Genomic DNA, 72089 nt, shown 5'->3' on the forward strand with positions numbered 1-72089 from the left:
TTTTGGTCTCAAGCGGATGGTTTGTCATCGGGTGTCGGAGGTGCAACTACATTTTTATATCGATGTTTGATGGATCTGCCTTCGGAGCCATCAGGGATCGGAAGTTCATGTTATTCCTTATGCTAAAACCTGATGAGGTCACCTTCGGTGATCGGGGTAACATTTAGTGTTGGTTTCGATGGGCTGATGAGGTTGTCTACTAGTGATGAGAGATCAGGGTAACTTTTTTGTATGTTTTCTGATGGCCAATGGGGAGCATCTGACTGCGGATGGTCGCCCAGACCAAAGTCCAAAAGGCAAGTAGGCGGACACTAAGGATGAGACTATTGGAGTACTTTTATATGCACTGACCCGACTTTCAGATGCATGTGGGATAAATGGTTTTCCATGAATTCAAATCGACAGGGACAAATCGACTTCCCAACCAACTCGCGTAGGTGTAACGGTCGATCTGTTTGGTATTTGAAGCAAAATGCAAACCAATGTAAGGTTGACAAACTGTAATCACTATTGAGCATTCTGTGACTGTAATTGACCCAAGTTTTTCTTTATCTAGAAAGATTGTTCAATAGAGTAAAGGAAGTCTACAGACTGTACTTTATTGTGTTTGACATACTGTTAATAAAGTTATTTTCTATTGGTGGTGGGTTTTTCTCCCAAAAGGGTTTTCCCGTGTTTACTCTGTGTGTTTTGTCTCTATGTTGTTTAATTGTTTATGCTCATGCTTGTGTCTTATTCTGTAAAAGTTGAAAATTTGTAAACACTATCATGTTTTCCCCTGCAAATTGACATGAGGGAAGCATATTTCCACACTTGCTTTCCTTTCACTGTCTATGCTTCTTCATGTCGCATTCCTGTGGTTCCAAATTTCAAATCCATGTCTATCATGGTATCTGCAACTTTAATATATTTTATTGATTGCAATTTGCTTGAAAGTTTCTACTTCCTTTTCAACAAATCCATTTCCTCCATAACTTGCAATAATATTGAGCATTCCTAAAGACTGCATCCTTCTAGCATTTTGAAAGTTTCTTGAAAAATAGTTATGAATTTCTCAACTTAAGCTTTTCGAGCAAGGGAGGCTAGAAAGTTAGGATTTGTGAGCAAGTGAGCATAATGGGTTAGAATTGCTCACTTTTTGAGCATTTTTTACCTATTAAAGTTAGGATTTTAACTTTTCAAAGCAATAGGTTAGGCTTGCTCACTTTTCTAGCATTTTTAACCTATTAAGGTTAGAATTTTGAATTTTTTTAGCAATTAAGGGCTTTGAGCAAAAGATCACTTGCAATTATTCCATCTGAACATACATAAGGATTTTTTATTGCTCTTTCTCTTCAAAAAGATAAAAATGGGAAATATATTGAAAACAATTTAAAAAATTTGAATTATTTTTAAAAGAATAATTCAAATATTTCCCATTAGAATTTAATGCCTTGATTTAGGAAAAATGGCCACAACTTTCAATTGGTAAGGAATTAGGCTCCTAAATTCAAAACATGCCTTCAAGGTAGGAGGATAAGAATATACCATAATTTATTCCTCATGATGATACCTCGGGTGTGGGATTTTAATTGATTTAAAGAGAGGGACATCAAATTTTGAAATTTTAAACTATGGCAAACTGTGAACTGGGTTAAGGCAAAAATTGGTCATATGACACAAAACAATGCTTAGGACATGTTCACAAAGCAATTTTCCTTAATTCTTTGTAATTTTTAAAATTCAACCATTTTTGCACATTTTGACTGACATATTTATGGTTGATGACAATGTAGGCTAAGAACAACAACCTTGGATCACATGCTCATTCATTACGCATAGATACATATTTGGGCCTTCATTCAACATTGGGACCAATTTGAAGTTAAAATTTTGGGTATTCCAAATGTGGGGCAACACGGATCAATGGATTTAACTTAGGAAGATGTGTTTTGGTCCCCTCTTTCTCCTAGATTAGATCAACATGTCTGTTTTTTGTTTGAAAGGTGTATTTTGTTTCAGGCCAACTTGGTTCAAGTTTTGATGATCTATCTTGTATATAAATAATGTGTGTAACTGAGTTGAGATATGGCATAGTGTAATGAGGAGATAGCCAATGAAAGTTCATGAAGAGAAGAGAAGAAGAGTTGTTTGAGACTGTGGTAAAAGTATGAGACAATGTGTTGACAAATGAGATTAGAATTCTGTGTTGATGTCATTTTCTTGATGCATAGGTCAAGGACAAATTCATGATTAGGAGATCCTTACTTTCAAATCAATTTATTGTATCTTGCCCTATTGTAGTTATCATCATGTTTAAAATTCATTTTGGTCTCTTTCCCTAAGATCAATTAGCCTTGGTTAGTAAGTCCAAATAAATGAGCTCTTTCATTGTAATTTGATATACATAGTGGATATATTGTGTGAGTAGGTGCTCACCATGGTTTTTCCTTGTTTTGGATTTTCCATGTATTTGGTGTTGATGTGTTGATTATGTGTTGTTGTTTAACTATTGTGAGTTACTAAATTAATTTTGATTTAGACTAATTAACCCCCCCCTCTCAGTTTTGCCTTGGGTTCAATACTTGGTATTAGAGAAAGCTTCCTCTTTAGTAAGCTTAACCACTTGAGGTAGATCTGATATGGTGTAGTACTTGCATTACAAAGTTCTGATATTCGATGGTAAAAACTTTACATACTAGAAGGAGAGAATGGAAGAACATTTGGAGACATTACAAAATGGAATATGGGACATCATCTGTATCGGATATGCACCCCCATAGGGTGGTCCTCAAACTCCACATGAGATAAAGTTACAAGACTAATGCAAAAGCTAGAGCTTTAATTTTTAGTTGTATAGCAATTCAGTGTTTGGAAGAGTAAGAGGATTAAAAGAAGCCAAAGCTATATGGAACAAGCTATGTTTGGGATTTCAAGGAGATCCGAAGACAAAATAGGCTAGGCTAATGAATCTAAATCAAAAGTATGAATATCTAAGAATGCTTGAAGATGAAGGTGTTGAGAACTATACACATAGAGTGACTGAACTTGCTAATGGCATTAGAGATGTCGGTAGACATTTGGACAAAGGTGATGTTGTTCAAAATATCTTGTTGACCCTACCAAAATCCTACAAAGCAACGAGGTGTGACATATAAGAAAGTTATGATTTAAGCAAGTATACCATTGATTAGCTTACCAGTACCTTGACAACCTTTAAAATTTAAAAAATGGAGGAAGAGAATAGAGTAAAGAAAGAAGAAGCATTTAATGTTTTGGGACATGATGATCTAGAATGCATTAGAGACATGGATGAAGTTGAGGCAAACTTTGTGAGAAGATTGTAGTGAGGCAATGCAAGATACAAAGGTAAGTTACCATTTAAATACTTTTCTTGTGGTAGAATTGGAAATTATGCTTCTTATTGCACTTACAAGGAGGACTATAAGAGACCAGAGGTTGATGATGAGAAGAAAATTAAAACTAGAAGATGCAAATTTAATAGAAGAGAGAAAAAGGGCTTATGTTCTATAGAGGAAAACTCATCTGAAGATGAAATTGATGATGATTCAAATGAATAATCCTTGTTTTAGGCAATTGAAGAAATTAAGAATGTATTAGAGACACTCGAAGAGGACAAAACAATCAAGACTACATTGCATGCAAAAATAGAACCAAATACATAGATCATTGACTTCAAATATTCAAACCATACGATTGGTGACAAACATAGGTTTATTAATCTCAAGAGATATGATGACGGATCAGTGAAATTTGCTGGAGAAGATGGTGCAACTATTTGAGGTATTGGAAGTGTTTCTATTGATGGTAAGTTTAAAATTGATGATGTTTATTATGTTGAAGGATTAAGAAATAGTTTGTTAAGTGTTAGTTAGATGTGTAGAAAAGGCTATGAAGTTTTGTTCAGTAGTACCGAATGTGTGATCAGAAAAGAAAATATTGGTAAAAGGGTTGCAGAAGGAGTTAGAACAAGTGGAAATGTATACTACATCAAGGATAAAAGAGAAAGAAAATGTTCTCTAACATAGAGTAATAAATGTTTGTTATGGCACAAAAGCATGGGACATGTCAATTTTGATAATGTGATTAAGATTTGTATATTTGAAGTAGTTAGAGACTTACCTAGACTTGTGAAACCTATTGATACAGTGTGAAGAGAATGTTAATTGGGAAAGCTTGAACAAAGAGACGATTCAAAAATTAGGAGTATTCCACTACAAAACCACTAGAGCTAATTCATACAGATTTGTGTTGACCTACAAGAAAAAGAGTGTTAAACGGAGAGAGATATTTCATGTTATTTATTGATGATTACTCTAGAATGACTTGGGTTACATTTCTATAAGATAAGTCTGAGGCTTTTGAGAGATTCAAATATTTCAAATCCATGGTTTAAAATCAAGTAGATGCTAAAATTAAGTGCTTAAGATCAAATAGAGGATAATTCACTCTGTGGGAGTTTAAATTTTTGTGTGAAATACATGGGAATAGAAGGCACTTTTCTGCTTCAAGGACTCCTTAGCAGAATGGTGTTGTGGAAAGAAATAATATGACACTTATAGAGATGGCTACCTAGGACTTTGTTAAAGGATGCTAATCTGGCTAATTTGTAGTGGAAAGAGGTAGTAAATATTGTTATATATCTTCCTAATAGGGTGCAGATTAGGGTAAATCATACTAAAATACTTTATGAACTATGGAATGGAAGACTGCCTAGTGTGAAATACTTCAAAAAATTTGGAAGAAAATGTTATATTAGAAGAGATGAGGATAATATTGGTAAGTTTGAAAATAGAGAAGATGAAGTGATTTTTCTAGGATATGTTATAAATAGAAAGGCTTATCGGTGTTTCAACAAAAGGCTAAACAAAATAGTAGAAAGTACGAATGTGAAAGTGTGCAAAGAATGGAACCAAATTGAACCTAACATTGAAAATGAGGTTCTGATTGTTCCAACAATTATAGAGAAGACAAGTGATCCAAAAAAAACAAGGAGGAAACAAATAAAGGAGGGTAAGACACAAAAAAAATTCCTACTCTATATGTCCAGACACATCATTCAAAAAATCAAATAATTGGAGATAGGGCAAAAGGTGTTTAGATAAGAACGAAAATTGTAGAAGCACAAGATCAAGCCAACTACTATTTTCTATCAATGACTAAGCCAAAGACTTGTGAGGAAGAAAGTAAAGATGAAAGTTGGGTTAAAGAAATGAAAGAATAACTAAACTAGATACAAAAGAACAAGACTTGGGAGCTGATACCTAGACCAGTGAACAAGAATGTGATAGGAATATGTAACGTCATAAATTGTACGCACTTGCTAAAGCAGTACAATTTAACACCTAGTTTAGCACCCGCCTTGGTGCAGTTACATTCTGCATTGCATTTCTCCTTTAGCACTTAATTAATCAAGTTAATTAGGTCTAAGGTCCTATTTCATCATTCTCTACATCATAAAGTTGGGCCCTTTCACTAAAGCGCGCCCTTCGCATTTTATTCCTCCAATACATCACTCAATCAAAAACCCTAATTAAGTCCTATTTCGAACTTGGGGGCTTGGTTTCAGGGTCAAAACATCTCGAAATCACCTGTAACTTCAGGATTCTCTCTAAAATCATCATATTCGATGGCCCTGAAAATTTGGTGAAAAGTTGTCAGGACCGTGGCGCCCGGAGTGCACATGGTCCCGGACATTTTTCCCGAAATTTTAGGAGCATGATCCAATCATAAAATAAAGCTTAACCCCAAGAAATTGGCGGGGTATTCAATCTCTAGGTCAGCCAAAATACGAATTTACGATCTAGGGTTTCCTACATAAGAGCTCTCTTTCTTCATTTGAGGGGATCCGAATTTTGTTTTCAGGAACTTCATATGCAGCGAAAGAGCAGATCTTTGAAGACTTCAACATCTTACAACATCCTTCTATCAAGCATCTATCAAATTCATTCATCCACTTAGGGCTTGGAAGACATTGAAGAACAATAGGAGATTACCGACTGAAGATTGGCTTGTACTCCTCCCTTGAGGGTTGGGTATGATTTCATGTTGTTTTCATGTCTTTACATAAGCTTCAATACATCATTTATTCATGCTTTAGATCACTTTGCATCTTGATTTAGAGCATTTACGTTATCATTTACAAGCAATTAGGGTTTACTTTCTAGGTTGCTCTAGTTTGCTTTCTTGCATTTTAGGACCTTGCACACACACTAGGTCTGCACACACAATACATTTTACAAAACAACTTGGCTATTCGTGGAGGTGGAAATCACCGAAGCGGGGGTTTGACTAAGGCAAAACCCTATATAGCCACCCATACACCCTTTTTCAGATATCATTGCAGGTTTCAGGATTCAGACGAAGCCGCGGGATACAGATCCGGAGAGAGAAGGTTGAGACAACACTCTGTATCAAATTGCAGAGCAGAAGACTGGGACAGGGGCACTGGGTGCCCTGGTCCTGCCAGGACAGGGGCGCTGGGTGCCCTGGTCCCTGGGACAGAGGCGCTGGGCACCCTAGTCCTCCAGACAGACAGCTTTCAGACAGCTTTCCGACAGTGTTCCAGAGTGCAGAACAGCAGTTTCCAGTGTAGTTTTTAGGATAGTGGCGCCCGTGCCCCCGTCCTGAACATTTTCAGTCCGATTTTGACTCCGGGTACACATCTGCATTCTTATTTCATCCTTGTATTTACAGTTGTTCATTGTTTAATCTCAATTCTGCAATCTTGTTATTAGTTCATACTTGCATTTTGGGATTAGGGTTTGAACTTGCATTACTTGATCTTACAATTTCAACAAGGGAATAGAAATCCTAATAGATATCCCGTGGCTCTCTCTTTCACAAAAAGAAGTAGCCAATTGTGCGATATCTCTAGGCTCTTTCATATTCCGTAATGTGTGTCAAAAGGTAGGATTAGGGCATGATTAACCTAGTCTCGCTTTTTCCCCCACACATTTTGGTGAACCCGACATGAATCTATCATTGCTTCCTCTTGCTTTGCATTTGTTAGATCTAGATCTAGATTTAGTGTGTTTTCATTTCATTTTCATTAAAAAGAAAAGAAAAGAAAAAAATTGTGTTTCTTTGCATTGGGTGTTTAAGTTTTGTGCAATCTTTTCAAAATGTCAGATTTTTATTTGCAAAATGTTCATGCTTTCGATGATTATTATGAGTATAGCCAAGATGAATTAGATGAAGCTTTAGATGAGTTTTTGAACCCTAAAGATGCCAAACCTTCATTTTACCAAAAACTCATAAACCTTGTTACTATGCCATTTCGTTGTGATGAGAAAGATAAGTTGAATGAGTCCTCTCAAGGGTACATTCCTATCAACTCTTCCACTAAATCTAGTAACATGGTTGTTTTCAACAATCCCCTCTATGAGGAGATGTCTCCTTTTGAATCAAAAGATAAACCTTTCAATAGATATGATCATGCTTTGTTGGATGATGCTCTTGATGACTTTGTGGCTTTATCGAAATCTTTAGACAAAAACACAACTTCTAAATTAGTTAACATGATAAACTTGAATGAGCATAAAAAGCCTCTCTTTGAAGTCCAAGGAGCTTATCCTTCTCCCACCTTTCAAGTTTCTAAGTCACCTCTCCTTACTGTCCAAGGAGGGTATGATCATGATTCCTTTCGTACTCCGAATAAACCAATCATCACTATGCAAGGAAGAAAACCTATAAGTCCTTATAATTATGCCAAGCAAATAACTAGAGAGAGTTATCATGCGGTTGCCCATACTTATCATACCAGAAATAATAGGCAACCTAGTCCTCCTCCTGTTATCCCAGTTTCTCTTCCAAATCCTCAACCGATTCTTCCACAAGCTCCATGTATTTCACAAGTTCTTGGAAAGGAATATGATCTCATAGAACAACTTAAATCTACCCCTGCTAAGATATCCCTTTGGGATTTGATTCAAACTTCTTCTGCTCATCATGGAATGTTACAAGATGCCTTGAAAGATTTGAATGTTCCTCCACCGAATACATCTAGTAATATAGCATCTTTGGTTAACTCTGTGATGAATCCTAAAGCTCAAATTGTGTTTACCCAAGATGAGTTGCCTACTAGTGAAATCCAACATCAATATGATCCCTTGATGATTGTGGTTATCATGAAAGACACGGCTATAAGGCGAACACTAGTAGATAATGGCTCTGGTCTTAATGTGTGTAGAATTAATCTTTTGCATAAGATGAATGTGGATACATCCTTAATTGAACCGGACTCTCATCCTATTCGAGGCTTTGATAATGTGGCTAAAACTTCATTAGGTACTATCACCTTACCCATAACAGTGGGGCCTGTTACTTTGCCTACACCTATCCATGTTATGTCAGGAAATCTAACGTACAACTTGCTACTGGGGAGACCTTGGATTCACAGTATGCAAGCTGTCCCTTCTACATTGCATAGACAAGTTAAATTTATTTATAACAATAAGACATATACCTTGATAGGTGATACTAATTTTCAAGCTTGTTTGCAAACATCCACTTCTAAGGGGGGTTCTTCTAAGCCGTCCTCATCTAGTGATGAATCTTTAAATAAGATACCTATCGGTGAATCCTCTCTCTCCGATGATCAAAATTCTTTGGATGAGTCTGGAGCTCTTGGAGAAGATTCTTCTCAACTTGAAACTACAAATAAGAAGGATTTTGATCCTGGGAAGATCCTCGAAGACAACGATTGGGGATCCCTTGATTTTAATCCTACCTTTGTGGGTGAATATAAGGTTCCTTCTAGAGAAATTAAAGTTGAAAAGAAGGAAGAAGCTGAAAATCATAAAGTTGAAAAGAAAGAATCAACCTTACCTGAATCTATGAGTAATAATTTTGTGGCCGCCTCTCAAACTTCTTCTCCTCACATCTCTAATTATGAAGAGTTTGATTCTTTGTCTTATGAAAAACCACCTTCTCTTCTTGAAATGGCTGATCGTTATGGACGTGGTTTTCGCATTTTTGCTAAGCATGGGTATCATGGAAAAGGTTGTGGTGCTCATGAACAAGGGATAAGAGTTCCTCTAGAGACTAATTTTCACAATTATGCCTTTGGACTTGGCTTTAATCCCTACAAACGTACTAAAGCTTCTAAAAGACCATGCATTAGTGTTAATGCTATCTCTACATCTTTATCAATACAACATCCTGAGTATATTGATGGGGATTCTTCGTGTGCCTGTGCTTTGGATGTCTTCCCTACCGACGATGCTTTAGCTGAGTTCTTGGGAGCCTATGACACTCTTCCTCGTTATCATCACAATAGGGGACTCCCTTATTGTTTGAACACTGAAGCCTATTTTGGAAAAGAGATTGATAATGACGAGATTGTGAAAGAATTCCCTCAGTTAAAGGATACTCCTCAACAAAGTAATCTTCTCATAAGTGACACCACTGATGTTAAGATGGATCCTTGCAATAAAGAGAAAGTCATTAAAATTGGGAAATGTTTGGATGAAGAGGAACAAAAACAATATGAAGAACTATTGCATGAATTCCCTGAGATCTTTGCTTGGGCATATTCTAACATGCCTGGTATAGATCCTAAGATCGTTACTCATAATATTGTCTTAGTTCCTGATGCTAAGCCCGTGAAACAAAAGATTAGAAAAATGAATCCTAAGGTGGCTCTGCTTGTTAAGGCTGAGATTGAAAAATTATTGGAGGCTGGATTTATCCGCCCTATTGACTATTCCCCATGGATTTCAAATATTTTCGCTGTGGCTAAACCAGACAACAAAATAAGAATGTGTACTGACTTTCGGGATCTAAATAAGGCTTCTTTAAAAGATGATTTCCCTCTTCCAAATATTGACATGATAGTTGATTCTATGGCAGGACATGCCTTGTTATCCTTCATGGATGGTTTTTCAGGCTACAATCAAATTTTTATTAACCTTCAAGATCAATTCAAAACCATTTTCACCACTCCTTGGGGTACGTTTTGTTGGATAATGATGCCTTTTGGACTTAAAAATGCCGGTGCAACTTATCAACGAGCGATGACCCTTATCTTTCATGATTATATGCATAAGATTTTAGAGGATTATGTTGATGATATTTTGGCCAAATCCTTTCTTCGCATGGATCATGTTAAAATCCTTCGTCAAATCTTTGAAAGAATTCATAAATATCACATGTGCTTGAATCCCCACAAATGTGTTTTTGGTGTGGATAGTGGAAAACTATTAGGGTTCATAGTTTCGCATCGTGGGATTGAGGTGGATACTAAGAAAATAGATGCTATTGTCAACATGCCACCTCCTAGAAATGTGTCTCAACTTAAAAGCTTACAAGGAAAGATTCAAGCTATTCGTAGGTTTGTGTCTCGGCTTGCGGATCGTACCTTTCCTTTTACTCAACTTCTTAAAAAGGATATCACTTTTCAATGGAATGAGGATTGTCAGCAAGCATTTGAAGATTTAAAAGTGTATTTGGCTAGTCCTCCTATTCTTCAACCTGCCGAACCTACTAAACCTTTCCTTCTGTATACAGCCGCTTCCTCTCATGCTCTCGTAGCATTGTTGGCACAACATGATAAAGATGGTAAGGAATGTCCAGTTTATTACATAAGTCATACCTTACTCGATTATGAGACCCGATATTCTGCGATAGAAAGACAATGCTTGGCCTTGGTATTTGCGACTTAGAAATTGAGACATTATCTTTTAAATTCAGAAGTCCATGTCATGGTAAAGTTTGATCCTTTGAAGCATCTTTTCTCTAAAACTGATTTATCAGGATGTCTAGCTAAGTGGGTTATGATGTTAACTGAATTTGACCTTAAATTTGTTTCACAAAGAGCAATTAAAGGACAAGCGTTGACCAATCATTTAGTTGAGGCCCCTTCACCTTTCTCCTTCCCTAACCCTGAGTCCTTTCCTGACGACTTCATTCTTTCTATAGAGAAAGATGAAACTTGGGAGTTATACTTTGATGGCTCTAAGTGTCGTACGGGATCGGGGGCAGGTGTTGTTCTGATTTCTCCTACAAAGAAACCCATTCCCTTATCCTATCGTCTAAATTTCCTGTGTACCAATAACATTGCTAAGTATGAGGCTCTTATAGCGGGAATAAAAGCAGCCTTAGCTCTGAACATAAAACACATACATATCTATGGAGATTCGCAATTGATTATAAGACAAGTAACAGGAATATATCAAGCAAAACAAGACAAATTATCACAATATAAAGATCTTGCCATCTCTTTATTACAGAAATTTGATTCTTATACCATGGAACCGGTTCCTCGAAAAGATAATCGACATGCGGATGCAATGGCATGTGTGGCTTCTCTTGTATCTTTAGAGGACCCTGTGGTTGATCTTAAATTTGTTATTCACAACCTTATTTCTCCAGCTATTGTAGACGATTCTAGCTTGGTAACATGTTGTGATTTTATAGACTCAGATGAATGGTACTCGCATATCGTAAGATATTTGACCGATGGTACTTTTCCTGATTTCGCTAATAGAAACACTAGGGCTAGAATCCGCAAGCTGTCTGCTAGGTATATCATTCTTTCTAATATCCTTTACCGAAGGGGTTATGATGGTCTTCTCCTTCGTTGTCTTAACAAGTTGGAAATCCCTGTTGCTCTTGAAGAGGCACATTCAGGTACCTATGGGGGGCATTTTGGGGGCAAATCCTTGGTTCATAGATTGCTTCGTATGGGATACTATTGGCAAACTATGCAGAAGGATTCCTTTTCATTTGTTAAGAAATGTCATCAATGTCAACAACACAATAATCTGATTCATGCTCCTGCCCAAGAACTCCGTTCTCAAGTAGCTTCTTGGCCTTTTTCCGCATGGGGTTTGGATCTTATTAGTAAAATCTCTCCTCCTTCATCTCAAGGACACACCTTCATTATAACCGCAACAGATTACTTTACGAAGTGGGTAGAAGCTATTCCATTTCGCTCTACCACTGCTGAAGTGATTTGTCAATTTCTTCTAGAAAACATCATTTCTCGGTTCGGGATACCTTCTACTATAATCTCAGATAATGGGACATCATTTAAGAACAAGGACGTGAAGAAATTCCTCGAGAAGTATCATATCAAACATCAATTTTCTACACCATACTATCCTCAGTCAAATGGTCAAGCCGAATCATCCAATAAGATAATTGAACAAATTCTTCACAAAACCGTGAATAAGCATGGTAAGGATTGGAGTAACCAGCTAATCTATGCTCTTTGGGCCTACCGAACGAGTGTACGAATTGCTACGGGAACTACTCCTTATAATCTTGTTTATGGAGCTGACGCTATTATGCCCTTAGAATTAGAGATTCCATCACTTAGGGTTTCTCTCAAAGGTATAGTAGATGATGACTCTTATAGAGAACAACGACTTCAACAACTTGAGATGCTCGATGAACAGTGTATAAATGCTCTTGAGCATATTCAAGCATATCACAAAACTCTACAATGAAGCTATAATGATAAGGTTATTCAACGTTCCTTCTCAGTAGGTGATTTAGTCCTTTATGAGAATCAGCGCAATGTGAATGCCTTACCTACAGAAAAGGGAAAATTTAGTCCTAATTGGCTTGGACCATATATTGTTATTAAGGATTATGGATCAGGTGCTTACAAAATAGCGGATGTAGATGGTACGCCTCTTAAAGAACCTATCAATGCTATGCACTTGCATAGATATTATGCTTAATTCTTCATTCTTCATCTATCTTCTTTTCAATTTTTCAACATTGGATAATATGTTAGTGTCTCTTAATTAAAGCAAAATAGAATTAAATGTTATGTTGTTTAATCTATATTGCTTCGTTCCTGACAAGCGTGTCTTCTTACTTTATGGTTTGTCTTGAATTCATTTATGTAAATTGTAAAAGATTTACATTTCCGTTATGCTAGCATATTATACAGTGTCTTTATGTGTTAAGTAGAATCGTATCATGTTGTGTTTAAGTTCAAAATTAAATCACATTAGTTATATGATTCTTAGACTTAATGCATATGTCTTCCTTATCATCAATGTAGTACTTGATTAAATATTTAGTTAAGTCACACATGTATCAATTTAATCATGGGGCATTGAGAAATCAATTACATGGAAATTAAATTCTGAACATACATGTGCATTTACCAGATGTATTAGATTTAATCAAAACAAAATATACATTGTTTTAAGCATTAAAGATAACACATTTGAGACAAAAGAGAAGCATGTATATATACATATATATATGTGTGGATCGTATACAAATATAGGTCACTGTACATCCAAAAATGTGACCTCTCCTACATCATAAAATCATCTCCTATCCCTAGGGCTAGTGGCTGGAGAGTGTCGACTGGACGCTCCCTCCTGATCTGGCCGTGAAGGTGGACCCATGGGTGTGTAGCACGATACAGATCGTGAGTGACTCCGAGAAGAACTCCTGCGATCCCTATCCATAAGGATCGCGCGATAGGTGGTAGCCTCGGTCTGAGCCGCTGCTAGATCTCGCCGCGCCTGCTGGAGGTCTTCTGATAGGACTCTCTCTCTCTCCCTCCATATATCTACCTGTACTCGGAATGGGAAAAACAAATCCTCATGCCGACCCACGTTCCCCTGAGGCCTATAGGCAATCTGTGAGGAACTGGGGATCTATGCTATCATGGAAATATCTATCATTGCCTGCTGAATCAGGGAACGCCATTCCTGCACATTAGCTGTGGTAGTAGAACAGATTTTTTGTTAGTACCATTCTATATCATCAAAACATTAATCAATCAATATAAACCTACTATACCTGGATCTCCCTTGCGCCAGTAGGGATCATGATATGGTAGCATCTGTGCCTGGGAACCGCTAGGCTCCCCTCGCTCGAATAATCTATCCACGATGGGTGTAGGCTGGACGGTACTAGGGATAGGCCTTCGTATCGCCTCATGTTCCCCCTGTTGGGGAATAAGAGGTGGATCTAGTGCTATGGTATCATCTCCTGAATGGTGGGGAGCTGCATCCGACTCCTCCTCATCATCTCTATCCTCCTCTTCGTCATCCTCCTCGTCATCATCATCCTCGTCCTCATCCGCATCATCACCTGCGTCTCCCTCATCCTCCTTTCTATCTGTATCCTCCTCCTCCTCCTCGGCACTAGGCTGATCGCCTGTAGGTGGATCAGGATCTCCTGCCTCCTCATGACCCTCTCCCTCCTCTGGCTCCTCTGACCTGGATCCATGGTCCTCGTCTGGGTCTCCATGTCTCCATGGGCCTGGATAGCCTGTCGAATGATTTGGTGGAAAGATAGGACCTGGATATGATCTCATAAACCATGAGACGTACCTCCGCTGTGCTCCAGGCTCTGCAAAATAGTCAGTGACTACATCCTGATCAGATCCCTCTAAGTCTGTAGTCTTGATGTCATCTATCGTCGGTCTCGCTACTGCTCTAGGTCTGGGAAGGACCCGTGAGTGTCGAGTATAGATGGGCACGTCGGCTGGAACACACTGCTCTAGCCCAAACTACCTCTGTACTCAGTCAAAGTAGAAAGGGACTATGATGTGTGCATATCGTCCCCGCAGTAGGCGGTTCCTCTGTAGGCATGCTAACTGTCTCTCCATCCCATCCCATCTGTGCATCCGTAGGTAAGGTCTCCACACTGTCACCTCGGCTGTCACTCTGTCAAAAATCACTCTCCAATATAACAAATCTCCAAATCTCCACTCGCTGGTAAGTGGATAAGCAAACACCCTAGGTCGCTCGCTCGCTGTACTCAGCAGAAAGCCGACGGGCCTGGTGCATGTGAAGTGCTCTAAAATCCACACCTGCAGAAGTGTGCATGTCATCAAACTGCAACCCTGTCCAAATACATACTCCTCAAGGTCGTGATAGAGATGTGCAAGCATACTCCGACCCCAAGCATACACTCTCCTATGTCTCTCCATCGCTCTGATACACCATGTGAGACCCCCATGCATGTGCGTGCCTCACCCATTAGGGTAGACGGCTAGTGCTATGATGGCTATCATAAGGCATCTCAGAAGGGGTACCTCCCCTGTAGGATGTAAGAGCCAGCTGACCATGATGCGACCTCTCGTCTCGCTCAGCATGACTCTCCCTATGCAATACACCTGCTCTCTCTGATGATCCTCCATTGACTGATCGGTTGCGTATGTAACAGTCACTCCTCTGATAGGCAGACGAAGTATACGGTACACATCCTCGAGTGTAACCGTCAGCTCCCCTACTGGAAGATGAAATGTGCATGTGTCAGGATCCCATCGCTCCATCAAAGCCATCAGCATCGCAGGATGGAACCGAATGGCTGGCATGAGGATCACATACCATAATCCTACTATCGACAGTGTGTCTCTCTCTGACTGAGTAAGCCGTAGAATCTGATCTCGTAAACTGCGAAGAATATGTCCCGTTGTATGCTCTCTCATGTACGGAAGGCCCTGCAACACAAAAACATAACCGTAATCAGTACTCGATCATCAAAATCGCTAATGCAAACTATCAAACATCGTGTGCTAGTCCTGAAACCCCTCGCCAAGCCCTGATTGGGGACCATAGTGTCTTGTCAGGGACCATGGCGCCCTGTCAGGGACCATGGCGCCCTGAGGGGACCATGGCGCCCTGTCAGGGACCATGGCACCCTGGGGGGACCAGGGCGCCCCACAGGGACCATGGCACCCTGGGTGGGCCCCGGTCAGCCTTCAGGGCCAGCATACGATCACAGAAAAGTCAACATGCGAAAAATCAAAAGTCAAACGTTCAGTCAACTCACCTCTTCCAGTGGCTCGTCGTCGACCATGGCCTGGCGTAGGATCTCGATCCTCGTGGGATGCTCCGGTCGTCGTGAAGGTATGATGATGGCTATGTGGGCTCTACTGCACTGAATAGTATTCTGAAATCAACAAAGTGACGAATACAAGTGTCACTTTCGAGGTATATACTCTCGTTTGTTTATTCTTACTTTTTGAAACCCTAATTTTCCTGTTTCACTCATTTCATCATAACTTGAGTTTGGGAGATGCGATTTTTGAACCGTTTGTTGCGTAGGAATCGTATTTTCATTCCCCTACTCTCGGGATGTTCCAAAAAGTGCTCTGATGAAGCCTTTTCAGTGAACATCCCTCATCAATACTCTCTTACACAATTTGTCGTAAGTAAACATGCTACCCTGTTTCACCTCCCTAATAAGCAAGTCGAAATAGGGGGGGGCATACAACTACTCACAAATTTCATCACTTTCCTTAGTAAGCATTAGGTGATTTTTGTGATCTAACGTGTGTTTTGTAGGGTGCGGTTCCTAACTGTGTACTGTAGATGCCGCTGGGGGCTTCGTCTGACAACTTATGGATATATCCTTTTTCAAATAATGTTTACTTTCTGTACTTTAGCTTGCATATGCACGTAGTACTCATATGACCGCTAAAGTGGGGGCTAAATGTAACGTCATAAATTGTACGCACTTGCTAAAGCAGTACAATTTAACACCTAGTTTAGCACCTGCCTTGGCGCAGTTACATTCTGCATTGCATTTCTCCTTTAGCACTTAATTAATCAAGTTAATTAGGTCTAAGGTCCTATTTCATCATTCTCTACATCATAAAGTTGGGCCCTTTCACTAAAGCGCGCCCTTCGCATTTTATTCCTCCAATACATCACTCAATCAAAAACCCTAATTAAGTCCTATTTCAAACTTGGGGGCTTGGTTTTGGGGTCAAAACATTTCGAAATCACCTGTAACTTCGGGATTCTCTCTAAAATCATCATATCCGACGGCCCTGAAAATTTGGTGAAAAGTTGTCGGGACCGTGGCGCCCGGAGTGCACATGGTCCCGGACATTTTTCCCGAAATTTTAGGAGCACGATCCAATCATAAAATAAAGCTTAACCCCAAGAAATTGGCAGGATATTCAATCTCTAGGTTGGCCAAAATACGAATTTACGATCTAGGGTTTCCTACATAAGAGCTCTCTTTCTTCATTTGAGGGGATCCGAATTTTGTTTTAAGGAACTTCATATGCAGCGAAAGAGCAGATCTTTGAAGACTTCAACATCTTACAACATCCTTCTATCAAGCATCTATCAAATTCATTCATCCACTTAGGGCTTAGAAGACATTGAAGAACAATAGGAGATTACCGACTGAAGATTGGCTTGTACTCCTCCCTTGAGGGTTGGGTATGATTTCATGTTGTTTTCATGTCTTTACATAAGCTTCAATACATCATTTATTCATGCTTTAGATCACTTTGCATCTTGATTTAGAGCATTTACGTTATCATTTACAAGCAATTAGGGTTTACTTTCTAGGTTGCTCTAGTTTTCTTTCTTGCATTTTAGGACCTTGCACACACACTAGGTCTGCACACACAATACATTTTACAAAACAACTTGGCTATTCGTGGAGGTGGAAATCACCGAAGCCGGGGTTTGACTAAGGCAAAACCCTATATAGCCGCCCATACACCCTTTTTCAGATATCATTGCAGGTTTCGAGATTCAGACGACGCCGCGGGATACAGATCCGGAGAGAGAAGGTCGAGACAACACTTTGTATCAAATTGCAGAGCAGAAGACTGGGACAGGGGCGCTGGGCGCCCTGGTCCTACCAGGACAGGGGCACTGGGCACCCTGGTCCCTAGGACAGAGGCGCTGGGCGCCCTGGTCCTCCAGACAGATAGCTTTCAGACAGCTTTCCGACAGTGTTCCAGAGTGCAAAACAACAGTTTCCGGTGCAGTTTTCAGGACAGTGGCACCCACGCCCCCGTCCCAAACATTTTTAGTCCGATTTTGACTCCGGGTACACATCTGCATTCTTATTTCATCCTTGTATTTACAGCTGTTCATTGTTTAATCTCAATTCTGCAATCTTGTTATTAGTTCATACTTGCATTTTGGGATTAGGGTTTGAACTTGCATTACTTGATCTTACAATTTCAACAAGGGAATAGAAATCCTAACAGATATCCCGTGGCTCTCTCTTTCACAAAAAGAAGTAGCCAATTGTGCGATATCTCTAGGCTCTTTCATATTCTGTAATGTGTGTCAAAAGGTAGGATTAGGGCATGATTAACCTAGTCTCGCTTTTTCCCCCACACAGAATCAAATGGGTATTTAGGAAAAAACTAAATGAGCAAGGACAAATTACAAGAAATAAAGAAATATTGATATGTAAAGGTTATTCACAAGTGGAAGGCATAGATTTTGAAGAAAATTTCGCTCCAATTGCAAGGATGGAAGATATACATATGTTTCTTGCATTTTCTACTTACAAGAACTTTAAAGTTTATCAAATGGATGTCAAATCATCATTTTCGAATGGATACCTAGAAGAAGAAGTATACATTGAGCAACAAGATGGATTCAGACTGTCACAAGATTAGGATATGGTGTGCAGACTGAAGAAAGCATTGTATGGGCTCAAATAGGGACCTAGGGCTTGGTAGGCAAGATTAGACATTTATTTGCTACAACAGAATTTCAATAAAGGTATGACAAATAGTAATCTTTATTTCAAGATTGATGGAGATAAGTTACAGATTGTTATAGTTTACGTTGATGACATTATATTCAGAGGAAATGATAACTTATGTAAAGGATTTGCTAAAGAGATGCAAAAAGAGTTTGAAATGTCAATGATTGGTGAGTTATTTAGCTTTCTTGGATTACAAGTTGTTCAATCTAAAAATAGAATTGTTATCTCACAAACCAAATATGCGAAAGAAATGTTGAATTTTTTTGAGTTTGATGGTTGTAAACCTAAAGATGATGAATCTCCAAAAGTTGATTAGAAGAAGTACAAATCAATGATTGGTGGGAATCTATATTTGACAATGTCTAGATCAAATATCATGCAAGATATTTGTTTGGTGGCTAGGTTTCAGGTCAATCTGAAGATAACACATGAGCAAGTTGTGAAAATAATTTTTAGATTTTTGAAAGGTACTATGGATTTTGGACTCTAGTACAAAAAGGGTGAATATTTTATGTTGAAATCTTATACTAATGAAAATTGGGCTAGAAGTGTTGATGACCAGAAAAGTACTAGTGGTGGTGCTTTCTTATTAGGAGATATAATGGTCTCCTTGTTACTACTTATCAAATTGCCATTAGTTTTTATATTCAAAGTTATACTATATACTCTAGTCCGTTAACACTACCAAATTATATAGTCGGTATACATAGAGAAGTCGGTATGCACAATCTAGTCAGTTACAGAAGAAAGCAGTCACAAAATGCAGTATACACTGAGTTGTCTATCGAGTATCTTTTTGTGACTACCGAGCAGCAAAGATGACATAGCGAGTTAATATAAACTGAGTGAAATGTGTTACCAGATACATTGAACCTAGACATGCATATGAAAACATGTTACAAGATCAAGGCACATCTAACCGTTATTACATTGGAAATTGCACCAGAAGATTGTGTATGATTTTGAGATCAATCTAACCAATGAAATATTTTGTATAGTTATTCATTCGATAAATCTTGTTTGTAAGATCGAAGTAATGAATTAGATCACCATCTTAAGAGATCTATTTATACAGCATGAGTTAAGGGTGTATATATGTGTGTAAGAGGACTGTTATAGAGACACAAAGGTCATCGAGAAGGTTTTCAGAGAACAATCGAAGAACAAAGTAAATAGAAGGGTTTACCAAGTTACTATATGGGTTACTGAGGTATGCTATAAGCAAGGTAATCTATTCTAAGCACATAGAATCTGCTATAACATTTCAAATGTAAAGTTGCAGATATTTGTAATGATTTTATTGTAATATTGTGAAGTAGAAAGAGAAACCTTTAACAGGGTAAAAGACTCTAATCAAGTCTATAAATTGTAAAGCCTCTAACCAGGTGCAAAATTTAGAATAAATATTGTAAAATCCTTTAGCAAGGTAGATCTAACAGATCTTGTTACTCCTAACAGGGTAAGCTATCAGAAATAGCTAAAATGTAGCTCTAATCGAGCACTCTTTATTATTGCAGTAGTGAAGTTGTGGGTGCCATCCCCACTGCAGTTTTTCTCTCTAACCAAGAGTTTCTACGTAACCAAAATATATGTGTTATGGAGTGAATCATGTATGATTGTTATCTATTAGTTTTAACTTTATTTTATGTTACTGCACTATTCTGTTTATGCATAACAGTAAAGTTATTATTCAAGAAAAGTTTTGAAGTACTGATTCACCCCTCCCCTCTCAGTACATTAGCTTTCCATATTGGGCCTAACACTCCTAGTTTAGTAAGAAACAAGATTCAGTTTCTCTATCTATAGCTAAAGAAGAATACATTGTAGCAACATCTTGTTGTACTTAATTAATATGGATGAGACAAACTCTTAAATATATCAAAGTAACATATGATGAAGCAATTCCTATTATGTGTGGCAATACAACTATAATAAATATTTCAAAAACCTTGGTTATGCATTCAAGAACAAAACACATTTCAATCATATATCATGTATTAAGGGAGAAGGTCATTGAGAAGGAAGTTTGGTTGGAATATATTTCTACAAAAGAAAAAGTTGTAGATATTTTCACTAAGGCATTGGCAAAGGATACATTTGATTTTCTTTCGGAGAAGCTTGGGGTTATTGTCCCTCCTTCTTACTAGGTGTATTATGAGGATGCATCTTTCCAAGGAAAGCTTTAATAATTATTTCTTTTTCTAGATTAATGTTGTGGTTGCTCTTAGGGGGAGAAATGGAGTGTATGATGGGATTGTGGCCTTTGTATTTGATGGCAAAGGGGGAACTAAAGAGGAAATTTATTTCAGAACGAAAGACAATGCAGTTTCTGATAGAGCAATATGTTTTTGTAGATTGGTCAAGTGTTGTCATAAATGACAAAAGAGAAGATTGTTGGAAGTATACATGTTTCTATGGTTGCCATTGATGTCAAACTTGTTGTTTCAAATATTTTTTTTTCTAGAATGTCTGTAGTGCAAAGATATCTTGTTGTATTTGTGTTGCAGTTATTTTATTGGTTGTTCCGGAAGTGATAAAGTTCAAGATGTGTTACTGATGTTTCTTGGTGTTGTCATCTTCTTTGGTTATATTTTTGGTATTATGGATATGTGAGTTTTGTGGTTCAAAAATATCTTTGTGTTGTCTAGATGTTGTGGTAAACTTCATAGCCGATTGTGATATTTTGTGTTAATCCTACCTTTTGGTCTAAGTTGATTGAACTAGATTGAGAAAAGAGATGAAACAGATTCTGAACTTGATTGAACAAGAACCAATTAGATAAAATGTCCAGTTCAATTTGATGCGATGAAACTGAACACCTATTTGGATTGAGCATGTGATCACTGTAAAAAAGACTCTTTAAACCCTTGATTAAGTTTAAACGAATAATCAGCTTGATGAGATGCAATGAAACTGATTACTATTAAGAGACTGATTCAAATGAAGACAATATCAACTTGATTTGGTGCGATGAAACTGATATGCCCCTAGAGATTGATTCAATTTTGAAGAACAATAAGGTTTTGTTTGATTAATCTTTGATTAAAAATATTTTCTGCTTGACTTAGATGAAGATTTGAAAGAAAAATCTCAACTTTTTGATAATGATAATCATTGAAATGAAAAGATGTAATGAATATGCCCCCTCGGGAGTGAAATCGAAAGATAGAGAGAGCACAATGATTATAGGAAAGTTTGTAAAAAAAATTGTTTTATTGATGATAATTTGAGCACAAAGATTGATGTAAGAATGAATTTGAGATTAGAGTTAAATTGAGCGCAAAATGATTTGAAATTTGACTTGAGGATGAAATTATTGGGGTCAACATTGTGAAATTTTGACTAGAAAATTGATGTTAGATTTTGATTTCGATTCCCAAAATGGACAAAGGATAGTTGATTTAGCTTAGAGTACAAATTCTATGTCCATCGAAGAAAGTTTGAAAATTAGGGTTTGGCTTATATAAGGGATTCAATGTGTCTTTTTCAATTCATTTTTACCTCTCAAAGTTCAAAAATTTGAAAAACCTCCTGCGAAGAAAAATGGCAATTCCTATTCAAGATCATCGATTTGAGTGCCAAAGATGACATAATCGACCTCAAAACTATCCCCCAGTAGTAAGTGATAGATCTCAAGCCAGTTGCATTTCTTATTGTTTGAATTTTTGTTGAATTTCTCATTTTTTATTTTGTGTTGGGTTGTCTTGTTTTATCATTTGGTTCAATAGTTTTCTCTCATATGAGTATTTGAAATTTGTGTTTTGTCGTATGGTCATGTATGGGTTATCGTATGGTGTCTACCCTTATATCGTACGAGGATGTTCTTCATAGATCATTTAATTGTTCTACATGTTACTAATTGTCGTATGGGAGTGTTTACTCATGCGGCTCGTAATGTTTTGTCGTACGATTTTCTGCTCAATTGTACTGACTCGTATGGAAAATAGTGTTTGTTTTTAAGGATCAAAACATCAAATTTTGAGTGTCATTTTTGTAAATTTGGATTCATTAGCACTTTTGACACATCATTAGCCCAAATTTGATCACGTAGTGATGATTTGTTTGTTCGATTTTACAGGTTTAGTTGCTTGATATTCAGTTCAAATGTACATATCCACCTATTATGAGATTAGTGTGTGACTTATCAGATGCACAGAGAGGTCACATTAGGTTGTGCGGATTTGGATACTTGTTAGAGATGCCTGATATCTATGTGAATCATAGTTTGTTGACTGCATTGGTTGAGCGTTTCCATTCTTAGCATAATATATTTCATTTGTCAACTAGAGAGATGACGATCACTCCAGAGGATATTTATAGGATTTTGAGTATTCCTTTTGTTGGAGATAAGGTAGATTATGATTTGATTCCATGACATAGCATTGAGGCTCGTAGATTCATTTTCCATTATGACACTATCCTTAATCGTTCTATCAATTGGGATAATTTGTTGAGTAGGTATGGTGCACAGTACCCTCTTGCTTGCATTTTGGCTGGTGTAGCATCCTAAAATTGCGACACTTGCAATTTCGACTGCATTTCGGTCTTCACGATGGTGACGCAACACAAAACCTGAATGGAGACCCCGAAACCTATTTATGACACCAAAAACTGCATTTTTCAAGCACCCTGGCCTGATCCTCCTTGCACCCTGCTGTCTCGGGAGGTGGGACCAGAGCGCCCAGCGCCCTGGTCCCTGGCCCTATTTTGGGCCCGGTCTCCTTTGGGACTTCGGGTCTTTTTGTTTGCAATTTGGAAAATAACATTTCTTGGTCGGCCTAAGGTCGGGAAAATCAGTCTATCAGCCCTAATTGACAAGTATATAAACTACATTTTCTCTCTCATTTTGGGTAGAAGATGAACATATGTGGAAATGATACTCAAGCATTCAAGCATTCAAACATTCCTTCAAGAAATTGATCATTCCAAGTCTCCATTCAAGGCTAAGTGTTGCATTCAAGACAAGGATTCAACCATTGAAGAGGAGATCACATACTACATACAACATACAACAAACAACAACATCTATACCTTCGCACATAAGGATACAAACATCCTTACAACAAGGTATTAGTACTTGTTTTACATTACAATCATTTACATTTACAACATTTCTCATTTCTTGGTTAATTCCAAAACTGGGGTTTGACCTAAGGGCAAACCCCTAATCCCTAACCCCCCAATCGTCTTCGATTTTCTGTGTGTAGGTTGTAGGTACGCGGCTGAAATTGAAGATCTGGAATCCTTGTGCAGAGACGAACAGATCCCCCTTCGTTTCGTGGATTTTTCGGAGGACCGTGTGCACGCCGAGCGCCATCGTCCTGTCAACTTTTGCTCAAATTTGCAGGACAGCGCCGTATCGACATTTTACTGCTAATTCCAGGTCCGCAGCTTCATCCTATATCCCTATCTCAGTTTATAAGTGAATCTTTCTCACTTTATATGCATTCCTAGCTTAATCTTTCTATCAACATTCTTTACAAAAGAGGGTAGCCTTGCTGTCTTAACCCTTGAAACTCATTTAGAATCCAATCTTGCCTTGTGTGGGATTGGATCTTGTGGGTTTCAACCCCTCTTTTGAATGTAAAGTCTCCCCTAAGTGAAAACCGTCAACCCTAGCGACCTCCCTTCTCTCTCCTTGGAGTTGGAAGAGGGGAGAGCGACTAGGGTTCGATCATTTTCTGCTTTACATTTTGGTGAACCCGATGTGAACATCCTTTCTGATTATTCATGGCTAGATCTAAAAATTGGATTCCTTGATTACATTTCTATGTTTGATCTTTTGCAAAGTTTAGAGGTTAATTGCATAAAAACCCTAAAATTTTCTTTTTAGTAATTGAACTTGTGAAATGTTTAATTGTTAATGCTTATTTCAGATCTGCCCTTCTATTACAAATTATCAATTCATATTTGTGCTTTAATTCTGAAAATTAAGTGGTTAAGTGTCAAAACCCTAATTTTTGAAACCCTCTTGATTCAACCTTTGTCCGACAATTTCACTGATCAAAACATCTCCAAATCAGCTGTAACTTTGGATTCCGCAATAAAATCACAATATCTTTCATCCCTAAAAATTTGGAAAAAAGTTGCGAGGACCGTGTGCACTCCGAGCGCCATCGTCCCTGACATTTTTTCTAAAATTTCGGGAGCCAGATCTTACTGTATTTTTCTGCTAAAATCCAGAATTTTGGTTGATTTTATCAATTATAACACTTTCAAAATTACAGTCAAAGTTGGTCTTGTGATTGCTTGGTTTAAGGCTTCTAATCATTCAAAAATCATTGAAATTGAAATTTTTTGTCAAAATTGTGTTCTTACTGTCCTAAATCTGAAAAGTGTGTTTGCATTCATTCGAAATTTCAGTGCTTTATTCAAATTCTTGCAATTTGTGACTTTTGAAATTAAGTGCTTAATTACAACAACTTTGATTTCCGCTTTCAAAATTGAATTTTGCGTGAAATTGAGTCAAATTTTAATTTTCAAAACTTGCATTGCTTTTGATATTCCCTCTACAATCATAAAATTCAAAATTTCAGTTTCCCTCTCTTTTTCAAAATTCAAATTTTTCATTTTTCGACAATCTTGGTAGGATTCAATTTTGAGATTGCAACTTTAATTTGGCCTATCTACAGATCGCATAATCACTCAATTTTTTCAGATTAGCTCTAAAATCATCATAACTTTCATCCCTGCAAATTTCGAAAAAAGTTGCAAGGACCGTGTGCACTCTGAGTGCCACAGTCTTGGACATTTTTTCTGAAATTTCGGGAGACTGTTGTGATTGCATTTAACAGCCTAAATCTAAGAGATTGGCTGATTTTACTGAAATTTGCTACCTCTAAAAATCAAAATTTTCTCTCTCTCTCTAGTGCATGAGTTTTACAACAATAAGCCCTACTCACACCATTCCCGTTAGACGAAGCCGTAGAATTAAGTCTTTCCGAGGTTTAATTACCGAGGAGATGGAACCTAATTTGAATAGCCTTTTTAACGAGGACATGGGTAATTCCTCTAATCCTCCTAATGATGAAGAAGCTCTCCATGAGGTTTCTGTAGAACAACTTTCGAAATTGGATAATCAATTTGACGATTTTCGACAATGGATGTCTCAAGAATACCCCGATAGTCAAGCTCTTCCTTTAATTGAGGGTCTAAAACATATGCTTCAAAGTGATAAGAATGGAATTGATATTTTGCATGGTATTGCACACATTGTGGATTCGAATGTGATGCCTATGAAGAGTTGTGCTGAAACTTTAGGTTATACACAACCTCCCACTCAAGTCAATCATTCTATTCCTTTGACAACTTCTATTGCTAGCATACCTACCTTTACATCAAACACAATGACTACTTCTATACAAGACATTCCTCCTATGATCACCAGTCATGGGGGCAATCCTTCTTCTTCAATTAACCCTCTTCCTTCATTTAATCCAACTTCTTCATTCATTCCTTCAATGAGTGTTCCTATTACATCTCCAAAAATGAACATGACGCAAGGGGGCAATTCATTTAACCATTCCATTCCTCCTTGTAGTGTTCCTCCTTTCCAATCATCTCCTATGACTAACTATCATAGTGTCCTGCCACCTTACTCTCTACCTTCTTTCAATAACATAACACCTCCATCTCAATCTAACACGTCTAATATGAATTCTTTGACTGAAGCAACCATTAACAATCTTGTACAAAATGTCTCTTCTTTACAGCAACAAATTGCCTCTATGAATCAATCTAAGTTTAGTGTGCCCACATTTGATGTTGCGAGCCCACTTTCTCTTGACATTGTTCGAGCTATTCCCCCTAAACATGTTGAAATCCCGCATTTGGAGCTTTATAATGGTAAAGGTGATCCTCTAACACATGTTAAGACTTTTCAAACAATATGTACCGATTTTGCTTATGACCAAAGGTTGCTTGCAAAACTGTTTACTAGAACATTAAGAGATAAAGCCCTACAATGGTATTGCTCGTTGCCTTCTTATTCTATTACTTCTTTCGAACAACTTGCAAATGCTTTTATTCAACAATTTCAAAACAATATAAGTCCTAAAGTTACTTTGATTGATTTAATGCATTGTAAACAAGGTGTTAAAGAAAAAGTGACTAATTTCATTGGTAGATATAAGCATTTGTATGCTCAAATTTCTTTTCCAGTGCCTGACAATGATATTCAAAGAATCTTTATTTCTAATTTACAAAAAGATATTCGAGACAAACTTCTGTTTTCTAAGTTTACTTCTTTCCAACAGTTGTGTGCAACTCTTCACAATTATCAACTGACTGTGAGTCAAATGGAACAATCACATCCTATGGCTCCGAGTGATAAGGGTGATAGTAGTCAACAACCATTTGGGAAGTTTAAACCGAATAGAGATTCCATCAAATTCAATGAAACATCATCAACAACAATGTGAATGCAACATCAGGTGTGCCTCCTATTTCTAAGTTTTTCAAGAAAGAAAGAAAGTATACTCCTTTGAATGAATCATTGCATAGTATTATGAATAAATTATTGGAACAAAATGTGCTTACTCTTCCTCCTATAAGGCAAATTGATCCTACAAAGATTACTTCACCTTATTTTGATAACAAATCTTTTTGTCAATTTCATCGTCAACCTGGGCATGATACTGAAAAATGTTTTGCTTTGAAGGGTAAAATTCAAGATTTGATTGATAATAATACTATCTCTGTTTCTGGAGTGAATGATAAAGGCAACACATCTATAGCTCCTCCTAACCAAAATCTTCAGATCTTTACTGATCCATTACCTTCTCATACCTCTAATGCGATTGAGGCTAATGATTCCTCTTTCTCATCTGATGGTCTTGTGTCTATGACTCCGAATGTGATTAACTTTGTAGAGCAGTAAGAAAACCCTAAAGAACCTTCCATCACATTTGATTCTAGTGAAACTATCAGGGCACCTGATGGTCCTTTATATATAGTTGCAAAAGTCAAGAATACACCTTGTCGTGGAGTGCTTATTGATCCTTTGTGCATGGTTAATGTTATTACTGAAGAATTTCTTTTTACTTTGCAATTGAATCAAGTGATCTATGACAAAACAGATGTGATTGTGAAATTATTTGATGCATTTTCTTCTCCTGCAATTGGTTCTATTACATTACCTATTGAGGTCCATAACAAATCCCTTGATGTGAACTTTGCTATTATTCCTTCACCGGAACAATTTCGTGTGAAGCTTGGCTATCCTTGGCTATCTTCCATGGAAGCTATTGCTTCTCCTATTCATAAATTTTTGAAATTTCCCCATAAGGGTGAAGTTTTTACTGTCAATCATAGTCTCTTTAAACCAGCTGAAAGAACTTCTAGCGTTCCTATTGATTATTTTTGGCCTAAACAATTCCAATCTCTTCCTCCGCGAAGTGATCATCTTTTCAAATCTTATCAAAAGTGGAAAACAGATATGATCCTATCTCTAAGTGAACCTAGAACACCCAAACTTGATATTCCTATCGTTCTTGAGAAGGAAGTTCTTCCTTTGAAAGATAAAACTAATGTCTTTCCTCAAGAAGATTCCCAACCCATTCCTATGGATGTGACTATGTCTATGCCTAATAAACTTCCTAGAAGTAGACCTATACCTCCTCATCATGATGGACTTGGTCTCCTTCCTAAACAAAATATTCCTCCTTTATATGGAGCAGTTCCTCCTCCTTCCTTTTATAGAGAGAAGAGACCTTCTTCTTCTCCTATTATTCAGCCTAAGAGACCACAACCTAAACACCCAAGTGATAAGGATGAGAACATTCCTCCTCCTCAATCTTCTCCACTTCCTACTAAGACTAGACGAAATCGTTCTGCATGTGAACGCCGACGAAATTGTCGTCTTAGAGCTCAAGCAGCTGCTTCTCAAACTTTGCAATCTCCAAAAACACCTTCAACAAGCATTATTCCAATTTCTCCAAAATCTCCTAAACATAAGATGCATGATGATCTTGATCCTGTGCGAGTTAAAGATCCTATTTTTATAAATCTTGATGATGATATAGATGAAAATGTTATTCATGATGAAAATGTTACTTCTCTCACTTTTGATAGTGAATATGAACTTGTTGATATTGATAACCATCTATCTAATGAATTTTCTAAAGCACTTATCCTAGCTCCTAGACTAGAACAACGTGGCTTGGAACATGAACATAGCCCTTGTTTGGATCTTGTGATAGCTCCATCTGCTGTGTTGGATGTTCCTCCTCTAGCGTGTTCCCTGCCTTCCCGAAACATTGATCAGCAAGATCGGGAGGTAGATGATGTGCTAGACTAGTTACATTAGCATAGCAGATTCTCTCCTCCTCTCTTTTGTTACTTCTTCTATGTGTTATTCTCATTCTTCTATTTGTTGTCCTTAGTGTTGTCTACTTGAGGACGATGCAAAGCATTGAGATCTCTTTTGGTCTCTCTCATGTTGACTCAAAAGACACATGTGTTCCCTTCTTCTAGGTGACCTTCCTTGATTGGGGAATGAAGAACAATTATGCATACATACATATGATATATACATGAATTATCATACAGCATACTGACCCCGAGGAAAGCGAAGTCACCTCGTGCTTTGTGTTTTGTGTCTATTATCCTTGGGTTTATCTCACACTTGGGGGCTAAATCCTTGCGATAACGTGCTCCTTTCCCTTCTTATTTTCTATATGTATCACTACCTTAAAGCAATCACCCCCATTGAGGCATGTGCGATCGCTTTAACGTAGGGGGGCATACACCTCGTTTATCCCTTCAGGATACTTGAAAATTTCTTGGTGAACTTAGCTTTGCCTTGAAAATTTTTGGTATTTCTCTTGCATGACTCATAGTGAGGGAACCTTACTACTGACAGTCATGGTTTTCCCTCGTGATCTTCCCTTTTACTTTGTCAATTGAAGTTGTAAGATCCTTAGTCCACTGGGGGCTTGGTGTATCTTGCCTCCTTGATGTGGTGAAAGTCTTTCAATGTTGTTTCCTTGTACTTTATCGGAAGTATGAGCATACATACTCCCACTAAAGTGGGGGCTAAATGTAGCATCCTAAAATTGTGACACTTGCAATTTCGACTGCATTTCGGTCTTCACGATGGTGACGCAACACAAAACCTGAATGGAGACCCCGAAACCTGTTTATGACACCAAAAACTGCATTTTTGAAGCACCCTGGCCTGATCCTCCTTGCACCTTGCTGTCTCGGGAGGTGGGACCAGAGCGCCCAGCGCCCTGGTCCCCCAGGACCATGGCGCCCAGTGCCCTGGTCCCTGGCCCTATTTTGGGCCCAGTCTCCTTTGGGACTTCGGGTCTTTTTGTTTGCAATTTGGAAAATAACATTTCCTGGTCGGCCTAAGGTCGGGAAAATCAGTCTATCAGCCCTAATTGACAAGTATATAAACTACATTTTCTCTCTCTTTTGGGTAGAAGATGAACATATGTGGAAATGATACTCAAGCATTCAAGCATTCAAACATTCCTTCAAGCAATTGATCATTCCAAGTCTCCATTCAAGGCTAAGTGTTGCATTCAAGACAAGGATTCAACCATTGAAGAGGAGATCGCATACTACATACAACATACAACAAACAACAACATCTATACCTTCGCACATAAGGATACAAACATCCTTACAACAAGGTATTAGTACTTGTTTTACATTACAATCATTTACATTTACAGCATTTCTCATTTCTTGGTTAATTCCAAAACCGGGGTTTGACCTAAGGGCAAACCCTTAATCCCTAACCCCCCAATCGTCTTCGCTTTTCTGTGTGTAGGTTGCAGGTACGTAGCTGAAATTGAAGATCTAGAATCCTTGTGTAGAGACGAACAGATCCCCCTTCATTTCGCAGATTTTTCGGAGGACCGTGTGCACGCCGAGCGCCATCGTCCCATCAAATTTTGCTCAAATTTGCAGGACAGCACCGTATCGACATTTTACTGCTAATTCTAGGTCTGCAGCTTCATCCTATATCCCTATCTCAGTTTATAAGCGAATCTTTCTCACTTTCTATGCATTCCTAGCTTAATCTTTCTATCAACATTCTTTACAAAAGAGGGTAGCCTTGCTGTCTTAACCCTTGAAACTCATTTAGAATCCAATCTTGCCTTGTGTGGGATTGGATCTTGTGGGTTTCAATCCCTCTTTTGAATGTAAAGTCTCCCCTAAGTGAAAACTGTCAACCCTAGCGACCTCCCTTCTCTCTCCTTGGAGTTGGAAGAGGGGAGAGCGACTAGGGTTCGATCATTTTCCGCTTTACAGCTGGCATTATTGGTTATTTCGTGATGCCTTATAGAGGATAGCAGGGATTCTTATGTGGATGGGGTAGAATGCTAGAGAGATTGCTTACTCATCCAATTAGATTAGGTTGGGGTTCATGCTTACTCGTGCATATGTACCATGAGATGCATGAGATTGCCTATAGAGGGGCGAAGAGTATGGTAACAAGTGTTCTAGTTTTGCAGATATGGGCATGGGAGCATATCTTAATTTGTAGACCTATTGTGAATGATTCGAGGGAGGCACATCAGCCAATTGTGTGCCAATATTTAGGTTATATCACACAAAGCCACCTGGGCAAGACTAATTTTTGGAGGAGGCATTTAGAGACTTGATAGTTGTAGTATGGAGACCATATATGGTTCTAGAGCTATGGGATGATTGGAGGATACAATGGAGAGATATGTTTATGACAAGACCTCTCATCGACAAATTGTCTACTACTATTGAGCATTTTGTAGTGTCTAGGGTTTTGAGGTAGTATGGGAGACCATAGAGTATATCCCAGGAGTTTACATCTTATGCTAGATTTAGGGATGAGGAGAGATGATGATGGGCACCTAGACTCTCATATGACTTGACCATGCAAGAGTTAGTGGGTTTACAACCGTAAAGATGGGAGTACCTAGAGGATGTTGTAGACACAGGGGTATTGCCCTAGTATAGAGATTGGTTTTAGAGACACCCCTTTCCTCGATTTATAGATCTTGGAGAGCATGTGCCTCGTATAGATGAGGTTGAGGATGTGCCTACACGAGCTCAAGGAGAGAGGACACCTAGGAGGGTAGGACAAGATCCAAGTTCAAGTGGCAATAGAGAACTTATGGGAGGTTGACAGTGACAAAGGGGAGAGGGTGGATCTTTGGGATCAGTTGGTGGAGATGCAAGTGGCGACGAGGGAGGAGATGTTGCAGTAGATGTAAAGATGGGTGAGGCAGAAGGACTTGGTAGAGATGATTCTTCTAGGCAGGTATGGCAGAGGAGGTTGGAGTAGGGGGTGGAGATGAGGAGGTTGGAGTAGAAGGACAAACACTTGGAGATATTATGCGTACCTTGAGGGGGAAGGTGTGTGGTTTGTAGACACAGGTAGTAGTGGCATAGGCACAGATCGTAGAGCATGAGTGATAGCTACAGAGCCTAAGGATAGAGTGGGACTAGGAGATTTAGAGATTGAGAGTGGAGTTGGCTGCTTCTCAGCATGAGGTCCTTCATCAGACTAGTCACGCAAAATATTTTGTGGCAGCATACAGTGCAGCAGTGCCAACAGATAGATAGGTGGTGCCATATTCCTAGTACGTGGATTGATCTGAGGGAACACACGCACCCTAACATGTTTATCCTTACCAAGTACCTCCTCCACCACCAGGCAATGAGGGAGAGGGTCATAGTTAGACTTTGATGTTCTATGTTATTGTGTACACCCCAGTTTTTGTACTCGATGTATTTCTTGCTCTAATAGACATTGTATATGATATTTGATATCATTTGTACCCTTTGACATTGATATTTTTGATGAGATATATATGAGTTTGTGATTCGATCTTATTGTTCTTGTGCTGAGTTACATGAGATGTTTTGTGAGATGTCATTCTATATGCTTTTGTTCTATATGAATGCATTTTCTTTTAGTATGTATGTATTTAATGCAAATGAATAGAATGTTTTTGTTTCTTTTTCATATGCAAAAAATGATAACAATGATGAGCTAAGGATGTAAATTATATATTTTTTTGTATTTCATGCAATAGTATGAATGTAAATGAATGCATATGCAAACTAGGACTGAGTCACTGAATTTTAATTTTCTTTTTATCATCACTGAGCATTTTACAATGTCAGAAATAAACATAAGCATCAAGGCATGAAGAGCCAAGATGACGTGAATGTCACGCCATTTTTAATATAGCAAGCCAAAATAAGCATCAAGGCATAAAGAGCTAGGATCACCTAAATGTTACCTGCGTGCAAACACACCAGACAAAGCAGAGTTCCTTCCTTGTTATATGCAATATTGATTATCGTGTCTGTAATGACCCTTGTATCGTTCATAACCTAGGACGGATTAAAAATGTATCCAGATTGCATAATAAATAAATTTACTTGAAATAGACAAGGAAATTATTCCAACCTCCCTATAGCATACAAATAAATGGAGTCGAGGTATGTGTGGTGATTTCACCTTGATGTGAAAGAACTTATCACAAACACCTAGCTTATGAGATGTTTTCAAATCATCGAAATTATTCCTATAAGCAAAAAATAAAGAAAATTATTATGCCCCCAATCCTTTCTCCTCTTAGTCAAGATAGACTTCCTCAAGTTACTCAAACGGAATAATAATAAACAACCAAGTTAAAAGATAGCATTCAAAGAAAAGTTCAATCAGAGCTCAAATAGTTTTCAGTAATTGTTTTTAGTGTTCTTTCTTTGTGTGTTTATTCAGTGGTAAAACTCAGTAGTGGATAGGAGACAAGTGACTGACTCAGATTGGATGTCTTGGTACTAGCGATAGAAAGATGACCTGGTTGAATTGCTTAGGACGTTTAAATTGACCAGTTGAGTACCCTAAGACTAGAACGTTGATTGGTTTCAAGCCATGAGGGTTCCAAGAAGAACCAAGGTGTCACGAAAGTGATTGAAGGATATATACAAGCTAAAGAGAAGATATAGAAAAGTGGGAAATAAAGCAAGAAATGCCAAATTTGCATTGATAGATGGAGCGCTTGAGTACAAGAGGCATCTATTTTCCAGGTTTTCACTTGCTTGGAAAAGATTCTTTCTTTTCTTTTTACTACCAAGGTGCATGTTTACTAGGTTTTCACCAAAGCATGTTTCTTTCATATTTTGATTTTTTAATTTTTTTTTTCATTTCTTCAGGACTTTTTCTGATTTTTAGAATTTCTTCAGGACTTTTGCTGATTTTTAGAATTTCTTCAGGACCTTTGCTGATTTTTAGAATTTCATCAAGACCATTGTTGATTTTTAGAATTTCTTCGGGACCTTTTCTTATTTTTAGAATTTCTTTAGGACTTTTTCGCTGTATAGATTGTTGGAGAAAAGAATGCTAGGTGTAGAATTTCTTCAAGTGGATGGTATTGATCAGTTCAAGGAGTTCTTCTCCTTCCGATGTTGAGAGTTGATAAGCACTAAAGCCAAAGGCTGCAGTAATGATATAGGGACCCAGCCAGTTGGGTTCAAACTTCCCCTTTTGTTATCAAAACTGTTGATTTTTAGGATTCTCTCTTAAAACAAGGCCACCAACCTGAAATTCTCTATGTTGAACTTTCTTTTTATAACCTATAGACATTCTCTTCTAATAAGCTCATAGATGATCAAACGCTACTTGTCGACGTTCATCTAGCAATTCGAGTTCTTGCAATCTAGACATTCTATGATCTTCTCAGTGACAAGAACTTGCAGAGAAACTCTCAAAGAAGGGATCTCCACCTCTATAGGAAAGACTGCTTCAGCCCCATATACTAAAGAAAAAGGTGTATCTCTTGTAGGTATTTTGATGCTTGTTCGATAAGCCCACAGTGTTGGGTTGAGTTGCGAATGCTAATCCTTGCCATATTTATGGATTGTTCTATGTAAGATAGTCAGCAGATTCTTATTAGATGCTTCAGTTTGGTCATTACCTTGAGGGTAATATATAGAAGACCAATGCTGTTTGATTTTGAACTTTTCATAGATCTCATCTAGATCTTTGTTTTTGAACTATCCTCCATTGTCAGTTATAATTGAAGAAGGTATGCCATACATGCAGATGATATAGTTAAGGATAAACATATCTACTTGTTTGTCAGTTGCTTTTATTAGAGGAACCACTTCAACCCACTTGGTGAAGTATTCAGTAGCAGTTATGATAAACTTGTGTCCATTAGAGGATGCGAGATAGATTTAGCTGATGAGATCAAATGCCCATTTTGAAAAGGCCAATGTGTGATAAAAGCTATTATCTCTCTGGCTGGAGCATGTATGAGATGCCCATGTAGATGACATTTCTTACAAGTTTTAGCAAATTTTATAGCATCTTTTTCCATATCTGGCCAATAGTAGCCAACCCTTAGTAGTTTTTGAGCTAAAGTTAGACCATTTGAGTGAGATCCATAAATACCTTCATGGACTTCAGATGATGCATGTTGGGACTCTTCAGGTTCTAGACACCTAAGAAAAGTACTATCCAAAACTCGCCTATACAAATCGTTAGCTATGATGACGTACCATGAAGTGTTTTGAATTAGGTTTCTTTTCTCATTACAAGTAAGGTTATCAGGAATAAGTTTTTCATGTAAGTAAGAGTAGATATGACTATAGCAAGATGAGTCATGTCCAATAATAAAAAAAACCATTTGGGACCCAAGGGAATCATAAGAAGGATAAAGAAGCTCTTACACTAGGAATTCATAGTGGTACTCAAACTCTTGTAGTTGTGGTATAGATGCCAATGTAGCCATAGCATCTGTTGCTCTGTTTGTTGATCTAGGAATCTATTGAAACGATATAAAGGTAAAGTATTTCTTAAAGTCATCAACCATTCTTTTATAGGGAATCAGTTTTTCATCCCGAGTTTGATATATATCATTGATATGGTTGATTATTAGCTGAGAGTCACCATAGATGTGTAACTCAACAACCTTCCATTCAATAGCTAGCTTGATTCCATTTACACAAGCTTCATATTCTTCAATATTGTTTATGCAAGGAAAAAGGATCTTGTATGCCTTTGGGATTGAATATCTTTGAGGAGTGATAAAAATAATTCCAGCACCAGAACCTTGTTGAGTAAAAGACCCATCAAAGAATATTTTCCAAGATCGTTGAGTAAGGTGCATGATGGATTCATCCAGAAAATCTATGTGCAAAGGTTGATTGTCTTCAAGTGAAGCATCAACAAGTTGATCTGCAATGACCTGTCCTTTGATAGATTTGTGTTCTATATATTCAATGTCAAATTCTGTAAGAATCATAACCCACTTAGCCAATCTCCCTGTAAGTGTTGCTTTGCTAGGAAGATATTTAAGTGGATCTATCTTAGCCACCAGTTTGATAGAATGTGCTAGCATGTAATGTCTTAACTTATGTGATGCTAAGACCAATGCCAAATAAGATTTCTCAATAATGGTATAGTTCATCGTGTAGGACATCAATGTATGACTGATATAATATATAGCTCTTTCCTTTTTATTCTCACCTTGTTGAGCCAAAAGTGCCCCCAGTGATGTATCTGTAGCTGATATGTAGAGTATCAAGGGTTTGTTTTGAACCGGTGGCATTAAGATAGGTGGATTAGAAAGATATCCCTTGATTTGATTTAGATGATGTTCACAGTCTTCATCCCAGTTGTAGGTTACTCCTTTCCATAAAGCTTTTGTGAATGGTTGAGCTTTATCTGCTAGCTGAGAGATGAAACATCTTATGGATTGGAGCTGCCCTTGTAGTGTCCTCATTTGACTGACATTCTTTGGAGGTGGCATGTCCATGATAGCCTTAAATTTTTTAGGGTCTACTTCAATTCCTTTTGCTGAAACAATGTATCCTAGGAGCTTGCCAAATGTGACTCCAAATGCACATTTCTTGGGATTAAATTTGAGTTTGAATTTTTCAATCCTATCTAAGATTGGACCCAGTTCAGATAAATGTGTTGATCTTTCCATATATTTTAGTAGAGTACCATCGACATAGTCCTCCATGTTTTTGTGCATCATATCATGAAAAAATGTTGTTACAACTCTTTGATAAGTGGTGCCTACATTCTTTAAGCCGAAGGGCATTACATTCCAGTAGAAAGTTCCCCATGCACAGGTGAACGTTGTTTTCTCTTGATCCTCAAGTACAATTTTGATCTGATTGTATTTGGAAAAACCATCCATCAGAGAGTATATTTCATAACCAACAGTCATGTCCACTATCATATCTATGTTGGGCAGTGGAAAATCATCTTTTGGACAAGATTTGTTTAAGTCTCTGAAATCTGTGCAAACACGTATTGATTTGTCAGGTTTGCAAATAGGTACAATATTAGATATCCACTCGGCATAATCAATTGCTCTAATGAACCTAGCTTTTAGTAATTTTTCTAACTTAGCCTTAATAAGTAATGCAACATGAGCATGCATTTTTCAGAGTTTTTTCTTAACAAGTTTAACTCTGGGAGTGATAGAAAGATGATGCATTATGAGGTCAAAATCTGGACCCGGCATATCAGCATATGTCTATGCAAAATTGACCTTTTTCTTTGTGAAGAAATCAGAAAATTCTTTCAGTTCTTCTATTGATAGGGATTGAGCTACATGTATGATATGTTGAGATTCTTTTGTTCTAATGTTTATTGGCTGTGTAGGTTCAATCAACACTGATGATTGCTCTTGAAAGTGATCAGGCAAAATATCAAGTATCTCACCTTCAGGTGCCTCAGAGAGGTTTTCACTGTTAGGTACATCCTTTATTTTTACTATTTTTTATTCTAACACCACCACAGTGTGGTTTTTGCCATCAGAATTTTTTATTTTATTTTATTTTATTTTTTAGGTTGAGATAGTCGTTGTCATGTTCTCACTTTGTTCACTAGTGGAAGAGCCCATTTGTTCAACTACATTAAGATAATAGGCTAATGTATAGTCATTAGCAAAGGTAGGGATATTCAAAGGTTGATCTCAAAGAGTACAGTCAATAAGCTCATGATGTACTAGGGATAAAGATTTAACAGGTTCAAGGGAATTCACGGTATTATCATCACAACCTCGGACCGACAAGTTGAGTTCTAGAAGACTACCTTGCGTAAGCGTCTCGAGACCAGGAAGAGTTAGAACATGATTATCGAAGTTTACGTTAGTATTTAGGGGACCTAACCCAACAGACCTACCACTAGCACCGTCCTCTACTTCGGACTAGACTACATATTGTGGTTCAATAGTAACAAGATTTTCAGACATAGTTTCGGCATTCATGACGAAGTAGTTATAGTTTGGTGTCTAATAGGTAATGTCATAAATAGATCTTATTTCAGAGTGATCAAAGTTAAAAGATGAAGTCTCTAACTCCTCTTCAAGTGGCTTGGTGAAAGCATGTATAGTATCAATATCTACATCTTTGATGCTGCAAGTTCCTTGATGATTTGGTTCAATGATCACTTGTAGTTGACATACCTATTGACATAACCTTGATGACTCTATTAGTCTCCATCATCTTTCCCATTCACCTTCCTATGGACTAATGATCGAACCTACTTCTATAGACTCCAATTCTTCATGTTTGTAGTCCCATACCTGATTTGCTCTATCTCATAAGAGGTAGATATAGTAGGTGAAGATTTTTCTTGTGCTTTTCCTTCTTTTAGTTGTTGTTCATAATCTTTTATTTTAGTATGATTTCTTCTATTTCCTTTTGCATCTTTGAGCATATTATCTCTTGTGCTTCATCTATGATATCATTAGGTTCTTCAGGAGTTTCTTTAGTAGATGTATCTGAGAGAGGTTCTAGACCCCATTCATACTTATTTGAGTTGGTTTTTGAATCCTCTACTTGCATTCTTCCTGTATATGTGATGGGAATATTTAGTGGTGCAAACAAGTTTTTTATTTCTTCCACTTCTTCTCTCATGTCTTCTGGAACATTTACTTCTTGTAGTGTTATTATTGATACAGTTGGAACTTGATTACAATATGCTTCTTCTCTCTTGATTGCCAGTTCTTCTTGTTCTTTTTCATACTCATCTTGAATTTGCTTAGTATTTACTCCTTGTGATGTTGGAGGTAGTATTTTTTTCCTCCACTTAGGCTCTTGATGAGAAGTATGTATTTTATTGGATGACTCTTCTAGATGGTAGCCAAGTCTAGTTTTATCATTTTTAGACTTAGTTTGTAAGTTGATAGGTTTAGTGATTCCTTCTTGGCGCTTTCCCAAAGGATCAGTACCTGAATATCCCATACGTTGAATCATCTTATATCCTGGACCATATTGGGCAGGGGAAATATCATTGTGTTGCCCTTCTCTATTTTCACTCTCTTCTTTGAAAATCCATTTGAGAACTATCACCTCTTCTGTTTCATTTGCAAGGGAGGTAGAGGACTGTACAAAAATACCATCATAGATGATGTTTGTATTTGAAGCTTGTGGCTTCATAGCCTTTGACTATTTTCCAGACTGTCTTGGTGATGGTGGAAGAGACATCAATGAGAGTACAGGTTCGATATTGTATCCATCCATATTAGTACCTATGTTTTTCAATTTTTGTTCTAAGTCTTTCATCAAAGTTTCTAAACTTTCAGCTGCAGAGGTTGCTCTATTATGAGGAACAAAGGTATCGACACACTACTTTAAAGCACTATAGGTGTAGGTTGTATCCATAGGAACATTGACTTCAACCCCATTGTAGGGAAATTTCAAACATTTATGATAAGTAGTCGACATTGCTTGCATCTCATGAATCGACGGTCTACCCAACAAGATGTTATAGGAAAGAGGAAGATCACACACCTGACAAATAACATCTCATTCTACAAGTCCCATCTTGATCGGCAATAGTACCAAACCCTTAGATGTTATTTCTTCTTCATCACTTTGATTGTTATTTTCTTCGTTGGATCAATGACATTATCAGAAAATCCCAATTGTATTAGTAAATTGTAGGTATAGATATTCAATCCAGTGCCTCCATCTATCAAAAAACGCTTGACTTGATGCTTATGGATCATAGCTTTGATATGCAATGGCTGATTATGCGGATGATTCAGTGAATTTTCATCTTCTTCAAAAAAAGAGAGGTAGTGAGGTGAAGTCAGGTGACCCACCATAGATTGAAATTGACCCACATCTAAGTCTTTAGGGATGTTAGTAGTGACAAATATTTGTCTATAATCTCTCTATGAGCAGAAGAGATTTTAAGTAGTTCAAGAATGGAGATTTGAGCGGTGGTTCGCTTCAATTGCTCAGCAATGCTATAACCAGAAGAAGATGATGAAGTTAGCTATTTGGATTTAGTCATGATTGTATCCGGTTGTTTGTTTGAAGAAGTAGGTAGGTTTGACATTGTCAATGGATTTGATGATGTTTGATCAAGAGAGAGCTAACTCCTTTGAGAGTAACTATCTTTTGAGTGCGGGTTACCACATTTGTAGTTTGCATTTTATTTTATTTATCTTTGACTATGATCACGTTGCAATATTCAGATTGGGAAAATTCAATCATGTGGATCATATTGTCATTGTTGGCATAGGTGTAATTAAATTTGGCACCTCCCTTGGATTTTGAAGAATCACCCTGTTCATAAGAAAGTAAAGGATATTTGAATGCTTTGTGATCAACATTAGTCATATGGTTTCTAACAACAATTTTGCCAACATTGATGAGGTCTTGAATCTCGTGTTTAAGTTTCATGCAGTTATTTGTTATATGACCCTTGTTTCGATGATATTCACAGTACTTGTTTTCCCTCCAGCATTTAGGTTTGGCCTCAGGATTATATGGCTTAGAGTTGTCTAGAAATGTGATCAGTTCATTTTCCAACAGAGTTTTAAAAGATGACTCGTAGGATTCACCCAAAGGAGTAAAATCACGCTTAGGTTTTGAAACCCAAGGTTTCTCTTTAAACCACTCTTTTGATTTCTTAGGTGGGTTTTCTGTAGCGCTTTCAGCTGATCTGAGGGCTTGTGTTCTGCTAGTCAGATTGAATACATTGGATTTTGATTTTGGTTTGACATTATCAACTACTCCATAAGTAACAAAACTTTTGTTATTATCTTTGTCGTACTTCCAATATTTATTCTTTTCTTTGGAACTAGAGCCTTGATGTATTTCTTTATAAAGTGATATATCTCCTTTCCTTACAAGCACATCTTCCATCTTGAGAGCACTATCTACCATTTTTTTGAATGAAGGATATACTTGCATTTGGATATTATATTTCAACTCAGGAATCATATTATTGACAAAGATGTCCATTTTCTCATAATCAAGAATGGGTCATGAATATCTAGAGAACCTCTTTCTCCAATGCTGAAGGAAAGTAAGAAAATGTTCTCCTGTCTTTTGTTTAGTATTACAAATCTTGATCATTGTGACTGGATGGTGAATGTTATAGGAGTATTATTGTAAAAACAATTCAACCAGTTCTTCAAAATATTTAAGTCCTATAGGTAGGCTTGAAAACCATTCCATAGCTTGTCCTCCTAAACTTCTTGGAAAGAGGCGCATGAGATAAGTTTGTTCGTGCATGAACTCCATACATAGGGAACAAAATTCTCAGACATAATCTTGGGGATACGACTTGGCATCATATTTATCGAACTTAGGAATTTATGTTCTGGAAGGAAACAGAGGCATGTAAAGACTCTTGTCGAATGGAAAAGGACAAATTGTATCCAAGGAATATTTCATAGGAGATTTGTCTTTGTCTTTCATTTCCTTAATCTCAGTTTGTAGTTCTTGTAGTTGTTTTGTCACCAATGCTAGTGGAGTATCATCTTCTTTAGTGATAAGAATTTCAACATTGTAATCAGGGGGGATTTTAGCTCCTTGTTTGGCCAATTCGAGAATTTTATCTTCTTTTTCTCGGGCCATGATAATCTTCATCATTTTTCTAAAGTTTTTGTCTTTTTAACATTTTGCTACTATTTCTTCTCCGAGTTCAGAAACTTCAGAATCACTAGAAGAGGAATCACTATCATTAGTCTAGACACTAAGGTCATCACGAGCTTTATGTTTACCAATCTCTTTTTCTTGTCTTCCTTCAGCCATATTGGAAGATAAAGATTGATCCAAAAATGGTTTGTTTGAAGACGAAGGTTTGTCTGAGTTTTGTTGTTCAAAAGATTCATCAAAAAATGGTTGCTCTTGGTAAAAAGGATTGGTTTACAATGTTATTGTCTCTTCCTTTTTCTGATATCTCAATGATGAACAGTGAGTACCAAACCGGTATTGAGAGGGGGGGATGAATCAGTACAGACACAAAATATTTTCCTGAACCAGTTTGACTGCAAATAGTGAACTCGACTGACAATCACTAACACTGGTCTGAACCAAATTACTACTGGTTAAACACAATACGATTGTGAAAGACATAAACCAGCAACACTTAGCTTTCCATACAACCTACTCCCTCATTTTCACTTTATCCTTATGCATAAACAGATATTTTACCATCTGAGATACAATAATTTACTAGATCAACATGATTCACCACTAAACAGGAAATAATGAAACATCACATAAAAGAGGCATCACACATGACACACATATTTTTCATGTGGAAACCCAACTAGGAAAAACCACGATGGGGATGAATACCCACAACCTGTTTTTGAACTCTTTAGAAGTCTGCTCTGTTAGGAGCCTAGTCTGGTTAAAGACTGTTACAACAGGTTCTGTTAGGAACTGATCCTGTTAGGGATCACCCAGTTAGGGGATGGCTAAAATACCCAGTTAAGGGTTAAACCTTGTTAAAGGTTACCTCGTTAGAGGATTTTATGAAATCAATGGCTTTGAGTCACCATGTTAAAGGATTTACAACAAGCTAGTTAAAGCTACCCTGTTAAGGGATTTTCCAACTGTTGAAGTGATTAGAGATCAATAGGTATTACAATGATCTGGTAATAGCACTCAATGCCAATGCAGATCCATTTTAGTTCCTTCCTTCTGCACACACACTTTGCAAGTATCAATTCTCTTATTTGGTCTAGCAAGAATCATGTATCTCTGCACTTAGATACACACACAACATTTTCCAAAACCTCAACATGAAACAAGACATCAACCTTATAGGAAACAGATAGGTTGGTAGCATAAACCCTAAACCCTAAACATTTAGGTTGAGAAATTTAGTCAGTTCAATCTTGACCATTGAACACTTTGCATTTGAATACAATAGTCTTGAATAGATCTCAAGACATTCTCCATCGTTTATTCTTCACTACTTCATGGAGGCGATAACCCACCACGTGTTCTCCACCGTTTACAGAGACTACGCACATTCTCGAGGTAGATAGGATCAATCTCCTTCATGCAAGATCCTTCATGTGCACAAGGCCAATGTGGCAACACAATCTGATCTCTATTACAATGATAACTCATCACACAATATCATCGGTTAAATCACATAGGCTCAAAACACTTCAACCGGAAACTCTGAGGCTGAGACTACCAACCGGTAGTCATACCATATTAAACCTTGATAGAAAATATTCCATATGTCGGCTCACATTTCAATATACCGGTTCACAACATTATACTAGTTCACTTTGCCAATTGCTTAACTTCAACATACCGGTTCACAACATTATACCAGTTCACTTTGCCAGTTGCTTAACTTCAATAAACCAATTCACTCTTCAGCATATTACCGGTTCACTCTTCAGCATATTACCAGTTCACTCTTCAGCATATTGACATCAATGACAACATAGTATCATCATGTTAATATACTCTGCACAAATGCCAACAATTTCCCCCTTTGGCATTGATGGCAATATACAAATATATCTCTCTTTCTGCATCACATCTTCTCCTTAATACTACAAATATCTTCTTTGTTTCACATCTTCTCCCCCTTTGACAACAATGCCAAAGTGGAGGCACGAGCTTCCTTGTTCCACTATGTTGCTCCCCCTAAGGAGTAGCATCCTTCAACACATCAATCCTGAAAAGATATAGCAAAGTAAGATCTGACTGATGTGGAGCACAAACCTTTAGTTTACCTCTTGAAGGGGCAACACCCCTAATTCACCTCTCAGATAGGTAAAAGTAGCCTTCGGTAGAGGCTTGGTGAATATGTCTGCTAACTGCTCCTTACTAGAAACATGTTCCAATACCACCTCTTTGTTCTAAACCTTTTCCCTCAAGAAATGATACTTGAGTTCAAAGTGCTTGGTTCTAGCATGTAAAACTGGATTCTTGGAAATGTTAATTGCACTTGTATTGTCACAAAATATACTTACCGGTTCAGATATAGGATCTTTGAAGCCATTCAATACATGCTTCATCCAAATAGTCTAGGTGTAGTTCATAAAAGCTGTAACATACTTGCTTCTGTTGTAGATTGAGAGATACAACTCTGCTTTTTACTCATCCATGAGACCAGTCTATCACCCAGAAAGAATGCACCACCGATTGTGCTCTTCCGGTCATCCACATTACCAACCCAATCAGCATCTATGAACACTTTCAGGTTGAAATCATCATTGTATGAATACCATAATCCATAGTCAATAGTTCCCTTCAAATATCTAAGAATCCACTTGACTGCTACCAGGTGAGATTCTCTTGGGCTTTTCTGAAACTGAGTGGTAATACCCACTGCATGTGCAATGTCTGGTCTGCTATGCACTACATAATACAACTTACCAATCATTGATCAGTATTCCTTTTCATTTACCAATGTTGAGTCATCCTCTTTTGATAGTTTACAACCGATCACCATTGGTGTACCAACCGGTTTGCTATCTTCCATGCCAAAGGTCTTCAACACCTCTTTGACATACTTGGACTAAGTAATAAAGATTCCATCTTTTATTTACTGAATCTATAGTCCAATGAAGAACTTAATGTCCCCTATGAGTGACATCTCAAATTCCTTCTTCATCTCATCTGCAAAGTCATGACTCATCTTGTCATCTCCACCAAAGATTATGTCATCAACAAATACTTCACAGATCAGAATCTGATCTCCTTCTGATTTCAAGTAGATATTGCTATCTTCACTTGCTCTTTCAAATCCAATCTTCATAAGATGGGAGTGCAAGCGTTCATACCATGCTCTAGGTGCCTACTTCAGAACAAGGATTTATGAAGCCTACACACCATGTCACTATCTTCTGATAGGGCAAACCCATCTGGTTGCTCTATATACACCTCATCTTCAAGTATTCCATTTAGGAATTCAAATTTTACATCCATTTGGTATACCTTGAATCCTTTAAAAGCTGCATATGCAAGAAACATACAAACTCCTTCCAATCTTGCTACTAGAGAAAAGGTTTGTCCATAGTCTTCTCCTTATTCTTGGGCATATCCTTTACATACTAGTATGGCTTTGTTCCTTACCACTGTGCCATCCTCATTCAGTTTATTTCTGAAAATCCATTTGGTTCCAATGACATTTTTTTGCTCCGGTTTGGGTACCAAAGACCATGTACCATTCTTTTCTATCTGATCAAGTTCCTCTTCCATTGCCTTGATCTAGTTTTCATCTTTATGTGCCTCTTTGATTGATTTAGGCTCAAATTCAGAGATCATACATGAGTTTTCTCTGACCTTTCTTCTTGTAAGAACTCTTGCATCTTTGTCTCCTATGATCTTCTTTGGATCATGATTCAGCTTTACATACCTAGGAATGATCTTAGTTGTTTCCTCTTTCTTTTCTTCTTCATCGGCATCAACATCCACTGGTGTAGGAGCACTGTTACTGGTGCTTGGCTGTTTTGCAACCGATTCTTAAAAGGTTACTACTAGTTCATCTCTTACTTGCTCACTGCCAGTTTCCTCAGATTTCTCAGAGGTTTCATCAACTCTAACATTGATGCTTTCAACAATTCTTTGAGTCCTATTGTTGAAACATTTGAGAGCTTTTCTCTTTGTGGAATACCCTAGGAATATTCCCTCATCACATTTTGCATCAAACTTGCTCTGATGTTCACTCCTCTTGATATAACATTTGCTACCAAATACTCTGAAGTATTTTACCACTGGTGTCTTATCAATCCAATACTCATAAGGTGTTTTGTCCTTACCCTTTTTGATGAGTACTCGGTTCATTGTGTAGACTGTAGTGCTCACCGCTTCTCTCCAAAAGGTGTGAGCAACCTTTCCTTGGATCAACATAGTTCTAACCACTTCAACCACAATTTGGTTGTTCCTCTCTACTAAGCCATTTTGTTGTGGAGTCTGGGGGGCAGACAGTTGCCTCTTGATGCCATTCTCTTCACAATATTTGTTGAATTCATTGGAAGTGAATTCCCCTCCTTGATTAGTTCTAAGGCATTTGATTCTTCTACCACTTTCCTTTTCTACCAGTGTTATGAAAGCTTTGAACTTTTCAAAGGCTTCAGAATTGTCCTTCAAGAATGTGACCCACATCATTCTTGAGCAATCATCTATAAGAATCATAAAATACCTATCTCCCTGCACACTCCTAGTTTTCATAGGACCACACAAATCAATATGCACAAGATCAAGTAAATTATCTGTAGTAAAAGATTTACCTTTGAAAGTCAAGGAAGACATTTTCCCTAGTTGACACTCTCTGCACAAAGGATTTTCCAATTTGCTTTACACCGGAAATCCTCTAATTGCCTTGATCTTACTGGCCTTCACAATGTTATCAAAGTTGACATGGTAGAGTCTCCTATGCCATATCTAGCTATCATCAAACTTGGCCATAAGACATGTACTGACATTTGCATTCAGCTAAAATAGGTTACCTTTGGTCTGCATATCGGTGGCCATCAGTGCACCATTCTTTCCTTTGATTTTGCACACTCCATTTTTGAATTCCAGAGTGAGTCCACTATCATTCAGCTGGGCAACAGTCAATAGGTTGTGTCTGAGAGCTTCCACCCAATACACATTGTCAGCACTACTCTTTCCATTCAGAGAGATGGACCCTCTGCCTTTGACCATACATGGTGCATCATTACCAAAATGAACCACACCACCATCATACTCTTCCAAACATAGAAATTTCCTCTGGTCACCAGTCATATGGTGAGAACAACCACTGTCAATAATCCACTCATTGGAATTATCAAAGTGGGAGACAAGAGCCTTCTTGTCTGACACATCTTCCTTGACTGCAACAAACACAATATCTTCATTTTCTTCATCTTCTGATTCCTTATCAGTGACACCTTCATCAACTACTTCAAAAAAATTTCCTTGGTTTCCTCCTTTGAACTTCTTGAACCTCTTTGGTTTATCCTTGTTGTCACCATTAGGACAGTTTACAGTAATGTGTCCTATCCAATTACAAGAAAAGCATTTCAAAGGGAGCTTACCTATGTATTTACCGATTCCCTTAGCAAGTCTCTTAGAAAGAAGAGCTTCAAATTCCATCAGGATCTCCTCATCATCTATTTCTCTACTCTGTCTTGGTTCACCACTAGTACTAGCTTCTTTGCCTTTTCTAGATGGTGCAACAGATGCTCTAAAGGTTGATTCAGTATTTTGAACACTACCATCAAAACTATTTAGCTCATAGGCTATCAACTTTGCAATGATGGAGTCTAGGGATACCTTAGTCTTGTCTATTGACCTCAACTCCTAAATAGTTGCAACCCTTATTGCATAAAATAGGTAATAAGGATCTCAAAACTTTACTAACAATAGTGGAATCTTCCATTTTACCACTTGCACTCTTGATATCTCCAACAACAGTTTTGATTCTTATTCCATATTATTGAAAGGTCTCTCCTTCAACCATCCACATGTCTTCAAACTTCCCCTAAGGCTTTCTTACTTAGCTTGTTTCACATGCTCATCACCGCCATAGATATTCTCAAGAGTATCCCATACTTCTTTGGGATTTTCTTTATCCTAGACATCAATAAACTCAAGGTCAAATAAACTACTAATTAGAGCTTCCATGACTTGCCCATTCTCCTAAATCTCTCTCTTTTGGTCATCGGTGAGAATACCGGTAGGAATAACATAAGAATTCTCAACATAGCTCTAGTGTTGAGCACCCATGCGTCTGATGTATATCTTCATTCCATCCTTCCATATTTTGAAATCTTCTCTGTTGAACTTTGGCCCTTCCCTCTTCATCATTAGAATAGGATCTTTTCCTCAAGCGGTTAAGCTTACAACACAGAGAACCTGGAGGATGCTCTGATACCAATTGATAACTAAATGATGAATAGTGAGTACCAAACTAGTACTGAGAGGGGGGGGGGTGAATCAGTACAAACACAAAATCTTTTCTTGAACTAACACTGGTCTAAACCAGATTACTACCGGTTAAACAAAATGCGACCGTGAAAGACATAAACCAGCAACACTTAGCTTTCCATACAACCTACTCCCTCATTTTCACTTTATCCTTATGCAAAAATAGATATTCTATCATCTGAGATACAATAATTTACTAGATCAACATGATTCACCACTAAATAGGAAATAATGAAACATCACATGAAAGAGGCATCGCACATGATATACGTATTTTTCATGTGGAAACCCAACTGAGAAAAACCATGGTGGGGATGAATACCCACAAGCTATTTTTGAACTCTTTAGAAGTCCGCTCTGTTAGGAGCCTAGTTCGGCTAAAGATTGTTACAACAGGTTCTGTTAGGAACCGATCCTGTTAGGGATTGCCCCGTTAGGAGATGTATAGAATACCTAGTTAAGGGTTAAACCTTGTTAAAGGTTACCTCGTTAGAGGATTTTATGAACTCAATGGCTTTGAGTCACCCTGTTAAAGGATTTACAACAAGTTGGTTAAAGCTACCTTGTTAAGGGATTTTCCAACTGTTGAAGTGATTAGAGATCAACAGGTATTACAATGATCTAGTAATAGTACTCAATGCCAATGAATATCCATTTTAGTTCCTTCCTTCTGCACACACACTTTGTAGGTATCAATTCTCTTATTTGGTCTGGCAAGAATCACATATCTCTGCAATTAGATACACACACAACATTTGCCAACAACCTCAACATGAAACATAACATCGACCTTATAAGAAACAGATAGGTTAGTAGCATAAACCATAAACCCTATATATTTAGGTTGAGCGATTCAGTCGGTTCAATCCTAACCATTGAACACTTTGCATTTGAATACAATAGTCTTGAACAGATCTCAAGACATTCTCCATCATTCGTTCTTCACTGCTTCATGGAGGCGATAACCCATCATGTGTTCTCCATTATTTACAGAGACTATGCACATTCCCGAGGTAGATAGGATCAATCTCCTTCATGTGCATGAAGGCTGACGTGGCAACATGATCTGATCTCTATTACAATGCTAACTCATCACACAATGTCATCGGTTGAATCAAATAGGCTCAAAACACTTCAACCGGAAACCCTGAGGCTGAGACTATCAACCAGTAGTCATACCATATAAAACCTTCATAGAAAACATTCCATATGTCGGTTCACATTTCAACATACTGGTTCACAACATTATACGGGTTCACTTTGCCAGTTGCTTAACTTCAACATACCAGTTCACAACATTATACCGGTTCACTTTGCCAGTTTCTTAACTTCAATAAACCGGTTCACTCTTCAACATATTACCGGTTCACTCTTCAGCATATTACCGGTTCACTCTTCAGCATATTGATATCAATGACAACATAGTATCATCATGTCAACATACTCTGCACATATGCCAACATTTTCTTGTTCTTGTTTTTAGAAGAGCTCCTAGTTTGAACAGGCATTTACAACCGACATGACTGGAAGTCAGATGTGATGTAGATGTCAAGATTAAATCAAAGCAAGTTACATGTTTTAATAAAGTGATTAAGAAAGGTGAATAAGACTGAGTCTGGTTTCAGGAAAGATCTATCATGTGTAAGATGTTATTGAAGCAACCTAGGTTGATTAAGTTTGATAAGCGATTGATAAGTGATTTGATAAGTTTGATAATTGATTGATTTGAACTAGTTGGGAGATAATCGACAAAGTCATGCAACACAATGATAGGGGTCCACTATTGAGGCTGATTATGCTCAAGATTATGATGACCAGATTTACGCTCACTGCGGACTGATTAGGCAAGCATGAAAGTTCTAGCAAAGTACGCAAATAGACAAGTTCTGGACTCACAAAATCAAAGATTTGTATGACAAAGGATACTGACTTAGACGACAATTTGACAGGTTCTAGATGACAGACAGTTTCTCGTATGAGTTCCTGCCTATACTCGAATGATAGTTTAAGGTTTTCCAAATGATAATATGACAAGGATAATTATTACTCGTATGACAATATGTCTAAGGTCAGACGACAATTCTCAAGGACCAGGACGACAATTCTTACAAGACCAAATGACAAACTGGTAGGATGGCCCTAAGGTATTTAGACTCGTACAACAATAGGTATATAGCCAGATGACAAAAAGGTAGATTCGTATGACAATTATGCTCAGAGACCAATTTTTGACAAGGAGATTAAGTTTTTGACCACTATATTTTGCTTTTTTTTTGGTGTTTTTGAGTTTTTCCAATTTTTAGAGTTTCAGTTTTCATTTTTGGATAGAAAAAAAACACACCAAACACGTGAGATCCAAATTGATATCAAACACAACATGCTAATTCTAAGGAAACTAGATGAGAGAGAAAACCTTTTTCTTGCAGACTCAGATACACACCCAATAGCTAATCAGAATGCGACCACTGAGTCTCACGTAATGGATTCTCAATGCTGTATTAGTCGACTCCAAAAGCTAATGGGGACATGAAATGGCAAGTATCTTGGGAGAGTGACTATCTCTCTTGCACAAAGATTATCCCCCTTTTAGAGGTGAGCCGCGTAGCTGCTATTTTAAATTTCGTAGTAAGGATTTTCATTCAAAATTACCCCTTGAAGTCATGCAAGTGCGATTGAGTCCTATAGCTCGAAAAGGTACCAAAACAAGTTGTAGTCACACAAGCGTGATTGAGACCGCGAGGCCCTGCAAAATGCCTGATATGAGAGATCTCAAAAGAGAAAACTCAAATAATCCTATCCCCTGAGACTTTAATCCCAAAAGGCTTATTTATTATAGTGAGTTGGAATGCTTGGGTTTAGTTGTACTCACTTGGGTCATTCTCACAGGGTAATTACTTTTTCCCACTATGATAGGCCCGCTAAAAGGTACACAAATCTCAAACTTAGAAAAATCTTTGAGGGTCTAGATTTTTGATTGTCTGTGCAAACAGGAGCATACTTTCCTACCTCTTAGATTTTTCTTCAAACAAAAAAGATAGATTTGTTCATTAACCAAATAGCAATTTAAGTGCCTAAAAAAATGAACTAAAGAATACACAATATTTGGTTGATTCTCTTTAGGAAACCTACAAAACCAACGCATCAATAGTCATGTTGTTTTCGATTGTTTAACATGCGTGAGTTTGATTTGACAAATTCTTCGACAGACATTCTGCAGAAAATGAGTTAGGCTATGAAAATCTTAGGTAGATAGAAGACAATTCAGGGTTAGCGTCAGTTAAATTCAAAGCCAAGTCAAGAAAACCCTAAAAATATATTGTTTATAGAATGAGTAACTCAGAAATTCGTACGACAAATTTCACAGAGCAGAATGAGTATTCTCACCGAGCCAAATGATTAAACTCTAAAAGAAGATGACAAAGAAGGAACTCATACGATGATTCCCACAAAGTCAAACGAGTATTCCTAGAACTCATCCTGTAATGCACAAAAACTCATACGACCTTTTGCAGAGGTTGTATGGACAAAAACCTTTAAATAAAATAAGGATTTCGCAAGGTCGAAAATGAAATTCTCGAGCACCACGGTGGGTGCTAAAAATGGTGTGTGTGAAAAGTGGATTTGTATTTGTATCTGTATCTGAATACACAACACTTCAATTAAGTCATTAGATGCATGGTAAGTAAATCAATAATCAAGAATGAACAAAAAACCATTACAAAGTGACCTATTACCTTCTAGTGGATGTGAGTTTAGTTTTGCTCTCAGATTTCCATATGCAACACCAATGACTAGATGACACCTAAACAGAGGATTTTAATCTATATGAGTATGAAATTGATCTAAATGGATGCAATTTTAAGCTAGATATGCATGATTAATCTAACATTATTTTAAGCAATATGAATGAATATTAAGCTAGATGATTTAACAAATATGCAATAACTAATACGTAATATCTCAATGCACAATTCTCAATAAGCCTAGAGAAAAAACAACATAATAACAATAATCTCCAAGTTCTTTTTTTATGAGAGATGAGGGCTTGAATTTATAGAAAATCTAGAGAGAGACCAACGGTCAAGATAGATCAACGATGAGCAACAGAGATTCTCCAACAGGAAGGACAATCCAGGTGAATTGATGTGATTGGCTGCTTTTATCGGCTTTAACTGAAATTGAACTAATTTTCAGATAAAATCAGAAAAACTGATTTATTTCATATTTAATTTAATTTTGATATTCAATTGATTTAATTCATTAAATTGCTTTTATGATATTTTTCAACTTAATTCCATTTTGATTTATTTTCTCAATTTTAATTCTTTTCAATTTAATTCTTTTTTAATGATTTAATGACAAATTGATTTATTAATTAAATATGCTATGATATTTAATTGAATAAATAGGATAATTGATAAAATGATTTACTTGGAATGATTAATTAATTAATTAAATGTTTATTTAATTAATATTGAATGATTTATTTTCCATGTGACATTAATGACTAAGAATTAATTAATTAGGTGCTCATGATTGATTTAATTACTTTGGTTAGGACCTTGGTGATGAAATCGAGATTAGGGGCTCATGGTTTAGATGACCATTTTTAGGGTATTACAAGTATCTGCTTTGAATAGCGCAACCTTTTATCATGGGAAACCATAGGAATTGTGCTTGTCTTCTTTAAACAATTGAATATCATTAAAACAAGACAAACAAACATTATGTCTACCATGTTTTCAAGTGTTTGCAACAACTTTTTTTACATCAAACTTTATATTTGGGAACCTTTTTGGGGTCATTTTAGACAAACACATCATTCAAACATTGGGTCTTCATTGTCATTGTGTCCTCTTGCCACAAAAGGAGTCAAAACATTCAGATTTGATCACATTTAACAACTTCAAAGTCGGACAAAATTGCACTAAGTTTCAGAAACACATCTATGTTTGTCAAAACTATGTTTGTATTCTAAAAATGCATCTGCGAAGGGTAGAAATGCATCTATGTGTTAGAGAAAATATTAGTCAAAATAATGTTAGGCCCAATATGGAAAGCTAATGTATTGAGAGGGGAGGGGTGAATCAGTACTTCAAATCCTTTCTTTAACAATATCTTTACTGTTATGCATAAACCAAAAACTGTTATAACATAACATAAAGCTAAAACAAATAAATAACAATCATACATGATTCACTCCATAACACATATATTTTGGTTACGTAGAAACTCTTGGTTAGAGAGAAAAACTGTGGTGGGGATGGCACCCACAACTTCACTACTGCAATAATAAAGGTTGCTCGGTTAGAGCTACATGTTCAACTATTTCTGATAGCTTACCCTATTAGGAGTATTGAGATCATTAGATCTACCTTGCTAAAGGATTTTATAACACTTATTCTAAATGTTGCACTTGGTTAAAGGCTTTACAATTTATAGACTTTCTTAGAGTCTTTTACCTTGTTAAAGGTTTCTCTTACAACTTCAAAATATTACAATAAAATATTTACAAATATCTGCAACTTTACATCTGAAATGTTATAGCAGATTCTATGTGCTCAAAATGCTTATAGCATACCTCAGTAACCCATAGAGTAACTCAATAAACCCTTCTATTTACTCTGTTCCTTGACTGTTCTATGAAATGCTTCTCGGCGACCTCTGTGTCTCTGACAGTCGCAATACTCAGTGCTTCCTTATCTGTCACATGTGTCTTGCTTCACACACACTCTTCTCTCCTTTTTTGATCTTCAATTCATGTTGTAGAAATAGATATCTTATGTCAGTGATCAGGTTCATTACTTCGATCTTACAAACATGATTTATTGAATGAATAACCATGCAAAATATTTCATTGGATAGATGACCTTGAAATCATACAAAATCTTTAAGTGCAATTTCCAATGTGATAATGGTTCTTTGTTCCTCGATCTTGTAACATGTTTTCCCATATGTGTCTAGGTTCAATGAATCTGGTAACACGTTTCACTCAGTGTATATCAACTCAGTGTATCATTATTGATGCTCAGTATACATGAAATGTTACTCGGTAGATAGCTCGGTGAATTCTAGGCTCTGTGACTACTTTCTTCTATAACCCACTTGCTCTATTCTTACCGACTGAATATTTCGATAGTAGTAACCGATTGGAGTATATAGAATGACTTTGGATAGAAAACTAATGGCAACTTGATAAGTAGTAACAATCTCCCCTTTTGACATTAGTTGAGATGTTTGACAAAACAAAACTACTTTCAAAGTCATAACTCAAAAATCTATATACTAACAAAATTTTGACAAAACTGACAGTATATACTTTTATCTATGAAATAATATATTTAGATATACTCCCCTTATCAATATACTATAAAAACTCTGATTTTTCATGCTCAGTGATCAATATTCTATGTTAACTACATGGTTTACTGCTTGGTGATCACTGCTCAGTGCTATCAAAATTAACTGTGCATTTGGATACTATGTACTACTCGGTATACTTCCTCCTGTATACAACATTCCCTTTTGATACTTTGATGCTATATCACTCCCCTTTTTTGACAAACATCAAAATTTTAGTTACCATTCGATGGTGGCAACTAGTCAAAAATAGATTTATACTTTGTCTTTGCATCAGTGAGAGCGGCAGAGAGGGCATTCTTGACACTATCCATAAGTGAATTCTGAGCTGTAATGTCAGTTAACAGTGAAATTAATCCATCTAAGATTCTTCCCTCTTGCTGAGTGGATAGGGAGGTAGCTTTGTTGATCTGCTCTTGGACAGATGAAAGATGAGGAATGAATAATGTTTGAAGAGTCATTATGTCCATCCTTATCTTGTGCTCTTCATTCCTGAATTCCAATTGTTGAGCCATGAGCTTTTGTAGCTTTGTATAGAATTGCTGAATAGAATTGGGCTTAGTGGTCAACTTATTTGAGAGATCGGTGATTTCTTTCTCAATTACTTCTGTTTTATTTTTGATGTCCTTAATTAATAAAGAGAATGTACAGAGTTTCTAAAATAAATAAAGAATGTGCTTGAGTTGAGGGGACAACTCAGTAATAAATTTGACAAGTTTAACTTTTCCAATAGCAATAGCTTTCTGTACCTCTTCAATCATTTTAGCAGTGAGCTCTTTGTCCTTCAATTTTCTCAAATATTCATATGCATCTACTCCAGATGTCTCTATCTTGGTTAGGAGTTCATCCAGTTGAATATGGACGGTGGCATCTTTTGTCATTGTTGCTTCAGGTAGCATATCGGTTAAGAGTGCTTTCACCTTCTGAAGTACTTTATTTTTCTTTTGAATAGCAATATGTTTTTCCTGTTCGGCTTTGGCTTTGCATAGTTCACCAAATTTAGTGAGTGCTTGCCCTTTTAATTTGGATATTTCAACATTGGGCAACACTATTGGTTTTGACAAATCTAATTTGAAACTATGCTTTTTCATTTTCTTTTCTTTACCGTTCACTGGTTGTACTAATACAAGGGCTTGAGAGGTTTGTTGACCCTTGGTAGGTTGCTCAGTAGAGGCAACACTTTGGTCAGTTTCTTTAGCCTCTGTAGTGTCCTTTGGTGCCTCTATACTTGGTGTCTTGGTTGCAACATTTTCAGTGCTAGAAGGTGCTTGGGAGGTTTGTTCTCCGGTGGCTTGAGAAGTAGCTTCTCCTTCTGTTGTCTTGTGACCTTCTGTTCCTTGTTTCGTAGCCTAAGGGGCCTCAGTTGAAGTAGGCTGATTGACCGGAGGATAGGGATGAACTTGTTCCAAAACTGATTCACTTGAAACCAGTTGAGCATATGCATTCCCTTCTATCATTTCTTGTTCTGGTGCCTCAGTGTCCATGATATCTTCATCAATTTGTATAGTATCAGCAGGGTCTTGCTCAGTGATATCAAGATCTTGCTCGATGACATCAACTATTTCTACTTCAGCTTGTTCACCAGCATTCTTGATTCGAAAGATTTCCTGCCATTTTTCCTTGGTTTCATTTTCTACATCCAAATAAAGTCCATTCATCAATTTTAAAGCTCTTTGCTTGACCAAAAAGTTTTTGTGGTAGTTTTTCAGATGTTCTTTGATTTCATCTACCGACATGTCTGGAAAGAGATGTACCAGACTTCTTTCTCTCATCTACTTTTCTGAGTCCATGGCATATGTCCACTTGTTATCAATATGCGCATACAATTCTTTTGGAAGAGAATTAGTTACTTCCAATGGGACCAATCAGAATTTCAAAAGAGTGCAGATTACAGCTTCTTCAATTTGTCTCTTTTCTGCATCATTTCTAGATTCATATTTTACATATCTAAATGATCCAAATCCACCATATTGCTTTAGATTAGCACAAAAATTTTCAACACTATGTACATTTTCCTTTTTACTCTTGACAATCTGAAATTTGTTTTTGTCTTCAGATTCAATGTCACTAGACTCTTTGGCCAAAATGAGTCTCCAAGTAGATTTCTTATATGTTTTTGTTACCTTGGGTGCGGCAACATTCTTTGGTTTCTTAATCGGTGATGTTGCAGATGCTCTTGTGTTAGGTCGCTTTGTTGGAGGAGTTGGTGATACTTTTGATGTATCATGTTTCTTTCTTTTCAAAACTTTTCCTTTAGGCAACTCGGTGCTCAATGTAATAGCTGCCTCCTAGGCTTCAGATTCCTCTTTGATGATGGCTAGAGTGCCCTTGATAGGTGTGGAGTAAGAACCTTCTCCAAATTTCTCTGTTAATACCTTGATCCTTTTTGTTTCCTTCCTTGTAGCCTTGGGCACTACAATGCTCATCTTAACTTTTTCTTTCACTTCTTCATATGTATCGTATCTCAGCTCATTAGCATGCCTTGGTAATGTAAGAAAAGCATCTATCTATTGTTGTGTGATGTCAAAATCAATCTCATAACCCATAGGTGGCAAAGATTGAGTTCTCGGTTCCACAACATTAACATAGCAGTAGTCGGTGTCTACTTCAAAACATATGTCATCTTTGTATTTCTCCACTAACTTGGGTGGAATTCTATACCTGTTATGCATTTTCTCTTGAAACTTACTGAAATAATCATCCATAATATCATTAAAGTTATCACCTAGCTTCTTGATGAAGTCATTGATTTGATGGGTGATTGGTCGGTGTAGCTCCCAAACAACTTTATCGACAGATGGAAAAAAAATTTCAAAATAGAAAAGCATGCATACCAGAAGTGATCCAAACTTTAGTGTATTAGTTGAGTTATTCATCTTTGGCTTCCTTATGGTATTGAGATTCTCAAATAGTTTTTTCAATAATACCTCGCATAAATCAATTTTCATGCCTTTCTTCACAATTTTATATGCTAAGTCGACTGCTGCACAGGGTACACTGTTTTCCCTTGCTGATTGAAAGAAATAATAACCTATCACTCTAATGGCAAACTTCAGCTCTGCATCTATCACATTGTTCAGTTTCAGTCCTCTACAATCAGATTCCACTCCGATTAAGTTGATCAATTCCTTCTGTGATATCATTTTTTGAGCTCGAGCATGATCATAAATAGGGTAACCGATGATCAAATGGATGATTTCCTTGGTGATCTTAAATGGTTTCTCTTCTAGCCACATGAAGTCATCATGAACTCTGCTCAGAACAAACTTAACCCACTAGGGTTTGAATACACGGGGATACGTTAGGGCTTTGGTTAATCCCTTGACTTTGATGTGTTCAAATTTGCTATCCATTTTACCATCGATACACAATTCATCATATGTGTCCTTGATCTCAACATGACCTAGTTCTTCAACACAACACTTAGTGAAGAATCTCACATCCTCAACTAACAAAACTCTATCCGGAATGAGTGAAAATGCAGTTTTATCATCTGGTTCAAATGCAACTTTGGGAGTTAAAGAGTATTTTAGTGAGGGCTTTTCAATGTTCTCAACAACAATGGGGTTCTGGATCTTAGGTGTTGTTGAGCACTATTTTTTAAAAAAGAAAAAATATAATAAAAATAAAAAATAATACTATATGTTTCCATAAGCATGAAGACTAATGGATATTTCGGCCAGTAAGCTGTGTCGAGCACTGCAGGAGAGGTTTCATCGAAAGAGCGTTTTCATCGACACAGGGCATATAAAGCGCTAAGCAAAGGTGTTTCGGTAAGAAGTTACCTTCGATGAACGCAAGAAACCGCTCATCGATACCCCATGTTTCATCGAAAAGGATAAAAGCAAAAAGACAAAAGGTGATTTCGAAGAAATATCATTACCGAGGAAACTCAAGAGGCATTCATCGAAAAGCAAGTCTCATCGATGAACGTGGTGTCGAACAAAAGAAAGGCTGTTTCATCGATAAAAAGGGATATCGATGAAAAGGGGGATATCGATGAACACTCATAAGCCTTCATCGAAGAAAGAAACTCATCGAAAGTATGGCATCGATGAAACTCACGAGCAATTTGTCGAAAAGGGAGACCATCGATGAAAAAGTAATTTCGATGAGTCTTAAAAGCGGCTTCTCGACGTAAGTTTTTCACCGAAACAGTATTATCGAAGAAAGTGAGCTTTCGATGGAAGATTCGAACACTCGGCCGAAGGCAAGGGTTTCATCGATAATTTGAAACGCGCGCACTTTGAGCGGACTGTACTTCCCGCGAAGGAATTAAAGGCCCAGTTGAAAAGTGTCACATCTGCAATTAAATTTAAAACACTTGAGTAGCCGTTACAGATGCAGGATATTAACTATACACAAGTTGCCCCTTCAATTACAGTTAAGCCGAGTGAATTTTCGTAAGAATCAGATCGACGCTAAGAGATTGAAAGCTGTGAAGAACTTGCAGAGATTTGCAAACGATAACCAGAAGAGTTGAGCATTTTACCAAGTAAGTGTTGTCTCTCTTATTTACTGAAACTATGGAACCTTCGTCTTCTTCTTCTAAAAAAAGTAGGAAAGGAAAAGAGTTAAACCCTGAAGAGAAGCCCAAGAGGCAGAAGAAAGAAGGGAGAGCTTTGACTCAGGACTTATTAGACCAGTGTCCATCGTCTAGTGTAAGGTCTAAGAAGATTAAAAGTGAAGAAGAAGGGTTGGAGGACAAATTTGAAAATCTAGGAGACATTTGGACTGAGATAAGAGGGCATGAGTTATTTTTGTTTGGTTACAAAAGAAGGGATGCACCCGAACCCATTAGTAATCTGTGGAAGAAGAACTTAGGCAAGTTAGTAGTTCCAAATGTATTTGTAGACGTAGAATTAATGAAAGCACTGGTAAATTGCTACAACCCGAGAACTAAAACCATATGTGATTACAGAGGGAATACATTAGTAGTAATCAACAAGCAGACTATTGATATGGTTTTTGATCTAGACTGGGAAGTCGAGGAAAGCATCGATATGAAGAAACTCTCACAGGAATTCTTTAGTCTGGAAAATATCTACAGGACTTGGAGGCTACCTGTCCACAGGCCAAAAGTGGGTGGGTCATTTGTTCATTTTGGCAAAAGTGACAAGGTGCCATTTGATGTCAACCACTTCCATCCATATTTCAAGTATACGTATCATACTGCAGCCCAAGTACTAGGCATAGAGGCTCATCCACTCATGGATGTTGGGATTATGGTTTTGTGTGCTGATATTCAATCAAAAGACCCTAGGTCATTTGATTTTGCTACTTATGTTGCGGATACCTTGAATCATGGGCTGGAAAAAATGAAAGGAGACCTCGTGAATGTTCACTTTTCATTATACTCCATGTTAATGCATATTCTTCTTTATTGTGGACAAGAAATTAACTTCTGGCCAGATGAGTTCAGCATCAGGTCTTATGATAAGAATGGTCTGAAGAAGCCGGTTCAGTTGTGGGTATCAGCATGGGACCAGAGGTTTATGAACAACCAATATTGGCATTTTCAAGAATACTTTGTGAAACCTCTCAGTGCAGCTTTTGGACAACGCAGGGATTATACTTTGTCCCCTGAAATTAAGAGGTTCCTCAGGCCAAAGGATTTTTCTCCAGAATCACAGATTGAACACAATTGGGGTGATTGGTATTGCCATGATAATCACACGGAGATAAGGGTATTTGGATATGAAGGGCAACCACACATGCTTCCAATTACGGTGCCAGACAGAGTGGCTAGCTTGGAGATTATAAGGCAATTGTCTATTGCCAGTGCTAAACATTTAACTGACTTTGGTAAACAATCTATTGTTCCAGGTCTATTAGTTTTCTCTGATTTCATTGTCAAAAGTTCAAAGAGTTATCATTTATTACAGAATAAATTAAATTACTATGGCATGACTCTGGGTGAGCCTAGGGAGAGTTTTGATCCCGAAGGATATATAAAAGCTGCCAGAGCCTCACAGAAACTCAAAGCTGGGATACACATGGCCAAAATGCCAGACGACCTAATTAAGAACCTTGAGCGAGAGGAGGCCAAAGTTTTGAAAGGAAAGAGTGAGTTAGTCTGGGAGGCCTACAAATGGAAAAGGGCAAGGGGAATGATAGATGGAGACCTAATTGGAAATCTCCAATATCCTCTGGAGGTAGCTAAAAGACTGCTTCAACATGAAGCTGAAATTATGCACAGAGTTCCTCCACAATTCCTTCGCTTCATTAATACTGAAAGAGACAGTCAGCCCCTAGCTCACATGTCACCAAAATCAACCGCCAGTAGTATCCCACCTGATTCTCCTCGAGAGGATTATCCTCCAGGTTTCGAAACAGAAATGAACATGGACACAGGAGAAATCAACATCAAAGATGTTGTTGACATAAGGATGACTGAGCATGAGGACTTTATTGCTGATGATGGATTCGCCTCCTCTAGGGAATTCCTCTCATTTCTATATCAATACAAAGGGGCTCATGTCAAACGAAGCATGGCTGGAAAACCAGAGGAAGAACAGATGAAGAGATTATAGGATGAAATTGATGTCCTCATGAAAGATATGACTCCTGAAAAGGGGAGGAAACTATTAAAAGAGGCCGGTGTGATCATCTTCTCTGGTTGGGATATCAATTTAGCACTCTTATTTGATGGTTTTTTGAAGAAGCAAGATTTGAATCAGCAGGTATTGCCCCAGGAGGTAGATAAACTGTTCCTAGGCTCTGGATATGATCCAGACAAGAAGGCTCTCCTACAGTGGGCACTATATCCAAAAGGGAAGAGGCCAATCATTGTGGATATAGAAGAAACCTTTGGGCACCTCATGGTTCATCAGGTTGGAAAGACCGACCCTAGGGTCACTGCGAAGCTCAATCTGGATGTTGCAAGATTGAACTTGGACCAGACAGAGTTTCTGGTCAGAGAAAACATTACATACAAGGGATTATATGAAAAGTCCAAGGAGGAAAACCAGAAGCTGCAAGCAAAGGTATTGCAATTAGAAACGGGTACTCCTATCAGCGAATACACCTCATACCCTGCAGGACGCAGCTTGGATGACGTCTCTGATGCCCTGTACTGGAAATATCAGGCGGAGAAGGCCAATAAACGCGCAGACAATATCCAGCAAAAAATGGACAAATTAGTCAATGACATCATAGGACATCGGTTTAACACCATGCTCTTACAGGTCGAACCATATTGGATAGTTTACAATGGAACCATGAAAGCGCTAACAGAGCATGAGCGGTTAAGAGCACGATTGCAGGGGGTGCTAAGCAATGACGATTCCATGACGCCAGAAGAAAAGGCTGAGGGTAACGCGTATATGGATAGTCATGTCAAATTCGAAGATATGCTGAGAAGAGATCTAAAAGAATTAGATGATGAAAGACCCGTTGGAATGCCTTCTGTCTACAAGGAAGGAGAGGTAATAACCTTGGAGGATTTGCGAAAGGAGCTTGTCAGCGTCAAGGATTGGGCCTTGTCAGAAATTGATCGGAGTAAGGATATGGCCCCTACCGTCAACCAGATGATATTCAAGTACCTGACGCTAGGGGATGAATTAAAAAAGCAAACACTTCGAATCAAAACATTCAAAGATGATGATTACATTCATCATTTGGGACTTTTGAATCTCTTTTTGCTTAAGTTTAGAAACACTCGAGTTGATGACTAATATTTTGAAAAGACGTGTCTCTTCATGAAAAGCTTGCGTCCTCATATATATATGAGAATGTTTTTGTAATGTAAGGGGAAAGGATGAGATTAGGATTATGAGCGAAAGAACAACAGCCTGTAAGTCTTCGTGTATGAACTTCAATAGAATACAAATCTTGATCAATTGTTTCCCTGCATATGCGTTGTGGATTATTTCATTTTCTTTTGGCAATCGTCTGTGATATTATCTGATAAAGATAGGGTTATTCATATTCTTAAGATCAAATCTATGCTTTATGTTATAATGTTGTAACAAAAGTTTTGCTTGCGGATTGTAATTGTTCCCTGCAAAGCTTAATTGACTGGTCCCTTAAGGGTAGGGTTAAATTCACTCAATCAGCACATAATGTAAGCATTCATTTGGTTTTGAAAGAAATAATAACTGACAGGTTCATAAGGGATGAGTTAAAAAACTGTCTCACAGATTCGCACTATAAGCCCTGAAGAAAATTGTAATGACTCTGTAACCCATGCAATAAAGAAGGCACTGGCTTAAATCTCAAGTCATACTCATCGTTTATTTTCACAATTAGTTATTTTGATAGCTACAGGAGTAATTAAGAAACACAAAGCGAAATAACAACCTTGAACTCGTCTGCAATATCTCCATTCAAGGAATTCATGCCATTTCAAGATCAGGAGATATCAGAATAGGATAACATATCTGCTATAAAAAGTACTGTTTATTGGAGACATTCAGTGAATAGGTATACCCGCCTAGGTCCTGCAGAGCCTAAAGAGAGAGAGTTAGTAACTAATAGGTTCACTCTATAAGTTGGCCAAGTCAATTGGAGGGTTTGATCATAGGAGTTGGCATTGCCTTAGAACCCATCCAATCTGTTGATTTGAGACCCAACAGGTGTCATTGTAGATTTTAGATAAATACTAACAAAAGATCCTTAGGGTTTGAAGATTTTCAAACGGCAAACGCTTTCTACTTAGCAAATAATAACAACTTGATATGATCGGTAAACTATCTTGACAGTGCATTGTGATTGATGTAAATACCTTTGAAATTCACTCGGGAGGAGGTTTGATCGCCTTTGAATTGCTTTGCTCTGCTTTCTTGAAAACTTGGTGAGTGTAAAATGACCATGCAAAAGCTTTAAGTATACATTATACCTTATCGGGCTCCGTGCAGTTAGGTCAGAAAACATTAAATGCACTTGGTGCCACTTCCTTTTTGTGCTTTTACCGAGTAGCCAGACTTCCTGCATTTATCGACTTGGTAGGCTTCCAAAGACTTGATAAAATTTCAAATTTCCTAATGCATCTTTAGTTATGTAGATTTTGAATTAAGTACATGATAAAATAGGAACTGTTAAGATTTAATCTTTGAGAGAATGCAGTCCCTTCATACCTTTACCGATTAATTTGGAATAGGTGCACTTAGCTCGGTAGATAAGGTGCTTTCTTCATTTGACACAATTTCTTTCTTTTTCCAAATCATCTGTAATTTTCCTTTTATTTCTTCAGTGTCTCCTCTAGGTTGATCTCTACAATCTCTAGCCAAATGTCCAACTTTGTGACAATGAAAACATGCCATACCAGGATTTCTCCATGATCTTCGGTTGTTCATTATAAACCTTATAAAGTAGTTGGCACTTATATGTCCATATCTTCCACAACATTCACACCATATCCTTGTATTGTAATCCCATGGTACTGTAGAATATTGTCGGTAAGGATCTGTGTGAATTTGGTAGCCTCTAGGATTTTCTTGGTGTGCAGACCACATATAGTTCTTTTGCTTAAACCAACACTCTTCGGTACTATGTCCATATCTATTGCATTTTTTACAAAACCCTTTGAATTTTTCCTTTTGATAATTGCTAGCATACTTTGTCCTACATTGGTTAGATGTGTGACCATATTTAATGCAATTGTGACAATAACCATTAGATCTAGTGACATTCAGTTGCTTACCATTTCTGATTTGGCACATGTTAGCAGTGTGACCTTGTTTTCCACAGTAGTTGCAAATAGTCTTCTTTCCTTTGATATTCTTCTTATTTCCAGCTTGCTTTGATGATTCTCCTCTCTCGGTAATATGAATTCCCTTCTCGGTAGAGTCTTTTCCTTTGTAACTGAGTCCTGCAACTTTGTTGGGTCTCTTTGTATTAATTTGCTTATCCAACATCTTTGATGCTTCATAACTCTTTTTCAATGTTTCCTTGGATTTCTTCTCTATTTCAAGTTCATCAGTCAACCTTGATATTTCAAGTTTCAATGCTTGATACTCATCATCTTTCAGATTTGCTTCATGATGTGCATATCCCAATTGATCTGACAGATTTTGTTGAATCCCAGTCAACCTTGTGATTTCATCATTCTTTTCTGATACTAATGCTTTAAGCTGTTGATTTTCTCTTTCTAGATCTCTTGCTTTATTCTCAGTTGTCCTCAATGCATCAAGATTTTCAGTCATCTTTGTGCTAAAATGTTCATGTCCTATTTTCATTGCTTTTAGCTAATCAGTCAGTGCTTTGTTCTTCTCCTTTAGTTCTTCAATCATCTCTTCAATCTCTTTAGATATACTGTTCTCAGATGATGTTTCAATTTGTTCCACTAACTCTTGAGAGTCCTACAAATCATCAGATAATATTCTTCTAACTTTCAATGATTTTTGCATTTGTCTTTGCATGTCTGCAATCACTTGATTAGCATGATCTAACTCTTCTTGCAGATACACAATTTTTCGAGATTGTTTATAGCCTTCCATTGATAAGATCTTTCTCTTTAGGCTGTTAAACCCTTTTCCAAGATTGAAGCTCTGATACCAATTATTAGGCCCAATATGGAAAGCTAATGTACTGAGAGGGGAGGGGTGAATCAGTACTTCAAATCCTTTCTTTAACAATATCTTTACTGTTATGCATAAACCAAAAACTGTTGTAACATAACATAAAGCTAAAACAAATAAATAACAATCATACATGATTCACTCCATAACACATATATTTTAGTTACGCAGAAACTCTTGGTTAGAGAGAAAAACTGCGGTGGAGATGGCACCCACAACTTCACTACTACAATAATAAAGATTGCTCGGTTAGAGCTACATGTTCAGCTATTTCTGATAGCTTACCCTGTTAGGAGTATTGAGATCATTAGATCTACCTTGCTAAAGGATTTTACAACACTTATTCTAAATGTTGCACTTGGTTAAAGGCTTTACAATTTATAGACTTTCTTAGAGTCTTTTACCCTGTTAAAGGTTTCTCTTACAACTTCAAAATATTACAATAAAATCTTTACAAATATCTACAACTTTACATCTGAAATGTTATAGTAGATTCTATGTGCTCAAAATGAGATTACCTTGCTTATAGCATACCTCGGTAACCCATAGAGTAACTCAGTAAACCCTTTTGTTTACTCTGTTCCTTGACTGTTCTATGAAATGCTTCTCAGTGACCTCTGTGTCTCTGACAGTCGCAATACTCAGTGCTTCCTTATATGTCACATGTGTCTTGCTTCACACACACTCTTCTCTCTTTTTTTGATCTTTAATTCATGTTGTATAAATAGATATCTTATGTCGGTGATCAGGTTCATTGCTTCAATCTTACAAACATGATTTATCGAATGAATAACCATGCAAAATATTTCATTGGATAGATGACCTTGAAATCATACAAAATCTTTAAGTGCAATTTCCAATGTGATAATGGTTCTTTGTTCCTCGATCTTGTAACATGTTTTCCCATGTGTGTCTAGGTTCAATGAATCTGGTAACACGTTTCGCTCAGTGTATATCAACTCGGTGTATCATTATTGCTGCTCAGTAGACATGAAATGTTACTCGGTAGATAGCTCGGTGAATACTAGGCTCTGTGACTACTTTCTTCTATAACCGATTTGCTCTGTTCTTACCGACTGAATATTTCAGTAGTAGTAACTGACTGGAGTATATAGAATGACTTTGGATAGAAAACTAATGGCAACTTGATAAGTAGTAACAAACAATAGTTCCAAAATTATCAGAAATGTTTCTGTATCGATTGAAAACACATGTGTGTCATAAAGTTGCGTCTGTGAATGGCAGAAATTTATCTGTGTTCATTAGTTCAAAAAATTGTCAATTTTTTTTTTGAAACACGTCTGAGTTCAGTAAAAGCACATTTGCGATAAAAAACTGCATTTGAGTAGCTTTAAGACATATCTATTCTCACCATCAGCAAGTTCTCATAAAATCGCAAAAAAGGATCTTTAGGTTTAAGATTTGCAAAGCTTCCTAGGCTGCTTCCTACATGTCTTCATCTTGCAGTCAACTTGTCTTTGGTCTCACATAGTTCATCATTACCCCACATCTTGCATTTCATACATATTTTTCTAAACTTGAGTCAAAAGGTCACTTTGATTGTCCTCATCATACTTTGCAAACATACTAAAACACAACACTAAGTGGTCCCACATCAAGATCCATCATCTTAGGGTCCCATTTGGTCCTCTTTGGAGTCAAGGTCAAGTTACCTCATCAAGAGATCCATCATCTCTTTAGAAGTCACACCTTACTCTCAACATACATACTTTGGTCTTACACTTTTGGACAATGTAAGTATACCTCACATTAATTTACATTCCATTCACCTCTTGGTGTTCCATAGTCTTTGCATTTTCATCTTGCCTTTTTCACTTGGTCAAGACTTAGTTCATGGTTGAAACTTGTTCACAAAGGTCTAGAAGGGAAGTCGAAGAAGCTCAAAAGTCTACAAACATGAGTATCTATGAGTATGAAGATGACATATTTTTCAACTTTGATTGCAACACAATACCAAACAATGAGAACAATGAGAATAATGAGAACAATGGCAATAACAATGGAAATGATGATAGCATTGGTAATGCATTAGTGGATTCCGTAGAGATTGAGGAAACTATCATGGATCCCCATTTTAACAAAGTGACTCAAGAAATCATGAAAAGAGATAGACAATATTTTTTCCAAGTCATGGCATAAAGTGGCGCCAAATTACCCAGTGATTTTGACATGTCCCAAATTTTGGAGGATAAACACAATCAAGGAAATCAAGCTAATATGGATCAAAGGAGACCTAACAATGGTGGTAGTAGAAGACAACATCTTGTTCCTGAGTCACCTTCCTCTTTATTCCAACAAATAGAAGTTCAAAACACCTATGCACATTTACATGCTAGCCAAGATAGAGCATCTCATGAGCAACCCCATCATTGCATGCCTTTATGGAGATCCAATATACACATGCATACTCAAGAATAGACCAACACCCATGATTATGCAAAAGGACATTATGATACACAGGCACACACTCAAAATATCGACACGATAAAATCTCGGGTCAGATTTGGGGGCAATACTCAAGAGCCATCTTATGACATCCCCTATACTCATAGACATTATTCTTACTATAATTATACACAAGGTGGTCCTTACATGCATTATCATTATAGACCTCCTCAATATGAACACATCTATGATCAATACCATCCATACATGCATTATCCTCCTCCTCCATCATGTGGCTCAGGCATAGGACTTGGTCAAATTGATAGATCTCCACCTAAGAATGACTTGGAACAAAAGATCAAGGACTTGCAAAAGAATATGGAAGACATAAATGCACCAAAAATAGATTACACAATGAGATATATATGTCCTTATCCATTTGATAAGAGCATTCCAATGCCTCCATTTCCTCCGCATTTTGTGACACCAGAATTTGATAAATATAGAGGCAAGGGAGATCCAAAGAAACATATAAGAGAATTTTACATAGTCTATATTGAGTGGCAAGAGAAGAGTCATATTTGATGAGGTTGTTCCCGCAAAGCCTGGGAGGATAAGCTATGGAATGGTTTTCAAAACTCCCACCTGGAATCAAATCATTGGGTGATCTAGTAGAGGGTTTCGTACAACATTGAGATAGATATATCGAATGCCACTTTGTGTAACACTAAACAAAAATATGGGGAGTCATTTTCATTATTTTTACAAAGATGGAGAAACTTTGTTAGCAGATGCTCTTGTGAGATCCCGCAGAAATAGATGGTCGACATGTTCATGCAAAATTTCAAGAAAGGTACTAGCTATGAATTAAGAAAATCTTGTTTGTCTACTTTCAAGGAGGTCATTGAGAGAGGATTGGAAACAAAAAAAGTCCTTATTGAACAAGGTACTATAAAAATATTCAAGAAAAACAAAGATGAACCCATAGGAAAGGACAAGCCTCACTTTTGGAACAAGAACAAGAACACAGTGAATGATGGGGTTGTTGATGCCAATATGGTCAAACCAAAGATGACTCTCCCCAACCCTAGTTCTTCTACAAACATTCAAGTGAATTCTCAAAGGCCAACAAAAAGAAAGTATACTCCACTAGGGGAACCAATTGAGACAACATTAAAGAAACTAGTGGCAAACAAGTTGATAACAATTCTAGATAATCCACCTTATGAACCTAAATTCAAGCCAAATTGGTGTAATGATGATGAGTATTACAAATACCACAAGAGTAAGGGACATTAAGCAAGTAATTATCACTACTTGAAGAATGTCATACAAGATATTATTGATAGGGGAGACATAGAGGCTAATGGACACACCTCCAATGAGGAGAATGAGATGTTTAAACAACCATTTCATAAGCATGACAAGGGAAAAATCAAATTTGTTGAAATCCAAGATAGCTATACCAAAATGGCCTATGATTATGATTAAACTGTTAATTACATTTCAATGGACAACCATGTTTCTACTACCATTATAAAAGACAAAACTCCTAAGAGTTTTACCCAAAAGAGAAAACTTGTCTTAAAAGGCATTGGACCTTCATCCTCTTCATCAACCTCTGAATGTAATGTCACAACCCGATGGGGTAAGGTTACCTTGCAAGGTATTCTGTCTAAAACCACAACCTCTTCACCATCTACCAAGAATGAGTATGACCTTGTAGACCAGTTAGGTAAGGCACCCACACTCATCTTGATCCTTAAGTTGTTACACATATCTCCTTCACACAAAGCCATCCTTGACAAAGTTTTGAGAGAGACTTTTGTATGCACTGATTTGAACATAGACCAATTTCAAGCCATGGTGGGATACCTATCCATTCTACATTGCCTCACATTCATCAAAGCTGATGATGCATCCATAAGTCAACCACACAATGTATCCCTACAAATCAAAGCCTTTCTCCATAAAAATTGAATAAAATGAGTCTTGATAGATGGAGGAGAAGGTCTCAATATATGTACCTTGAACACAATAAAACAATTGGGATATTCTAACAAAGTTGTGAGTTCCACAAATGGAATCACTATCAAAGCATATGATGACAAAGAGTGCTCATCAAAAGGCACAATCACCTTACCTCTTAGAGTTGGGCCAGTCACAAAGGATGTGGTATATCAAGTTCTTGATTTAGAGCTCACATATAATATACTCTTGGGCTGCCCATGGAGTCAATAAATGAGATAAGTACCATCTACATATCGCTAGTGCATCAAGTTCCCACATAATAGAGTTGAAGTAACAGTTAATGGTGATCCTAATCCATTCATACATTGCAATAATCTACAAGAAAGATCAGAAGTAACAATTACAGTCAATTGAGAAGTTATTCCATCTTCAGCATATGTCAATCCTGAATCACTAAAAAATTCTACATCAAAACAAGCAGAGATCAAAGAAAAGTTCAAGATCAAAGACCTAGGATGTGGTAAGTACATTCTTTATGTCAATAAACTCCCACTATCTCCTAAGGTATTCAGTCAACATGAATAGTCTACAAGTGTTTTCAAAACCAAGGAATTGGGTGTGAACCACCTAGTGTTGTGGCTCCTAAGTCTAAATGTAAATCTCCTTTAGCGGTGCAAGCAACTCTTGATATCAATAGTCCTAAGAGTGGTTCCAAAAAAGAATCTATTGAATGTATCACCAACCCTTTTGAGAACTCACACATCCTTACCTTTTCATTCTTTCATTCCATTTCCATTCCTTTCCAAGACATGGATCAACAAAAATTAAAAAAGCCCTTATTCATTAGGGATCAAGAATCAAGCTATGAAAAGAAAAATCTAAAAGTCAAAAATAAAGAAAATTCCTTTAGTCCAAATCAAAATAAAAATCTATTGGACTCTAAAAAAATCAAAGTCAAGGATAAAAATTCTATGAAAGAAAAAGAGTAAGAGTTGATGTCCCCTAATATCAAAATAAATGGGGGCAAAAGTTATAAAATTTCAAGTGAAAAAGCATACTTGTTGATCCTAAGTCTCCATCATGTAATAATGCTTTCACTTATTTTCGCATTCATGAGCCTTCATTACTCATATGCATGTTCCACACATCCTTTCCCTTCTGGTGATACATCATGGACCTTTAATGGAGCTTCATCAGGGGACTTGTTGTCAGAGATGCCCAAACTTCTTTAGGTGATACACATATGGGTCTATGTATTCCATACACTAGTGATTCTACCTTAGTTCCTTCATCAAGGAAGATAATCAATGGAGCTACATGATGCAGGAGCATCCTCAGTTCACAACAATCTTTTATCAACCAAAAACATTTTCCTTTCTGTGTGTCCTGGTTTTGTCTCACCAGATCTTGTGGAGTTGGATTATACTTAAAGACTTGATCATCTTTCTTGCTTTCAAACTGCATCACATTTGGATCACTTATCGACAAGATATCGCTACTTGTTTTCATGATAGTTTCTTGTTACCGGTTGCCTGGAACCTATTTTGGTGATCTACCAAAACCCATTCCAAAGCTTGCAAATCCTTAAGTGTTGATTTCGATGTTTATTGGCATGTGGCCGACCTTTTCCCGTGATCTATGTTTCATCCTTTGGATTTTCTGGAAGAATCTCTTGGCAGAGGCCAACCTTGTTCATTTTGCACGTTAAGTCTTGTTCTTTGGGTTTTTGATCCCTTTTGAGTTGACTGGATCCTTTGGAGATATATATATATATATATATATATATATATATTTATATTTGTAATCATGCTTTAGAATGTAATAAATTAGAATCAATTAGAGTATCAGATAGATAGGCTATGCCTAGAAGCCAAATCTTTTGATTCAAGGTCCTAGTTGTGACCTATTTTACCAGGTCTGTGTACCAGTATGTTGTAACCTAGTTGTTACCAGTTGGATGTAATCAAATTCCATGCAATAAAACTATTTGTTCTACATTGACTCCATCATATCAATGTGTTTCCGTTGTGTTCAATCTTGTTGATCAGTCTGGATTGATCTCCTTGAGGTTCCTCCTCACGAGTGATTGCTTCACTACACATCATTCAATCAAGGAATATTGAAAGTACAACCATAAGGTAAAGCCTTGCACATTTGAGGTAGGTGACTTAGTGCTAAGAGAGAATCCTAAGAATCAACGGGACCGAGAAAAGAAAGGAAAATTCGAGCCCAATTGGCTTGGTCCCTATGTCATCACAACAGTTTGCAGATCAGGTACATATCATATTTCCACACCAAATGGAGAACCTTTGGAGGATCTTAACAACAACATACACCTTCGCAGGTTTTACACATAGCTTGTCAGAGTATCTTAATTCAAAAAAAATGAAAAACATAAAAAATCATCACTATGGTGAAAACTTGGCAAACAGGCACCATCTGACAAAAAAAATCACAAAAATGAAAAATTGCAATAAAAAAATTCACCCAATGGTGAAAACTAATTTGGTGGCACCTTGGGCAAGTATCGTGGTGAAAATTAGGTTTGGTGCTATGTGTAGAGACTTTTCACACATTCACTCTTACACTTCGCCACTCCTATCTTCCATAATAAACTTACCCAATCCCATCATGGATGGTTACTGATCTACCTAATATATGTTTCTCTTCACCTGCACCCTTCCTATCCATTCCTTTCCTTCCATAACAAATCAAGTCCTAACTGCATCTGGGGAAAAATCATAAGTCTAGTGATGGATGTGGAACCTAGAGCATCGCGTGTTTTGAGGATTATATTTTCATTCATTTTTTTCTTCTTATCCATGCAAAATCCGCAATAAAAGATCACTTGCATCACAGATCTATAATAAAGTTTCATCTTCTCCACAATAAAGTACCAATTTCTTTGATTTAGTTTTTCAAATGAGATACAAACAACAGTGGGCCTTAACAAATAAAATATTTCAATAGACTCAAACAACGCTATGGTTCAGTACTATTTGTCCTTCATGTGAAATAGAACATTGTGACCAAAATCAAATAGACTTATACAAGTGGCAAGAGACAATAAACTTGAGGACCACAATGGATGTTGGTGTCAAGTCTAGGTTTTCTTTTGGTGACAATGTCTTTTAGCTTTTTTGGGGTGTCTTTGACTAGAAAGGAGAGGATGGGATATCGTAACCTATTTTTCTTTGTTGTTTGTGGATTGTCTCT

This window comes from Cryptomeria japonica, chromosome 7 (genome assembly GCF_030272615.1).
Source record: "Cryptomeria japonica chromosome 7, Sugi_1.0, whole genome shotgun sequence".
Classification (NCBI taxonomy): Eukaryota; Viridiplantae; Streptophyta; class Pinopsida; order Cupressales; family Cupressaceae; genus Cryptomeria; species Cryptomeria japonica.